Genomic DNA, 72,089 nt, shown 5'->3' with positions numbered 1-72,089 from the left:
TGTGCTAGCAGCTGGCTTCTGGTTTTATTGCTAATGTTGAATAAAAAATGTTGCCGTAATGGAACCCTTTTTGGTAAATGTAAGATCAAAGTGCCACAATGGAAAAGATCCGGGTTACCATGTGGTATCTGTCTAACAAAAGTGTTTGTTTTGATCAAAATATTTTAACACATTTTCAAACTAACTATCAGAAAATATTCATTTACTTACTTAAAATGATTAACCACCCTCTTGGGTGCCTGAACCTTTTCCTACTTAATTAATAGTCTGTCACGGTGGCCCGTGGAAAAACACAAAATTCAAGCAGAAATCCCAAACTGCTTACAAACTGGTAGAAAATTCAGCAAGTTCAAACGATTTTAATTGTGCATACACCTCCGGCTTTCATAAACATACATCAATTTGAAACAAAACAGGATATTATTGATTCCCAAGGCAAAAATAGCACCATTTTGTCAAAGTTGCTGATGTCATGTAATTAGGGAGTCTCTCTAAAATGATAATTTATCAAAAAGAAAGACCACCGTCTTTTCCAAACCCTAATGAACTGGTTTGTAGTGCCTAACAAGTGGGTGAATGTGAAAGTAAACAATGAGTGTACAAAACCCCCCAAAACTGCAAAGCACAAAGGTCCAAACAGCACATAAGCCACAATCTTATGATCGATAAACCTGCAACTAATACCATTTCTTTTAAAAAAAATTTCCTCTGGTCAATTTTGGGACCAGTGCCAAAACTGACAAGTGATACATGTCTGGTAAATATGTTTTATTCTGTTAAAGGGTGTAAGTCAAGAACAATGTGTCAAAAATCCTTGTTTCTTTTCAACAGGCCTTGAAGATGAAGGGTTTGAGATGCTCGAACAACTGGCTTATTTATACTTGGCAAATAACAAGGTGAGTCATACAGCGGGAGTTTAGATATTTCTCTCAGCTGTGTTCTGCTTGACTGACAGTGTCAGCTAACAGAGGGAGGTTGTATAGTTGCTGCTCATATAGTGTGTACAAGCTTATGCTTGTGATCTCTTCCAGTATGGCTGTGCCATCTGTTTGGAGCTAAAATGTTACTGACCTTTCAGTCACAGGGAACAAGAGAAAAAGGATGGATGGATTTATTTGTGCCCTCACAACATAGGATCCGAAAAGAATAGAGGATTTTTAAATTCTCGCTAATCTTTAAAGACACCGATGCTACTTTAATCCATAAATGAACATCTAATCTCAGCGATGCTTCTCTCATTTTTCAATTTCCTGTTATTGTGTACACTGTAGTGTTAGTTTTTAGCAGGGGATGACAAAAATGAGGAAAACATGGCTTTTATGACACACATATTTGGGATGACAGCATGCCTGTGTCAAAACAAATAAGTATTCAATAAGTCCTTGTATCAAAAAATAGAATTACTGAGCCTTACAGAACAACCCATAGGACCAAACACTATGCACATTAACATTTTCAGATATGCCATATCTCTATTTTTTAGAGATTTCCCGTTGCTGTAGTTGTCCCAATATATACTGTATGGATATAATTTTGCAGGGCTTGTCATTTCAAGTGCAACAGCTCCATAGAACAACATGACCGGGAAAGACGTTAAAAGCATAAAATAAATAGAAATGATCGTTTAATCTTCAAAGCATAGTAAAATATTTAGTGAGATCTGTGATCATTATCTTAAGTGTGTTTTCTTGTTAGCACACTAATAATTGTGTCATATTAATTTGGGGAAGCCCCTCCATGAATTGCCACCTTATCGTGGTCAGGGGTTTGTGTGTGTCTCACTGATTATATTATCAGAGGCCTTTGTCACTGGTAGGGTGGGTATATATATATGAGAGACATAATGTTTTGACCACTGACAGTATTTGGATCAGGCAGTGCTAGCAAGCTTTGTCAGTAAGGTGGATGTATAATCTATGGGTGCATTGCACAGAGATGGGTTGATAAATAATATTCAAATAAAATACAAGGATCATACTCACTAAAACTGGAGCACAATATTCTTGGGCTGATAGTACAAATAACTTCCCAGCAAACCATATCGCTTGATAATTTAATTAAAAATGCTCAACATCATATCCTGTCATGGTTTTTTGTGCTTGCAGCTCACCTTAGCACCAAAGGTCCTGCCCCCCTCTTTGGTCAGTGCTGATTTCGCTGCTAATCAGCTTACAAGGATCTTTCCATATACATTTGGTCATAAGCCAAAACTGAGGTAAGAGATGTGCATGTTTGTGTAAATTCACCCCAGATTCCTTTAGTTACTCAGTTAACACATGTCTCATGGTCGTGGTCCCCAGGTCTGTGTATCTCCATAACAACAAGCTGACTGATGCAGGTCTCCCTGAACATATGTTCAATGCTTCTGACAACCTGGAGATCCTAACCATGTCTAGCAACTTCTTGAGGGTTGTTCCCAAGAACCTGCCTCCGACTCTTTACCGTCTTCATCTGAAGGTTTAACATCGCATTATACTTGGACAGTAGTGGGTTTAAGATGTTTGTTTAATTCATAATTCATAAATGTACAGATGTAATCCTAAACTAAAGCTTTGTACATAAAAATGCAGAATTAAATTTGGCCTGTAGGTAGTCACCTTGGGCATCACTGCAACATTTCAAGTGCTTTACATATCTATGGTATGTGCACATACACTACTGGTCAAAAGTTTTAGTACACCCCAATTTTTTCAGTTATTTATTGCAGTTCAAGTTATTCAAGTCCAATTAATATCTTGAAATGGTACAAAGGTAAGTGGTGAAATGCCAGGGGTTATAAAAAAAGGTGAGGTTACCTAAAACGGAAAATTAATGTACATTTCAGAACTGTACAAAAAAGCCTTTTTAAGGGAACACAAAATGGGTTAACAATGTAAAGCTGTTCTGCAGCAACGGAGGTTGACCAAGCCTTGAAAACTGGTGCAAGTAATTCCTACAAATGTTCTAACTTTTCTTGATCACTTAGAACCCCAGTGTTGGAAAACACTGTGGTACCATACCCTTGTGAGCATCAGTTGAACAGTATTGTACTGCAGACAGTAGTGTGTGTGTTGCTACTAAAATGGTAATAAAAAAGGCAATTAACAATGGAAGACAGACGTGTAGGTCTTTCCTACAGAGAAATTGCAAAGAAAGTTAAGGTGTCAGTAAGTACAGTTTCCTTCACCATGAAAAGGCACTCAGAACCTGAGGCAAACTCTGACAGGAAGAGGTCTGGCAGACCCAGAGCCACACCTGAAGCAGACGTCAAGTTTCGGAGAGTTAACAGCTTGCGTGATAGGGGGCTCACTGTGCAACAGCTTCAAGCACAGCTTAATAGTGGTCATAGTAAGCAAGTCTCAGCTTCAGCTGTGAAGAGAAGACTTTGTGCTGTGAGTTTGACAGGACACGTTGCCGAAAGAAAGCCATTGCTAAGATCACAGAATAAGACAAAGAGACTTGCCTGGACCATGAAACGGCACCATTGGACTACTGAGGACTGGAAGACTTGTATAGAGTGTGAAGCTCCCCGACCCAAAATCTACCACTGCATTCTGCAGCGCCATGCAGTACCCACTGGTATGCGCCTAGTTGGTCAGGGGTTCATCCTGCAGCAAGATAATGACCCAAAACAAGTCCAAGCCATGCCTACCCTGAGGTAAAAAGAAGAAGATGGTAAGCTTGAAAATATGAAGTGGCCAGCACAATCTCTGGTATTAAACTCCATCGAGCTGGTCTGGCATGAACTGGACAGAAGTGTGAAAGCAAAGCAGTCTACAAGTGCCACACATTTATGGGAACGTTGGCAACAGATATGGGAAGAACTTTCTGAAGAATATTTGATTTCTGTTGTAGAAAGAAGGCCACGGGTGTGTTCAGCTGTTATATCTGCCAAAGGTGGCTACTTTGAAGGGTCAAAAGTTTAGAATACATTTTTCTCTATAAATTGATTGCATAAGTTTTTTTTAACTCCAATTTCTTATTTGTACTTTTCTTTCATTTCAGAGTGCAATGAGACATTAAACTGCGTCATTTCCAATAAAAAACTGGTAATTGGGGTGCTATAAAACTTTTGACAGGTAGTATATATATTCATGTGTATTTTTGTGTGTACCTGGCTACAGACATTTTTTCCCATGTTTCAACCAGCGACCCTTTAACTTGAAGTAGCAGGAGTCAAATTCAGGCAAAAAGAGCAGGAGGTGAGCAAAAATTGTGTTGCGCATGTCTGTTTTCAACAAACTGTTTTCCAGTTTACAATGTTGCCTATACTACATCCCACACAATGTCACAGTACAATTCTGTGTTGACCGTCCCAGGGAGAGGATATCATAGTGAAAAACTTAGTAAATGTCACAGAAAAACAAGCGCTCCTGGTGTGCCTCTTTTGAACTTTGACACTGGACGTTTTGATTAAGAACTTCTCCTTGGTCTCCAGCTTTCCATTCCAGACAATCCTTGACTATAAAATCAGGTCATTTTGAAAAAAGAACTTGATGTTTGCTCTCATCTTTAAGCAGATCCAGTCTCAGTACATCTGCAGTGCAGATAGACAGAACACTACTTTCAGAAAATTGCATAAAAAGCAACACTTGAAGTGGTGCAGGTAACCAAAAGGCTCTACCTATCAAGGGAGGTTGGTCAAATTTAACCCAGCTATGATTTCTTCTTTTTGTGGGTGCAGTTGCTGAACTTTGTGATTCCACCTTACATTAACAATGTTAATATTCTTTTGTTACAGAGAAACAAGCTGGAGAAAATCCCAGCAGGAGCTTTTGACAGCTTGCCCAATCTCAGAGAATTATATCTTCAGAACAACCTTCTCAGCAATGAGGGCATGGACAATGAGACTTTCAGGTGGACAAAAATCTTCACTCATGAAGTTTATCGATAAACAGATTTCAACATCTTGCCATTGCCAGCTGTGTAAATATCAAAACTATCCTTTCAAGGGCAAATTCTCTACAAAGACAACATCATATCCTTCCTTTTCTTTGCTTCTAGCCAACTCAGCAGCCTTGAGTGTTTGGATTTGTCAAATAACAACCTCAGCGTTGTCCCAAAGGGTCTCCCTCGCAGTCTTGTGCTGCTACACTTGGAGAAGAACGACATCCGCAGTATCCCTGGAGATGCTCTAACGTCAGCCCGAAATCTTGAATACCTGCTCCTCCACAATAACAAACTTCGTTCCCGTTCTATCCACCCAGCTGCCTTCCAGGTAAATATGGATGATATAAATGATCCAATTTAAATTGTAAGGACAAGTTGGAAGGAGTAATTTGTACAACAGCATGGCAATGAACATTATGCAACAGTGGATCACCCATTTGAAATCTTAAATTTGCTTTTCACTAGGGCTTGAAAAAGCTGCACACTCTTCACATGCACAACAATTTGCTGGAGCGTGTTCCCAGAGGCTTGCCTCGGCGAGCAAAGACCTTAATGCTGCTCCATAACTCTATTTCTGAAATTGGCCGCAACGACTTAACCTTGTTGTACACGCTGATAGAACTCAACCTCAGCTACAATAAGCTTACCAGCCCCAAGATGCAACGTGAGGCTTTTAGGAAGCTACGTCTGCTGGAAACCCTGGACCTGTCGGGGAACAGCCTTACCTCAATGCCCAGGGGCCTTCCTCGCAGTCTGCACGTGCTCGAAATCAAGAACAACCTGATCAACTCTATACCAGATGGTACGCTGACAAAGATGGAGAAGTTACGAAAGCTGATCCTGAGTGATAACCAGCTGAAACTGAACTCAGTCTACCAGGGAGCCTGGATGGAGCTCACTGCGCTCACAGTGAGTGGAAGTGACACAAGTGGGATAGTCACTGAAAAAAAAAAAGCTTGGCAATGATGTTTGTATACTGCATGAATCTGAATATTTAGGAACTTTATAAAGGTTTAGTACTAGGTTCCTCCCTGATCTTTCACTAAATGACAGTTTGGTATGGTGCAGAAAAGGGCAAACATAGAATTTTTTTATACCAAGCAAAGTGGCTATTGGTTGGACATTAGGGATTTAGATGTTATAAAATTAAAAGTCAAGACTGGTCATATTGTTTACGTTTACATTTACAGTAACATTATCAATGGGAACTTTCTATTTAAAACTTGATGTTGACAAAAATGGAAATATTTACTGGGATATAACCCCAGTCAAAAATCTAAGGAATTGCTGCAGCTGGCAAAAACCATTCAATGATCCTAAATAGATTGTTGTATAACAATTTTTCCATCACAATTTTTACAAGACAATATGCTTGCCATAGTCTTCGCCAAAATATAAGGCAGCACAATAACACTGCCAGCAATGGCAGAAACCTGCAATGCGAAATTTGAAAGTAATGATTCTGGGAATGACTCATTCATTCCAAGAATGATTCATTCCAGATAAGTAGGGCTAATGGTTTGATACAGACTAAATTTTCCAGGAGGTTTGTTATTAATTATGCATCTTTAATTTTTAGACGCTGGACCTGTCTGGTAACCTAATGACACACATCCCCGCTGACCTACCCGAGTCTCTGGAATACATTTACCTGCAAAACAACCGCATCTCCAGTATTCATGGTTCAGCTTTTGAAGGCACTCCCAACATCAAAGGCATCTTCCTCCGGTAAGGGACTCACAAGTAAAGTAAATATATTTAGTCTTTAGCTGTATATTTTCATGCCCTGATTTATTTATTTCTTTAACCCCAAATAGACAACTTTAAACCCTTTTACCCAATTTAGCCAGTAAATACTTTAAGATCAACATGAATAACAACAGCTTCTGTGGATAAACAATTTTCTTTATGGATTAAAATATGCATTTACTTCCAGCTGCTCAAACCTGTAAATTAGAGATCAAAAAATAATAAAAACTGAGTCATATTGATGTAATTAAACTTCAGCTCTAAACAATAAAAACTGAACAGAAGAAGCAGAAGCATCTAGAAGTACTAGATCTGCTTTATCCTCAGTTTTGCTAACAAGCCTCTTCCACACTCTTAAACCATTGAAATGGCCCCGTTACTGCTGATGTCACCTGTTCTCTGCACAGGGAACACCAGGATGAATTAAACTCTTAAACACTTGTTTGCAAAAGCTGTTTTATTGCATTACATGTTCAAGCATAGGCCTTCAAGCACAAATCTGTTTTCCAAATGCATTGATCTTCACTGGGGGTAGGATACTCGTGCAATAGAAGAACGACTTTAAAGTAGAAGATATTTAACCAGCTTAAAAAAAAACCGTTGTCTTACTACAAGCGACTCATAGATCTGCCACAGCTGCAGATGAACTTGCATGTCGGGAATATACTTTCTTCTCACATGTCCATCACTCTTACTCTCGTCTGAATTATTTCATCAAGTTCATTCTGCCACAAACTGGAGATTTAATTCATCATTACTTAAAGATGAAGATTTTATTAAATATTTTAAAAACGAGTGGGCTTCATATTTACACAATAATGGCCTGCCTGGAACATCAGCATCTGCTTTCTCGGAGTCAGGGATGAAAAGAGAAAACAAACGTATTCATGAATTAGAGAAAAACATTAAATCCTTAGAAGAAGCCTGTGTGTCCTCGCTGGAACAGGAAATGTTGAGCAAAATACGTAAAGCAAAACTAGAATTAAATCAAATTTGGATTTAAAAAAAAAAAAGAATATTTCTACTGCAAAGACTTCCACTGCAAAAATTTTAACAAGAAACAAAATATTCCCTGTATTTCCAGTGAAAGACTTAACTGGGAATACAGTTTATGATCCTGAAAGAATAAACAACACATTCAGGGACTTTAAAAAAAACTTTATATTCACCAGAGGTAAACCCATCGGAAGATGAAGTTGATCAGTTTCTTGATAACATAACCATTCCAAAATTATCAGCCAGTCAAGCCTGAAACCAGGCAAAGACACTGTATTTCCCATCAGTTTTCATCCAATATCCCTTTTTAATATTGACCTTAAAATAATCTACAAAGCCCTCTGAAAAAGATTAGAGAAGATAGCACCCCTCATAACACTTCCTGACCAAACTTGTTTAATAACAGGGAGGCATTCATTAATAAATACATGTAGCTTACTTAATTTAATAGACTGTTCTTGCAGTAAAAACAAACTACATAATTGTCTCTAGATACAGAAAAAGCATTTATAGAGTTAAATGGAACTTTTTATTTGCAACTTTGGTTTTCGAAACTGTTGGGTTCATCCAAACTCAAAGTATTTGTTTTCCTCTATTTAATACGCTTTTGAAGGTTTAGATTAATAATGATGCCGCGTCTCTTCCTCCATTCAGCAAACCGAACGAACAAAAGAGCACCAAATCCAGGCAGTAAACACTTTTATTATTTGTCATAAAAACAGAATGTTAACATGATTGGTTAAAAAGTTGGGGCAAGGCTGCGGTTTTAGACTTGGCTCTACATAGGACCAAGAGGAGGACTACATCTGCCTAACTTTCACAACTACTTCTTAGCCAACACGCTACAATACATCTCAAGATTGTTAAAACTTAGCCTCCAAATGAGCCGCGGCTAGACATAGAATAGGCACTATGTAATAATGTAGAGATTTCGGGCCTAATATTCATTAGCTCAAATGACTTGTATGCTTTAAAAGCATAAATATTAAGATTAAGCATTAATATAATATGAATATATATATTAATATATAATCTTAACCTATCTGGAACAACTCTGACATCTTACAAAAAAATTATATGCTAGACTTCAAAGATTGCAGGTAAAGGAATAGAGTTCTTGGAATATATATTTCAATGAATAAATTTAATTTCATTTGACATATTAGTATTACAATATGGGATTAACAAGAGTAGATTTTTAGACCAACAAATTATAGTCTATATTAATAAAGGAATTTTCGCCTAATTAAATCAATTACAATTCTTATCTAAAATATACAAAACACTGTTGAAAACAGATGAGTCATTATCGCTTCCTATTGTGAAATGTGAGGCGGATCTATCAGCCAGCTCTGACCACAACTTCTGGTATCAGACATGTTTAAAAACCTCTAAAATGATTAGAAACCCCAATCTACAATTAATAAAATACAAAATACTACATAGAGTGCACCATGGTCACACCGTCAAGGCAATACACCTGACAATTACATCAACACTCTTTGGTTCTGTCCACCAGTTCAGAGGTTTTGGTGCCAGATATGTGAAGACTTATCAAAGTGTATAAAATGTAACATTCCAGCCTCCCCTTTAGTTTGCTTTTTGGGCAGCCTAGATGATGTCACTATGGAGATGAACACAGTCCACATGGCTCTCGCCACCTTATGCATCACTAAGAAGACTGTCCTTATGAACTCGACAAATGAAAATAATCTTAGAGACCTTAAAACCAATATAGAGACCATTTGTCGGATCATATCAGTCTTGAGACAGCCTCTGCCGCTGCATCAGGCCAATCTCTCTGAGCTCCTTTGATTGGCTCCATCATCTAGTGGAAGTTGGGTTGGTGCGTGCATTGGGGCCTGTCCCTGGCCCAGGAGGATTCGGTGCATTGGTGGAACTGGAGGCCCCTTTAGCTGGCAGGGAGGTTTTTACCATGTTTTGCAGGTGCTCTATACTTTTGAGGAGATCACTCTGCAGGAGGGGGGATCTACCAGAGGTGGAGGATGGGCTCAACCTGGGTGTCTATTGTTTTATGTAGTCTGGGAGTTGACTGAATGTTGGGTTGGGGTTGGGTGTAGTCTTTCCTCTGCAGTGGGGTTGGGTGGGCCAGTGATTGGTGCTAGTTTCAGTCATTATGCAAATGTACTGTTTATAAGATTGGGGAAGCCACTTGGATGAGTGATGAAACATTTCTCCCACTGAAAACGTTACGTCCAGATGAACAGAATAAACTTTTGGAGATTTACTTACCTGGATGATTGAGCATGCATCAAGACCTGTGTATGACTGTTTGTCTATGTGTCAAGTCAGGTCTTAGACTCTCCCTCTCTCTTAGAACATGCCAGGCCTGGGGGACCAGGTGTGGGGCCTATTTCCCGACGCCACAATCCATGCCAGTGGCTGGTGCCCCCACCTGCCGCCATTGGTGGTCTTCGGTGTCCGGGGTTTGAATGTTTAGGTGTGTGCTGTTTTGCCGCCAGAGGCTCCCTGCCTCTGTCGGGCACCTGGCAGGTTCCTTTCTCTCTTCATCCCTCTTCTTCCCCTTTATTTTTCTCTCCTTCTCCTTCTGTTACATTTCTTTATTTTCTTTCTTTTTTTGTTTCTGTCCCCCAGTCTTGTCTGTTATGGTTGTAATAATCCAAAAAAAAAAAAAGTTCTAGTAAAATATGACGACCAGGTGGACCATTATAGTGAATATCGTAATGCTACACCTGTGAAAGTAAATTTGCTGGGCATTTTTTGGCCTTCAGACAACAATTCCGACGTTAAACTGCTGGACAGGACAAGAAAAAAAATCCTTTAATATGCACAGCCAACTTATAGTAAAAGACAAAACAAAACAGAACTATAAAAAAATAAAGAAAATGAAAACATGAAGAAAAACATGAAAAAATAAAATTACTAAACAGCAGCAGTGAGAAAACTGAACATCGTGTCAAACATTGTTTGTGCAAAAATTCCAGTCAGTTGAAAGTGTTAATCACATTCATCGTTATCTTAAATACTGCTGTGTCGACAGCACACTCACACAGCGTCTGATTGGTTTGGGGAATTGCAGGTTGCTTGCAGGTTAACGTGTCTGCACTTGTGTAGGATGTGGTTACAGATTGATCCAGTCGAGTGGCACTTCACTCTAACAGCCTACATACATCTGCCCATTTTCTAGGACAGAGGTGTCAAACTCTTTTTAGTTCATGTGCCACACGCAGCCCACTTTGACCTCAAGTCGGCTGAACCAGTAAAAATATTTTATAATAATGGAGATATAAAACATGGAGTAATTGATGACAGGCTGCAGTTTTTGGATTTTGCAGTGGTATGGATTAGACTTTCTGGCAGGTTTGACACTCCTGTCCTAGAAAATATTACCACAGACCGATGTTTCTTTACATGGCTGTCATTTGTCTTACTGTGCAACTTGTTTGCAACCTCCTGCTGCAAAGAGACAGGTTCTGCTGTCTGCCAAGCCTCTTTAACATCTTATCATCAAGAGCCAACATTTCTCAAGTTTTGATATATTATGAATCATTTACTGACTAATATTTCTATGCAGGCTAGAGAGGACAGCAGAGTATAATCATCTGTTTGCGCACATCTCAAATTTGTATGTCAATGAAAATAAAGATAACAATAGATAAAGTCCAAAAATGGAAACATTTGATAAGATTATGAGCTGTGCTTAACAGCTAAATGAAACTGAGTTCTTGGCAAGACAAAAAGTAGCTGTAACAATCCACAATACATGAAAAGCTTTGATCCTTGTGTGGCTACAACATGAATGTGATGTCTTTGTCTTGAGTTTTTTAAAATCCTCTTTGACCAAAACATTATCTGGGCTTTATTGAGCCATTTTGCAAAAAACAAACAAACAAAAAACCCCTAACCCAAAATGCAATATATCAACACTATTTTGCACTCATTTTTTTATGCACAGTAATTGTTTGTTTTTTTCCCCCCTGTTAAATAACCTTTCTAAAAAAATGTACACTGATCCTAGAACAAAAATATCTTCATCATCATTAAATCTTTTTCAGAAAAAATCTTATTAAGTTTGAAATAAAAGCCTGAATTATCAAGTGTCAAATTAATTACCAGCTGTTCTTTAGAGGAACATCATACAAAAGGTGTGTAGTGTGTACATCTGACACTGATTTCATACCAGATGTTCAGTTTCAGACGCAGCATTATTGTTCATAATTACTGCATAGGCAGTTTCCTAAAGAACATGCAAGGAAATTACAATAGATTGGATCACCTCATATACACCCCGTATAACATATTTTAATTTATTCTACTGTTTAAAGACAGTGCAGTCAAAACACCCTCCATATCTGGATCTGGTATTTCTGAATTTTCTCTGAAACTCTGAACTTTTATAGTTTCTTCAACATTAGTCATAAAAACATCAAATGAAAGGAAAGTGTTATTAGAGTCGCCAGCCTTAAAAATCAGCACTTAAAAGCTCCTGAGATTAGAGGCTACATTAATGCTTTACAGAGGTCATGCTACAGACACATCTCAACCAGAAATGAGCAGACTATGTGAAATCAGTTCTTCATGGTTGAGTCGCTGAAAAGACCAGAGGAAATCTGGACTTTTGATCTGAAGAGTCCAAATGTGAGATTTTTGGCTCCAGCTGCAGTGTGTTTATGAGACAGAGAGAACCGATAGTATCAACATGTGTTTGCAACACAAAGTATGAAGGCAGGAGCTTTGCTCATGACAATGACCACAACATCCTGCGGTGACACGGCGTCCCATCTGGTTTTTTAATGGAACAATGAGAAAAACAACACAGCAAGGCTCTGAGAGGGCTGTTTGACCAAGAGACAGAGCAATAAAACTGCGTCTGATCACAACCTAAAATCAATGATACGGTTGGACAGCAGAGTGAAAGAAGAGTAACAAAAAAGTGCTCAGCATATGTGCGAAAAGTGGGAATTTACTTTGAAGAATCTACAATTTAGAACACTCTTTTGCTTCCTGCATAGAAACAAAAGTCTTGTTCATAGCTTTCATTGTTTTATAATGTAAAACACAGGTACTTTCAGCTGCTCCCCTAATCACAAGGGGAAAAAATAGTTTAAAAAAAACAAACTTTCACAGGTTTTTTTTTTTGGTCGATATCTAAATTTTGATCCAACACTTTAAAGCTAATTTGCATTGTTAGATTTTTCCCTTTTCATCATTTTAAAAAATATGTATTCTAACTGAATAGGTTTTACTTCACAAAAATAAACCATTTTCAGAAACAATGTTGTTCTCTAGTCTGTTACTAATCAGTAAAATTTGCTATGTGTTGAAAATTCTGACTCAGTTTCATTTTGCAGAGTACTGCAGCGGGGTATCTAATCTCCCCATCTCCGCTAACTTGTGTGCATTCAGCAAATTTTTCCTCTTTGGTTTATTCCACAGAGTGCAGGCTAATACCCATGAGCCCTGCAGCTGAAACAGCGGTCAGTCAAGAAGAAAGAGATTCCCGACATGCTCTTTCATGGCTTTTGTTCGATTTCATTTCAAATATAACCTCAAGCTGGCTGCTTTACAGCCAGTGTTTACAAGTCCTAAACCCTTCCAGGCTCATCGTGTTTTTAGTGTCAGCTGCTGGCACATTTGACTTTTTTGTCTCTTTAAAAGAATTTTTTTTTTATTTCCACCCAAATCCCTTTGCAGCTGGGAGTCTTTTGCGCGAGTCGATTTAAAGCTGCTGGAATGCTTGTGTCTGTTGTTGAAGTGGAAGGGCGACCTTTGTGTATATTTATTAGTGAATTAACTTTTAAACTTTATGAACAACATATGCAAATATTTTCAGTGATCAATGCAATAAATTCCATATGCATTAGACATGGTTTTAGATAAAAGTCAGTGGACACCTGTGAGCTTGACGGTGTTAAAATAAGAGAATGGGTAGCATACAGTCTTCTGCTCAATGCTCAGCTGTACAGATTTTTATAGATGTGACTGTTGATCATTGTTTTGTTTTTTTTGCTTTGAGCCTTTAAAATTTGTAATTAAAAGACTACTTCAATTAACTATCTGATTTTGTTTTTGTTCTTCTTGTTTTTTTAATTTAAGGTTTAACCCCCTGTCTGTGGACGCCGTAGATGAGAGTTCCTTCAAATACCTGTCCAACTTGCAGGTGCTGGACACCGGTGCAGGAAACCCTGACCTCCCCATTCAAAAAGAGGAGATCGAAGAGGAGCAAGACTAGACCTGGGTTGATCGGACTATAATTGGACTGCATTGCATCAAAGACAGAAAGAGTTTTTAAATGGGGAATGTACCTGTGAATATTATTTCCCAGGTTCATTTTTGTATCGTGGCAGCGTCACATATTTCTGGTGCAGGAAACCGGATGGGGTTACTGATGTTTCCATTTTTTTTGGGCTGGTTATTAATGCATATCTTTATATCTGACCTTTAATTATTTTTGTCTTTGATCATTTTATTGTTTCTGTGCATTACCCTCAAAGATTTATTGGCAAAATCTAATGTGAACCTTCCCATGTAAATGTTTCTGAATCGATACAAAGAATGTAAGCAGAGTGAAAAATTCTGCTCCCACTGTGTGTGTCTTTCTCTGCTTTCTCAGCCTCTTTTCCTTCAAAGTCGCCTGCCTTGGCTCATTGCATTAAAAAAAGAGTGATTTTACTTACAATACTGTGAAAACATTTGAAACAAAAGTGCCAATATAAGTATACGATTTCCAATGAAACCAACAAAGCCACAGAAACTGTTGAATCAAACCTGGCTAAATATTCTCAAAAAAGGCTGCAATTTAATGTCATTATTCTGAACGTAGAGCTTAGTTTTTACATAAGTAATTGAAGTTTTAGGAATAACACAGAAGATCTAAAACATTTAAAAAATCTCAAGCGTTTATTTTTAAAATGGTAGAGAAAGCATGAATAGCAACAAAAGTAACAATGGGAAAGCTTTAAAGCTGCATTTCATCACCATAATATCAAATATATTTATTCATCAGCGTTTGAGTCGTTCACTGGATTTGCATTCTGTAATTGCTTCCTTTTGTTTCTGTCAGAGTTTACCGATCTGGGAGAGAACACAAAAGCCCCCTGTGGAGTTTTCTGGTAAACAATCAAAAGTTTACATTCCATTTTACAACCGAAAATGTGTTGAATGTGTTGCATTTTATTTTGCTTCCTCATAAAACATTTGCAAAATCAGTTTTCTGCAAGAAAGCTTCCTCCTCTGAATCATCTGGACATGATATAGCCACCTGTTAGAAACTCCAAAGTGAACCACTAAATGTTAATGGACAAGAGGCTTACAGGAAACGCTACGTCAGAATTACTTAATAGGAAAAAACACTAACACTCTATGGACTTCTGGTTTCATAGCAGGGACTTGTGAGATAATCTTGAATGAATAATCACTATCAGTCCCTTTACAGCAATATGCTATAAAGGGACTGATAGTGTTTTATATTTCAGTCATGACCACTACAGTTAAAGAAGATGCCATTTCCATCTGCGGTAATTTATAAGAAGCAGCTTAGCCCTGGCACATAATTCAAAAGCCTTCAGTGACATCCAGTGTTGGTCAAGTTACTTGAAAAAAGTAATCAGTAACTAATTACTGATTACTTCCCCAAAAAAGTAATCCTGTTATTTTACTGATTACTTATTTTCAAAAGTAATTAATTACTTAGTTACTTAGTTACTTTTTAAAAACACGATTTACAACCTGAATAGGTGATAAAGCGATAGATCTTCAGCCCAATTCTACTTTTTCTGCATAATCCATCATACAAAATGTAATCAAATGGAAAAGTCTTTTTTTTTACTTGTTTTATTAGTTTTAAGCTTTTAACTTTATGCATCAAGTAAAAATTAAATTATATGCAACATTCTCTGACTTGAAAAAATTTATTTAACATTTAAACCTATTTTCTGCACATTCCAGCACATGAAATAAAATATTTTTTGTGTTTACACTCAGTCTTTCAAATAGATGCAAGTAAAACACAGCAGAAAATAAATAAAATCAAAGACTAGCGGTCCTTTTGCTCTATTTTCACCTGTATAGCAGGAGTGGCGTAGGCGGAGGTGTGCTCTGGTGCAGGTGTGCCGCGGTCAGTTGAAGAATCCGCGAGTTTCTCTGTGAATTTCCCATTAGGTCGTTGCGCACTCGGAGCTTGTTTGGGGGGGGGTTCGGTGTAAAAAGAAGTTTTCTTCCCACGCACGATGGACGCTAATGTTTTTGTCACTTTTTATGGAATCAAACTCAAAGTAAGGTCAGTACTTCCACGCTTTAAACGCTGCACGCTCATACTCTCTCCCACAATCGATATGTGATCCATTGTTGATCTGCACACAGCTGTTGTCACTAACGACGCACTCGCTTACGTCACTGTCGTGAGACATTCTTGCAAAAAAATCACGGTTTTAGTAACGCAGTAACGCAGCGTTCCTACGGGAAAGTAACGGCAATCTAATTACCGTTTTTGCAATAGTAATCCCTTACTTCACTCGTTACTTGAAAAAAGTAATCAGATTACAGTAACGCGTTACTGCCCATCTCTGGTGACATCGATCATACACAACTTGAAAAGAGTAGGTGGAGTGGACGAGGGTTGCAAAGCAACTTGCAGATGTGCAGAACTGTAGGCAGGCTTAAAAAATGGGAGATTCTTATTATTGTTGTTATTGTTATTATTAGTCCAAAAACACCAGACATAAATCTTTACTGTTTTTTATGATTTAATTATACTCTGGTTTTTCTAGTGTATCTTTTAGAAATGGGCTGCTAAAAAGGAGGTGAAAGACAGAAGTTCTGTCAGAGTCCAATAAGTCCTTAAAAGACAAATACAGTCCTTAAAAGACAAATTAGTACCCATTAGCAATGACTCTACTAGTAGACTAGTAAGTCTTTCCTGTAAGAAAAAAAAAAGACATAAAACTGATATTTTATCTGCAAAAAATATTTTATTGTTTTACGTGTTAAGGTTTATTCACTCCTTCATATTAAGGACTATCTTAAGAGCGTCCTTTAGATGAATTACAGCCAAATTTTAGTATAATGTCAGAAACATAAAGTGAACAGGAGACTGGTAATTGATTCTGTCCACTCAGAACATATTTGCTGCCATCAATTATCAATATACGTCACTTGTAAATAGACATCTTACCTTCATGCTGTTTAACAAAAAATAAGTTAACTAAAATCATAACGAGTGGTAAGATAAGATCAGATAAGATCAGATAAGATAAGATACTTTTATTAGTCCCACAAGTGGGAAATTTCAGATCAAATAATTTAAGATAAAAATTATAACGATTTTTTCTGCTATTACTAAACAGTTTGGATAAATCGTAATGTTTTACCAGCGAGTTGGTTTAATAATAGCAATAATCTTGAAAAGCAGTGATTTACCTGCAGTGAAGGTAAATATACATATTATTTTCCACTATGATTAATAACATTTGCTTGCGAATGAAATATTTAAATTCTATCAACAAAACCGGAGCTTCAACCAGTGCTGATTTTACCGACCCTTTAGTTCATTCATGTTTTCTAACAGGATACATATTTCAGCATAAAATCTCACTTTATTGATATGAATGCAATATTGTCATACATAGACAGTCAAAAACACAAGAATAAATTATTTGAAAAGGCTGAAATCTGTTCGCTGTTTCTGCAGCTTCTCCCACACATGGCTGTGTCACTTCTCTGTGTGGAGCTATAGCAGATCTGTTCAGTATTATAAAAATAGGCAGGACACTAGCCAGAGAAAAACACACCTCAGTCTGTATGCTCTGAATTCTCTGGTATTTACTGTGTAAAGAGCTGAGAAAAATTATTAATGGAATGACAAAACAGATGAAAACATATTATTTGGAAGAGTACATTTCTGCCTTTATATGACAAAATTGAAATGTACAGTAAGAAAATGTTCTTAATAATTATAATTTTGGATCATGATGGAAATTCTCTTTCTGGAGCAGCAAAACTGCAATGGTAATTTATAAATAGCATGTGCTCTATGCTTTTTCTGCAAATGTGCATTAAATCTAGATTCTTTCCAATAGCCTGCAGGTGGCCATGCCTCTGAGTTGCTGAAAGAAGTATGACTGTATAGACATTGATTTATGACCCAAGTAAAAACATTCCAAATGAATGCAAGTATTCTTCATTTTAAATTTGCGTTCCCATATAGAGTAAAATGGGCGTTAGGTTGTGTTAGGTTTGAGATACCCTTTGAGTGAGTCTGTCAAATCTTCAGTTATATCACCATTTCAAGCAGTACCAAGCAGTCCACAAAGCAATTGGTAAAATCATGGTGCCTGTGTCAAGTATTACGCATGCACATATGTGATATGTTTGCTGACAAAGCCAGTGGAAAGAAACTATAGTTCACAATTTTCCAGCAGTGTCAATGTAAGACGATATTTCAATAAATAAAAAAAAAGAAAAAGGAGATGGTGCTGTTCTAAGAGGTTTATGAAAGTAGCTTATTATTAACTAGAATAAAATGACATGAACAAGAAATAGTAAGACTTTGGTCTTAAACAGTCGGTCAGGGTGTTTGTTACTAGCTAGTTGCAACTTAGACTGTCTTTGCAGTTGTTATATAGATATTTTAGTGAAGGAAAATGGCGTGAATATCCAGGCCCGTGCAACATATTACGATCTTAATTTCCATTCAAAGATGTCTCTGACTGATTTCTTTCACTTATTCAAGTTTCATCTCCCTGTGGTGAATTAGCAAGTGTTTGCTCCCTACTGGCTGTCACCCAGTAACAGGCAGTAACCTCCAGTAGTCGAGGAATAGACAGCTGTGGTGGTGGGGTGTGTCACTAACCAGCAGTGTTGGGGAGTAACGGAATACATGTACCGCCGTTACGTATTTAAAATACAAAATATGAGTAACTGTATTCCGTTACAGTTACCATTTAAAAAGGTGGTATTTAGAATACAGTTACTTTGTTGAAATAAATGGATTACACTGCGGTACTTTCCTGTTTCATATTGTCACGGGTTGTTTGGGTTTGTTTGACAGCTATGTTCTGTTGTTCCAGGCGGCAGCGCTCTCGCTCTCTGCGACTGTGTGCCTCCTGGGTGAGAGAGAGCCCGACATGAACCCGCCGTATTAGTCAGAGGTCCCTTTACTACAGTCGGAGTCGCGGACCTTCGGTAATAGTAATAAATCACACAGCAATAGTACATTCACGTAGTTGTAAAAAGCATGATAATATATTAAGTAATCCAAAGTATTCAGAATACGTTACTGTCATTAAGTAACGTAACGGAATACGTTACAGAATACATTTTGGGGCATGTATTCTGTAATCTGTAGTGGAATACATTTTAAAAGTAACCTTCCCAACACTGCTAACCAGTGTGAGTGATACACTTATATAGGTCCCTTTACAACAAAAACATTTTTTTTACATGTGTGTTATAGTCGGATTAATTTAATTGTAGCATAAGTTACCCAAATCTGACTATTGAACTCCTTTAAATAGCTCAACTTTTAGATGCGTTCCCAGATGGGACAAGGCATGTAGTTTTCCATTCCCTTCTTCTACTGGAGTTGGGATTGGGTGAAATAATTTAGGTTGGATATTGACAGGAGGAAGCTCCCCCAGTGCTTTATTGGCTCACTACATAAATGAGAAAAAAATAACCAACTAACACAGCAGAAATGGAAGAGCTGGTTAGTAACTTAATGTTTTATTGAAATGTGCCAATTTCTGTTTGATATCAAGTCAACTGACAAACATTTAATTAAATTACTAGTGGATGTTTTCAGGCTGCTTAATTAAATCAAATGATCCTGAGGCTGTTCAAACACATAAAACAGTTCTAATCTCTGTTTTAAACACATATCAAAGTTATAACATCACTACAGGGGTGGGTACAAATTGAGTTCACTCAACTTCCTCTTGTCCCATGATAACCATCAGCCTAGCACCACCAGCTTTGTTAAGGCAAACTTAAAAAATGTGTGCATTTCACTTTGCCTCCTGATCATTTAGCTCCAAGCAGACATCCTGTCTCATCTTTTATAATGCAAACAGCTGGCTGCTTGCAGTACAGCAGTACAAAAAAATACATTGTCAAAAAACAAAACAAAAACAAACAGTCATAAAAAATGTATATATCAAATAAAAATTATTGAATCAATGCAAGTAATAGCAGGTACAGGACCAAGGACGAATTTTATAATAGAAATCTTATCATTGTCCTTGTGTTGCCATAAATTCCAGTGTAAATGCGCTATTGTGGAGTCTTTTGCAACTGCTTTGCTTTAAAAGGTTTTTGTGGAGCTAGATGAGCTCATCTGTATTGTCCTTCTGCCTGCACGGGTGTCCTTTGCTGCTGCGCTCCTTTCAGCATAACTTACAGAGAACCATTCAAACTGCAAGAGGAGGCTATACATTGGTCTCAAGGCCATTCATATCTATAGTGCAGTGTTCTTTGCTCTTCTTCAGATGTCTCGGAGGAATTGGAGGTTTCTTCCTGTCGGAAAGCGGCCGAACGCCCTCCTCCAGTTGTATGAGTTGAGCCACTTCAGGAGGGATGAACTGGTGTTTGACCCCTAAAGGAGGGGGTCGGCAGTTGCCATTGTTGTTGTGGCAGTTCATCACAGGTGGGGTGCTCATTGCTGTTTTGGTCTCACAGATCAAAGGTACCTGTAGATTGGATAATATATGGGACTACTTGAAAAAATCTGGAGTGCTCAGAAGGTTCTCTTTGTTAAGGAAACCAAAGGTTGAAAAGGAAAAATGATCCAAGGCTATTGAAGTGCCACTTCTTGTGGTTGTAATACATTTTTAATACATTTCTTAGTTAGTGTATTGTCTGTCTTGTCTTAATGTTGGTTTATAATGGAGCACTGTAACAAAAAATAATTTCCCCCAGGGATCAATAAAGTATTCTGATTCTGATTTTATTTTTAACAAATACATTTTTCCAATGGCAAAAATAAATAATGAAATTATTAGATTATTTTTTTTCCCATTATTTAAATGTTCATCAATTGTGTGCAATTTTTTTTTTTAGCTCAGTCTCCAAAATCGTTGTATGTTGTGTAAAACGTGCACAAAAGATTTGGAAGCCATTTAAACCCCAATTACCTTCAATAGAAGTATTTTGAATTATTGTATCAATTTTCTAAACCACTTGTCAAACTCAGGGTGACTGAAGCTGTGATAGGATGAGAGGCAGGGCGCGTCCTGCACAGAGCATCAGTCAGTCAACTAACATCAACAACAACTAACAAATCAGATTTCATTATTAGTCACTGCCGTTTTATACTGTTCAATTACAACCCCAATGAAAAAAATAAAAATGTTGAGGCACACAACGATGTGTGCTGCTGGTAAAGTTTCTGGGCTGCCTTTCCTCATAACAGCCACCCCTCAAGATTCTCTCCATATAAAGCAATGCAATATCAGGGACTCTAACATCCAGTCCTTTTACTGAATTCCACATGCTTTCAAGCCTTTGAAAGGCATGGAGTGTCTGGACGGGAGGATATATTGCTCTAAGACCTTTACATACCTTTCAGCATTGATGGTGCCTTTCCAGATGCTTTCACATCTGGAAAGGCACCATCAGAATCGGCTATTCTGATCATGTTCACATGCGCCTTCATCTTTGCATGATACAGCTTTAACCTACATTTGTGAATGGCATGTTGAATTGTGTTTAGAGAGTTATTTCTGGAAGTGTTCCTAAGCCTATGCAGTATTAATCATGTCTGTTTTTAATGAAGTGCTGCCCCAGGTCCTGAAAATCATAGTCATCCACTACTCATTTTCAGACCTGTCCCCAGATTCTGAATATTCTGACTTTGAATATTAGATTTTTTTTATGTGCCGCAGATGATGAGATATTCTCACATTTCTACATGCATTATTTTGCAGATTAGGGAGCCTCTGCCCTTCTTTACTTCTGAGAAACTCTCTAAGATTCTCTCTTTATACCCAATGGCACTGATCAGTTGCCAGTTAACCCAATTAGATGCAAAATGTTCCTCCAGCTGTTTCTTTTTAGTGCTGCTCACTTTTCTCAGCTTAAAGGTTTATGGGAATCTTGTGAATCATTTCATTCTGTCTTATTTGCATTTTATACACCATGTCAACTTTTTGGAACTGGGGTTGTAATTGCTGTCTAAAGGATTGCAAATGATTTGATGAAAGTAGGGAGGGGCTAAACCTAAAATTATAGTAAATACACACTTAAATCTTCAGTTTCTTCTAAATGTCTACTACTTAGCCAAATCTCTAAAAATGCGTGAAACAGAACTAATAACGTTTTCAGCCCCAAGAAGCAAACTATGGGCTCAATCACCCCAATTACCCAAGTCCTTTGAAACATATTGTCTTTAAAACTCACCCCATCTCCCTCTTTCATGAAGTCTTTTCTGCAGATGTGTGCCATGATGCCTGTGGCCAAAGCATCCCCCATTACATTGACCATGGTGCGAAATCTGTCTCTGTAAAAGAAGAAGACATTTAAGACATTTTTTATTTGGACCGATAGAAATCGAGTCAGTAGAGCTGTTGTCGGTTTGGATCTTTAATACATTTTAGAAGTGATATGCAACTTACAATGCCCAGTCTACTGCAATGATGAGAGTGATGTCGTCAGTTGGCAGACCAACAGATGTTAGCACTATCACCATGGTGACCAGTCCAGCTTGTGGTATTCCTGCTGCACCTATGCTGGCTGCAGTAGCAGTGATGCTGTTGGAGAGATGGGAGGTGAAGTCAATTAAAGTAAAAAAGCTGATGACAAATATAAAGTGGACGACTTCTTCTGCTGAAACAGTACACGTGTGACAGAAAATATGGCAAAGCAGAACAGCTCTACTTTAAAAACTGCTTCTTTGTCCAAATAAACCCCTAAAGTGACAAAGAATGCTTTCAATTTGCATTTATGCCAACCAGACTCCCTGAGTAACCCAGAGGGTTAGTGTTAGAGAAGAGGAAGCTAGACAAAGGGTGAGACGGAGTCAGATCATCCACTGTGGAGACCCCTGAAGGGAGCAGCTGAAAGAAGATGTTTCTGTGACAGAGGTATTGGTCCATGACATCAACTGTTGTGGAATTTTAACTTCAAATATAGTCCTGATATTCTCACATACTTTTACTGATTGTTTTTCCCCCCATATGTGGTGGTTCTAATTCATTTTTCCATCTATTTTTGTTCATCAGGATTTGTTGTGTTTAGTTCATTTTTGTGCTGAATGCAAATACTTTAAAGTAAATTAAAGACTCTTCTTGCCTAATTTGTTTTGTGGATTATATCTCAAGGTGAGCCTGGCCCCAAAAGTACACAATAATGTTAATAATGTCTCTAAGGCAACTGTCTAATTGAGAAGCCTCTTATCTGGTGTAAAATGTTGGCACATCGGATATCTGGTGCAGCTCCAGAGTTTGACGAAGAGATGATCCCACAACTCACTACACCACAGTCTGGGGTGAAATGATGAAATGGGAGTTAGGATCAGAAACTCAACCATGATATCACGGGAATATACTGTTTATTGAGGCCACGTGGCTCTTCAGTGAGATAAGCTGTCATGTTTATACTACATCTATAAAAGCGTACTCTGGCTAATGACAGCCTTCCTTTGTCCTCCACTTGTCAATTTTTCTAATTTTATGGAAAAACTGGTTCTCATGCAGAGATTTACAAAGTTTTCAGTTTTCACATGTTAGTTCCTTCTACAACAGATCTGAGCAGAGGAGGCAATGAGACAACACAAGGAGCGAGGAGTCAAGGAAACAGGCATTTGGAGCCTCATTTTAAAGCAATGAAAACCAATTAAACATGATGTATTATACACCTGCGTCATAAATAATTTTATTATAGCCCATATATAGGTGTACACAGGGGTAACAGTGCCCATGGCATTTTTTTTTTCTTTACAGCCACTTTTAATTATTTTCACAACATTACACAATGTGAAAGAGTTGAAGGTAAAGACACTTCAGCAAAAGATACATCTGTGCATCCTTGGTTATAGTTCCTACAGAAGCCTCTTTTCTCCTCTGTCCTCCGTACGTTTTAGAAGTGTAGAAATTAGAGGAATGAGAGAAGCTCAAAGATTCCTTAAACAGGAAGAATGCATCTGCAGGGCCAGCCTCTTACACTAATACTGAATTTGAGAAAAGTTCTACTTTTCTTTGCTTTTTCTAAAGAATCTCAGAAAGACAGTATCCTCCATTAGCATTTTGTCAACCAGACCATGGGAGCCTGTAGTTCTCTGTAGTACTTGTTTCTTATCACCAGCAGAGTCCACAGGGAAATGAGACACTTGACTGAGAAAATGTATTAGAGTGTTGGTTTACTTCATCTCATTTATTATTTCAAGGAATGCCAGCAAGCCATTTATTTGTTATTTTTTATTTATTTCCGTCTGTTATAAGCCCTTGTTTGTTTTCTGTGATTTATTTTTCCACATCTGTCTTCCAGCAAGCTCCTCTGCATGTTCAGCACCAGTAGATGTTGTTTCCCACACAGAAATAGTGTTTATAAGTAGTGGTTAAAGGGAAAATTATTTTATCTACTTCTTCTTTTTTTGTTTTAATCTTGAAGGCATCAGTATGCATCAATAGATTTGTTGGTAGAAGTCTACATTTCCCTTATAAAGCTCCAAAACCAACTATCCAACAGCAACGTCCACTGTGAGCATCAAACAGATGCCGTCTGCAATTTTACACATAGTAGTCTGATATGATAGACAATTAAAACTACATGTGTGGCTACTGAGCTTAGTTTTTAGCCCATAGTTTGATGTAGTTGATGAATTACGCTGGAACAATCTATTTAAAAAGTCCCTTCAGAAGTTGCAGCCTCTCACTTCGGGGAAGCCTGAGGTCTGGCTGTCATTCACACCAGCAGGCACAATAATACATTCATCAGCGTATTCTTTCTCGAGCTTGAGTCTCTGTGATGATCAGCATGATGAGCCATTCTTTTACGTGCATCCATTGCTGTGCTTGAGCAGCTCTCTGCTGCAACAGTGAATCACTGGGATGGGCTTTCAAACATTTTTTCAGCTTCAACACAAAAACATAAAGCAGCATTATAAACAGATTTCAGCTACTGACAACTGTCTAAAATTGAAACTCTTCAACTTGAATTTTATTTTGTGAAAGGAAAATAAGTCCCTGAGAGACAAATCTGATGAATAGGGTGTTGTGGTGATGAGCATTGTGTTGATGTGGCAAAAAAACCCACTCCTGCATCTTCAGTGTGTTGTGTGCAGGTACACGATTTTACGTATCACAGTTCAGGTGGTTTGTAGCGAATGTTTTTCCTCAGAAAACGCAGGATGGTACACTAAATCTCCTCACCACCTCCTGAACAAATTCGTGGTGCACTGCAAGATAAATACCTTCTGTTTTGGACACTGCAAGCCCTTCAATTGAAACCTGCTGTTCGGTCATTAAGCCTGACACCGAGGTCTAACCACCAGAGATGATCCTTGACATGAAAGGTGGTTAAGTTTGACACAGAAGGTGATGCTTGCTCTGAGTTAGTGCAGCCTTCTGATCAGAACAGGACTTCCAGCGTGATTAATGTAAAGCGTATGAATGACTAAAAATATTCAATGATACTTACATGGCTTTGTCAAAATAAATAAAGTAAAATAAAATTACATTTAAAAAAGGTTTACTGACCTGATGGTGATGATCTGACCGAAGTCCAGCTCATAATTATTAACTTGTGCAATGAATATTGCTGCAACAGCCTCATAGAGAGCGGTGCCGTCCATATTGATGGTTGCACCCACGGGTAGCACGAAACGGATGATGCGACGGTCAATGTGGTTGTTCTCTAAGAGGCACTTGAAGGTTATAGGCAAAGTGGCTGAGCTGAGGAAAACGAAGAAAAAGACAGAGAGGACAGCTAATAAAAAAAATAAATATGAAGCCTCCTAATTTCTCTCAGGTATGCATGCAAACAAACACAATCTGTTCATTCATGCTGACTAAGAATAATAATGCTTTGCATGCGAGCATGCAGCAGATGCTTTTTACTAATCTGAGTCTAGCAAACACATGCATGCGTGATGAAGCCACTCTGAGCCCAAAGACCTCAGAAGAACTCCGTCTTTGTCAGTCTGCGTATGCAACAAGGAATGATTTGTTTAAAACTGAATAGAAAATAGAATAGAAAACATTAATAGACCATAGCAGTGCTTTTGGAGAGGTTTAACCAGTTTATGTCAAATCACATATTGTTGAGGTGCATTTTCTAAAGTATACTGTTGTGTTTTTCACTTTAGAGCTTCCCTACCTACAACTTGTTTTCATTCGTTTACACACGAGATACAAATGAAGGCAGTCACAGATCTACCACAGCAAACACTATGTCTGCCAAATACATGCAAAAACACTGACATGGTCATCTAAATTAAAACTAAAGCCTGTTTTTGTTATAGAATATGATCTGTCAGCATGCACACATGATACACAAGCATCAGTGGAGCCTGTTTAAAGACACGTGGAATGCTCTTTTACTTTCCCCTCTCTTCCCACACACCAGATGTTTTCTGATCAGCCAACAGCCCTTTGAGATTTTTCACAGTAAAGGTTCCAGTAAAAAGGAAGAAAAGAATAAGTGTTGTTAAGACTCGGGGATGTTTTATTTTGACTCACATATGAGATGATAAAATGAGTTACTGATGTTTTCCTTTTGTAACGCATTCATTCTCTCTATAATAAGTTTCTTTACCTGGAGGAGGTTGCCAGTGCAATGAGCAGGGCTTGCAGGATTCCCCGTATGTAAACAATGGGACTCTTTTTGGTGATGAAGAAGTACATAGCAGGCAGGATAAACAAGCCGTGCAGCACCAAACCAAACACCACAGTGATGGCATAGAAACCGAGCTTCTTCCCCATGGCTGAGGGATCACTCATTTCCAGGATCTTTCCAGCCACCAGGAAAACAATACCAAATGGAAAATACCTGAGGAGATGAAGACAATCAAGTGTCAAAATGACAGTTATAAGTCTTAGATTTTATGAGATGGTGGGAGAAAAGAAGCCATACACAGAGTTTTACACTAAGAAACACCAATGTCCTTTTAAAAAAAATAATTAGATTAGGGGCATGTGAACATATGCGTGCAGTCTGTCCAACCATCAGTCAGCTGAATGACAACCAGACAAGAAATCTAGACAAGAAGGAGCTAGTTAGTTTTAGCAATTGAGCTTTAAAAGTAAGAGTGACAGGATTGTCTAAGACTAAATCCTTTATTTTTTCTTTCTCTGAAAAAACTATTAAATTACAATATACCTGCATACACATAACATAATATACTAGGATAAATGACCAGATTATAATGGTGGAATTAATCCTACTTAATGTGTAGATATTAGATTGACACATTTTTAATATTTATTAATGTGCACATACAGTCCCGATCAAAAGTATAAGACCACTTGAAAAATGGCAAAAAATTATATTTTGCATGGTTGGATCTTAACAAGGTTCCAAATATAGCATAGAGCTTTAACATGCAACAAGAAGGAATGGGAGTGAGACAAAACATTTTTTGAGTATTCAATTCATTGAAAAGAATGCTTAAACTGAAACAGTTTAACAGCTGTTTAACAGCTGATCAAAAGTTTAGTACCACATGCCTTTACAAGCCCAAATCTGTGCAAAAATTTGGATTCATTGTCATTTTCTGTCAGGTAGTCACACTGTCATGACATTCTGATGTTGAACTAACAGAGTTGAACATAAGCAGAGTTTCTCACACACAGACAGTCATTTCGAATTTTTTAAATGATTCTGGAAGACCCGCCAAAATTTATCCAGCACTGAGCCGGAGGATCCAATTGGCTGTCCATCAAGACACTGGATGATCCTTGACCCAAATTAAGGCCATTATTGGTTCTGACTGCAGCCCCATAGCCATCAGAGGGCATCTGAGACTGAAGGGCTTTAAAAACGGCTTTAAATGCTTCGTCTCCTTGAATGCCACAGAACTGACCGTTTGGATTTTGCAAGAGAGCTCCAATCATGGGACATTGAAAGGTGGAAGAAAGTTTTATTCTCTGATGAGAAAAAAATGTAACCTTAATGGTTCTGATGGTTTCCAACGTTACTTGCATGACAAGCAGATCCCACCTGAGATGTTTTCTACGTGCGAGTTTTTTCATTGAAATTATGTTATTTTCACTCTAGTTCTGTTGTTTTCATTCAAATTTGGTTGATTTCTTTCAACTTCTGGTGTTTTCATCAAATTACTACGGAGCCCCCCAGGGGAATGGGAGAAAAAAAAATTGGGAGGAAAAAAAAAAAATTAGGGAGGAAAAAAAAAATAAGACGGACTTTTGCGAGATCTCGCAAAAGTATTGCGAGCTCGCAAAAGTATTGCGAGATCTCGCAAAAGTATTGCGAGTTTGCAATAAGTATTGCGAGGCGCAACAATATTTGCGAGATTGCAAAACCCAAATGGCGGCAGCTACTTTAGTTGTAGATAATTACTCTTTCTGGGTCACAAAATACACTTTTAAGATATTTTTGAGGGTGAATGTTATTTTGTAAACGTTCAGATACCTGTTGGGTTTACAAATACGACATATTTGCAAAAGAGCTCCGACGTTTTTGGAGATCTGACCCCACTAGTCGAAGTACGGGGGTCGAGACCTACTAACGCCGGGAGGAACACCGTTTCCCGGCACATCGTGCTCGATCTCCGGTCGGACTTCGACTTGTGCGGCACATGCTCGAATAGCTAACGGGAAGTCGAGACCTACTACAGCCGGGAGGAACACCGCTTTCCCGGCACATCGTGCCTCGACCTCCCGGTCGGCTTCGAGCTGGCGGCCTCCGAAGAATGCGGCTACGCAAACTTTTGCGAGATCTCGCAATACTTTTGCGAGATCTCGCAATACTTATTGCGAGATCTCGCAATACTTTTGCGAGCGCTCGCAATACTTTTGCGAGCGCTCGCAATACTTTTGCGAGCGCTCGCAATACTTTTGCGAGATCTCGCAAAAGTCCGTCTTAATTTTTTTTTTCCTCCCTAATTTTTTTTTTTTTCCTCCCTAATTTTTTTTTCTCCCATGTCCCCTGGGGGGCTCCGTAAAATTCCATTCTCTTCATTCTAATCCTGTTTTTTTCATTCAAATGTTGTTGTTTCAATTCTAGTTCAGTTCTTTTCATTCTAATTCTGTTGTTTTCATTCAAATTTCTGTTTTCATTCAAATTCCGTTCTTGTTATTCTAATTCTGTTGTTTTCGTTCAAAAGCCATTGTTTTCCTTCTAATCCAGTTCTTTTCATTCAAATTCCGTTCTTGTCATTCTAATTCTGTTAATTTAGTTCAAAATCCGTTGTTGTCATTCTAATTCTTTTCTTTTCATTCTAATTCCGTTGTTTTCATCCTAAAACTTTTCTTTTCATTCAAACTCAGTTCTTTTCATTCAAATTCTTCATTCTAATCCCCGTGTTTTCATTCAAATTCTATCCTTGTCATTCTAATTCTGTTGTTTTTGTTCAAAATCAGTTCTTTTCATTCTAGTCCAGTTCTTTTCATTCAAATGTTGTTGTTTTCATTCAAATTTTGTTGTTTTCTTTCAAATTCCAGTGCTTTCATTCAACTTCCGTTCTTGTTATTCTAATTCTGCTGTTCTCATTGAAATTCTGTTCTCTTCATTCTAAACCAGTTTTTTCATTCAAATTTTGTTGTTTTCATTCTGATTCAGTTCTTTTCATTCTAATTCCATTGTTTTCATTCTAATTCTGTTGTTTTCATTCTAATTATGTTATTTTCACTCTAGTTTTGCTGTTTTCATTCAAATTTTGTTGATTTCTTTCAACTTTGGGTGTTTTCATTGAAATTCTGTTTTTGTCATTCTAATTCTGTTATTTTCATTCAAATTCCATTCTCTTCATTCTAATCCTGTTTTTTCATTCAAATTTTGTTGTTTCCATTCTAGTTCAGTTCTTTTTATTCAAATTCTGTTGTTTTCATTCTAATTCTGTTGTTTTCATTCTAATTCTGTTGTTTTCATTCTAATTCCGTTGTTCTCATTCTATTCCAGTTCTTTTCATTCAAATGTTGTTGTTTTCTTTCAAATTCCGGTGTTTTCATTCAAATTCTGTTCTTGTCATTCTAATTCTGTTGTTTTCGTTCAAAAGCCATTGTTTTCCTTCTAATCCAGTTCTTTTCATTCAAATTCCGTTCTTGTCATTCTAATTCTGTTTTTCCCATTCAAATTTTGTTAATTTCATTCTAATTCAGTTCTTTTCATTCAAATTCCATTCTTGTCATTCTAATTCTGTTAATTTAGTTCAAAATCCGTTGTTGTCATTCTAATTCTGTTGTTTGATCAACAATAACGGTGGAACTACTCGTTACTGAGTTCATGTTTGGAACTTTGATATCTTTTTTTTTTGGTTTGTTTTGTTTTGTTTTGTTTTTTTTGGGGGGGGGGGATCCTAAACTTTTGATCAGCTGTAAATCAGCCTGTTTCAACTTAAGTGTTGTTTTCAATAAATTGCATGCTCAAAAAATGTTTTGTCACACTCCCATTTCTTCTGCTTGCACGTTAAAGCTCTAACCATGCAAAATGTGATTTTTTTGCCATTTTTTCAAGTGGTCTTAAACTTTTGATCGGAACTGTATAAGATGCTGTGGCTCTATAAACACTTTCTAATCACAGAATAAGATCCTCCAAACAATAACATCCTGACTATAAGGCAGTTCAGGTTCGTCACAATTCTTTTTAATAGAACAGTTTCTCTGAAAATGATTTACTTGGATATTCCTTTGTAATTAGGTAATAATAATTTGCTATTTGCACTCAGACTCATTCTCACTTTGAATCATCCAATAAAGAAAGTGAAAGAAAGGTTAACCATGTCTCAACCTGATTCTGATGATAATACGTAGAGTTCTTGTCTAAATGGCTGATGCTGGTTATGTTTCTTAGAAAATTCTTTCATTCATAGCTTTTTCAAGTAGAAAAAATAATACTTTACAATTACCATATAACAATGGCGACAATCCTAAGGACAGCTTCATTCAGGCTCTGGCAGAAGTTTACCAAGGCACTGCCATTTGGCCCCATCCTTCCTAACATAATACCTGTGAAAACAAAGAAAAACCTCTGAAACAATGATGGATAAAATCATTTAAATTTCTTTATTTCAGGCAAGATGTATTCAAGAAATGTCAGATAAGAACAATGCATTTTTTTTACCCATGGTGGCTGAAAAAATAACAATTCCAAGGACGTTCATTCCATCACTTGTTCCTTCTCGTGTCCGTATGAGAACATCAGGGGGCGGAGTCAGGTCAAGAGCAAAGTTCTGGATGTCGGTTCCGTTGTCATCCTGAATACCGTAGACGAGTGCCCGCCGTGTGGTGGACTCTGACTGGGCCTGACGCACTGTCGGTCTGGGCTTCATTATGTAATCGCTGCTTGTTCGATACTGTTGCCAAGGAACAGAAAGAGTTGTTCTTATAAAAGAAGTCCTACAAAATGTAAACCTTTGTATCTGAAACTGCAGTTTGTGTCATCAGAGGTCATACCTGCTGAAATGTGGCCTGGACCAGATTTGCTGGAAACATGTTGCTGCAAGGCAAGCGCATACATTTAATGAATCGTTCTAAAAGGTTGAACACAATGCCAGCTAATAAAAAATTGAGCTGACCAATGCAGTGCATACATACAGACACCAAACTCAGTAGACCTCCTGTGACCTTATTTTGGAAATATCTGCATAAAGGAACTCTCTTCTATATTAATCCATTCCTCTTTTCTTATGGAGTCAGATACTGAGAAGATGTTTTAGGGTGATTTAGTCCTTGATTCCAAGGACAAAATTATCATCATTTTGAAACTGTGCAATAATGAAGGCCAGATGCCTGTAATGGAGAAAATAAAACCATGAAATTTTTCCAAGATAGGGAGTCTCAGGAGACATAATTATTTCATCCGTCCATTTTCTGCTGATTATCCCTCTCACCAATGACCTCTTCCTTACAAGAAGGTGCAAAGGCTTTCCCAAACAAGTCAAGAGAACTGTTCTCTCCAACGTGTCCAGAGTTTGCCCCATGGATTTTTCCCAGGAGGACATATCCAAAACACTTCGCCTCCATCTCCAGGTCAACAAGCCATCGTCAAAAGCAGCTCAGTCAACTCTTTTTGATGTGGAGGACCTGTTGTGAAGGGAAACCCCAAACACTCTTTGGAAGAAACCCATTTCTGCTGATTGTATCTGTGATCTTATTTATTTGTGCTCTACCAGATTGAATGATAAATCATCAGCTTCACTTTCACACTCAGGGCTCTTTTCTTTTTGAAAAATCAGCTCAGCATCTTTGTCATTGCAGACTACCCTACCCACACTTGTGAACAAGACCCTGAGATGATTGAGCGCCATCACTTGGGGCAGTATTTCATCCCCAGAGTTGGCACCCCAAACGAGAACCATAGCCTCAGACTTGATTAATTGGTTTATTGTCATTCCCGCTGCTTCACGTTCTGCTGCAAAGTGAATACTGGAGGTCACCACTAAAAAAAGCAAATAGAACCACATCATCTGTTAGAACCTGCGACAACCGAATTGACACCCTCTACCCCTTGGCTGAGCTTAGAGCCAAGGTCTCACTGTAGCTGTACAAGGACAGCACAGCCCACAATAATGTACCCCTGAAGCACCCTCTGAAGGACACCCTGAGGGAATCCCACACTTCATCAAATATAGAGCGGATATACAGGGTGGGCCATTTATATGGATACACCATAATAAAATGGGAATGGTTGGTGATATTAAAGTCCTGTTTGTGGCACATTAGTATATGTGAGGAGGCAAACTCCTCAAGATGGGTGGTGACCATTGTGGCCATTTAGAAGTCGGCCATCTTGGATACAACTTTAGTTTTTTTAATAGGAAGAGGGCCATGTGACACATCAAACTTATTGGTAATGTCACAAGAAAAACAATGGTGGGCTTGGTTTCAATGTAACTTTATTCTTTCATGAGTTATTTACAAGTTTCTCTTTGTTCACAGCCATTGACATGTCGAAGAGGTTAACACGTTAGGAGCAGGTCGAAATTGTGTTGATATCTGTGAACGCAGTAACCGGGTCATTGCAGCAGATTTCAATGCAAGACACCCTACAAGACCACCCATCTCCCATGCTACAGTTAGCAAACTGCTTGCTAAGTTTCGTGAAACTGGTTCAGTGTTGGATTTGCCAAAATGTGGACGCAAGAAAACTGTCACTAATGAAGAAACATCAGTGGCTGTCCTAGCTTCATTCAGCAAGAGCCCACAGCGTAGCACTCGCCGCATGTCACTGGAGAGTGGCATTAGTCGAACATCCCTTCGGCGGATATTAGCTACTCACAAATGGCACCCTTACAAACTCCAGCTACTGCAGCATCTCAACGAGGATGACCCAGATCGGCACACAGAATTTGCAGAATGGGCAAAACAAAAATTGGAACAGGACCCTCAGTTCACGCAGAAGATTTTGTTCAGTGATGAGGCAAACTTTTATGTGAATGGTGAAGTTAACAAACAAAACCACCGCTATTGGTCTGACACTAACCCACATTGGATGGATCCCTCCAAGACTGTTGGAACAACAAAAGTGATGGTTTGGTGTGGTATATGGGGTACAACGATAGTGGGTCCATTCTTCATCAATGGAAACCTCAAGGCCACTGGATATTTGAAATTGCTACATGATGATGTGTTTCCCTCTTTATGCACTGAAGCTGGCACGTTCCCTGAGTTTTTCCAGCAAGATGGTGCACCACCACATTATGGGTGCCAGGTCCGAGCATTCCTAGATGAACAGTTTCCTGGAAAGTGGATTGGTCGTCGTGGGCCAGTTGAATGGCCCCCAAGGTCTCCCGATCTGACCCCCTTAGACTTTTATCTTTGGGGTCATCTGAAGGCAATTGTCTATGGTGTGAAGATACGAGATGTGCAGCACCTGAAACTACGGATACTGGATGCCTGTGCTGGCATTTCTCCTGCGGTGTTGCTATCAGTGTGTGAAGAGTGGGAGAAGAGGGTTGCATTGACAATCCAACACAATGGGCAGCACATTGAACACATTTTATAAGTGGTCAGAAACTTGTAAATAACTCATGAAAGAATAAAGTTACGTTGAAACCAAGCACACCATTGTTTTTCTTGTGACATTACCAATAAGTTTGATGTGTCACATGGCCCTCTTCCTATTGAAAAAACAAAAGTTGTATCCAAGATGGCCGACTTCTAAATGGCCACCATGGTCACCACCCATCTTGAGGAGTTTGCCCCCTCACATATACTAATGTGCCACAAACAGGACTTTAATATCACCAACCATTCCCATTTTATTACGGTGTATCCATATAAATGGCCCACCCTGTAGATATTGTTCTGTACCAAAACAAAAAAACACATCGTGCATGTGTTATTCACAAACATAACTATTCACAAACTAAAAAGAAAACTTACAAAATCGGCTTCAAAACTTTTTAAAAAGAAAATTAAGGAATCGCATGTTCTCTTGTTAAAAGGTTCACACAAAGCGATACTGCAGTATATTATTGTAGTTTGTCAACCTACACGTATGTTTAATATAGAGAAATTCATACTCATACTCTGTTTAGTCAAACCCGGCAGTGTTTCATGTTCAGACAAAATGTTTCCATTTGAAGCTTTGGCAATAGTGAGATCTTTTCGTCACTCCCCACTTGTTTTCAAAACATGAATAATTTTGAATGAACTGCAAGGTTGTTTTTAGGCCAACAGATGAGTAAAAAAAAAAAACATCATACAAAACAAAAACAAAAATAAAACAAAGAAGAGCAAAACAGGAAAGGCAAATCTACAACTTTCATTATTATTACTGAGCCACTCCTCTGTCTCCTTTCTACACATGCAGTGGGCTCGGTTTCCTTGGCAAGTGAAAAACCCAAGTTCTCTCAACTAAAGATTATCACTTTATTAAACTATGTACTAACAAGCATTTTTTCTAAAACATTTACATTCCTATTTTTGAAATCAATATTAGATTAACAAATTGAACTTGGGTTTTTACGCTGGAACACAGTGTGCTTAATAAAAACAAGAATATCATATTATGACTTCAGGGTAAAAAAAAACCCTTGGCTGTTGTCTGATACAAAGCAGTGATATTTATGCTCTCATCTAAACAAACTAAATTGAATTGTTTGCCTGCGGTTGGTGAAGTTGTGCAATTCAGAAGTTGGAAGCACCGACTTGGAAAGCTTGAACTCACATCATTTTCACAGTTGTTTAGAGTAATAATCCTGTTTCATTTTCATCAGTTTTTTTTAAACCTTGACCAAAACCTCACCTTAACCTTTTCCAATTGCCTTTGGTTGCTCAAGCTAAACTTTCTTCTCATGCAAGCATGGGGTTGGCTTTCCAAAAAGTAACTTGAAAAACAATGCTTTTGCCAGACAGACACCACGCTTAATGTTCAGGTCTGATCAGGTCTGATAATAATAATAATAATCCCAAAAAACATCACTTTACCTCAGCCCTTACTTAGAATTTTAATTACTTGCACATTTGACAAAATGAAATTGCATTTGAATTACTGATACACTATGAATAGCGCAGGCTTCGCTTTAAAATCAAGGGGAGAGTTTAAATTTCAAAAGAAGGCTGCTAATGTTAGAAACCTCAAACGAGATGCACTCCAATGGTCTGCCATGTATTTTCTAGAAATTCAGAATAGGACATAATGATACACTCAAAAAAAAATGAAATTGAGTGGTTGTTACATCTACAGGAGTCTAACTTTAATTTGAACAAAATAATTTCATGTTTCTATGGTAAATGTAATTAATTCATGCAGGATCTGCATAAAATTCAGTGACTTTATTTATTCTTGTTGAGATGACATGACAATCTAGGAAGAGTAGGTATTCGCCTTGACTCGTGAAAATTCACAAGGTCATATGAGATTTCAAACCACTGGTTATAAGAGGCTGAAAAGCATACACACACCTGTCAAGGACAAAAAAATAAAGAAAATTCTGTATCAAGCCTTGTAATCATAGCTTTCCTACTTTTCTTTTAGTGCTGATTGACAGCTTGGTGGGGTGATGGTTACACTGAAAAAAAGGGATTGGCCAGCTCTTAGATTTACGTAAGCATCTTGCGTGTATTTAACACAAATGCCTCATGCTTTAAAGTATAGTGTAGAAACTACATGATATGCATTAAATTCTTCATATCATGTTCAAGTGAAGTAAGTCAATAATATAGCAATGTTAAATCCCGTGACACTGCACGGGTTTCAGACTCGCGCTCTTTAGATCGTGGTTTCAGGAAGGCATCCATCTCAGTCAAGTCGAGCAGCCACCTCTACTTTTTTTGGTATACCAAAAAAAGTAAATTGGGTGGTTGTTACATTAAAAAAGTCTAACTTGTAATTTGAACACAATAATTTCATGTTTCTATGAACGTAATTAAATCATGAAGGATCTGTACGAAATTCAACAACTTAATTTGTTCTTGTTGAGATGACATGATACAATCTAGTAAGAGTGGTTAGTTGCTGAACTCATGAAATTCACAAGATCGCACAAGATTTCAAACTGCAGGAAAATCACTGGAGTTATAAGAGGCAGACAACTACACACACACCACGTGCATGCTATTGCTATTTATTGTGGATTAACCTGTCAAGGACAAAAACAAAAAAAGTCTGCATCAAATACAGGAAATCATAGCTTTCCTGTATTTCCTAGATTGTTGGCATGGTGGTTAGTGTTGTTGCTTCACAGTAAGAAGGTCCTGGGTTCAAATCCACGTTCTGACTAGTTTGCAGTGGTTTCTCTCTGGGTATTCTGGTTTCCCCCCACAGTTAAAAATCATGCATAGCACTGTTTCTGTGTGTTTGTGTGTTCTCCCCGTGCTTGCGTGGGTTCTCTCTGTGTCATGGTCCGTGAGAACAGTATCCGGGGAGTGTTTGGGTGACCATGCCCTCGGGTCAGGCACCGGCATTGCACCTGTATTCTATCCCAGGCAATTGCAGGAGGACTATTTCACCCAGCACGGACAGCTCCTCCATGCCAGTCTGTTAGTCACTCTTGGTGGTAACTTGGCTCTCCTAAGCTCTGAGTTTATTCAAGTATTCTTTGACCCGTGTTAATATTACACACTTGTGCCCCGGTCGCCATCCGGCAGTTGAAGACATTCGCTGCCTGTCGTCCTGCCTGTTCTGTGTGCGAGAGAACTCTCGCTCCTAGAATTTTTCCCACGGACACCCTCCCCCAACTCTGATTCTTCCCACGGTCTCAATCACAGCTTCCCAGGGCATTTCAGTTCCCGATTTCCTCGGCTTGAGTTATATTCTTGTTTCCTTGGTGGTTCCTGATCGTTTATGTTAAAGAAATAAATCTATACATAGTTCCCGCGAATTTCGTATTCGGCCCCATCTTTGCATGTGAACCTTAGTTCTTGACACTCTGGGTACTCTGGTTTACTCCAACAGTCCAAAGACAGGTAGTTAGTGGGGTCAGATTAATTGGTGATTTTAAATTACAGATAAGTGTGAATGTGAGTGCAAATGGTTGATTGTCTCTCTGTGTTAGCCCTGGGATAGACTTGGCGACTTGTCCAGGGTGTACCCTGCCTTTTGCCCTATAACATCTGGGATAGCCTCCAGCCCCCCCACGAACCTAATAAAGATAAGAGGATGGATGGAGTGACAACTGTAAAAGTTTTTATAAATTCATTATATTTTTAGTTATCCAAACTCTAGACTTTGTTGAACACTCCAAAAAATGATCTTAAAATAATCACGGGAAGGATTCTCACATTAATAAATGGCTTTCTGTCAGCATTAAGTATTTTTGTGGGACTAACGTAATTTGCATGGGTTGGATCAACTTAAATAAATTATGTTGGATTCAACTACAGTAAATAATTTGATTCATCATTAATGTCAAAGAAGCTTGCAAAGAAAAGCATCTGGACTTCTTTAAGTTGCTTGAAGACGTTTCACCTCTCATCCGAGAAGCTTCTTCAGTTCTAAGGTCAAATGGTGGAGAGTCCCAGATTTAAACCTAGTGGGAGTTTCCCCCCACAGAGGGACAAAAGGACCCCTGATGATCCTCTAATCGCCTGAGCCAAGGTGTGAAACTGGGTGTGGGTCCCAATCAGCCAGAGTTTCGGGTGAGTTCATTGTGAAACCTGGCCCCACCTTATCATGCGAATTCCTGAGGTCAGATGGCCCAGGATGTGAGTGGGCGTTAAGGCGTCTGGGAAGGGAACTCAAAACTGGATTATAGATGGCAGACGAGTTGGTGTCGTAAACCACCGCCTCTGTTCAAAGATGGTCGCTCACAGTGGACATAGATGGCTTCTTTCACTCCTCTTTCAAACCATCTGTCCTCTCTGTCCAAAATGTGAACATTGACATCCTCGAAAGAGTGACCTTTGTCCTTAAGATGCAGGTGGACTGCTGAGTCTTGTCCTGTCAGGACACTTACACTTACGCCTGTAGTGATGAAGTGCTTTGAGAGACTGGTCTGTCAGCACATCAGGGCCGGTCTGCCTCCCACTCTGGACCCCCACCAATTTGCCTACAGGACAAATCGTTCCACCGAGGACGCTATCACCATAGCGCTCCACACTGCGCTGAGTCACCTGGAGCACCGAGGAAGCTATGTGAGAATGCTCTTTCTGGACTTCAGCTCAGCATTCAATCATATCATCCCGGAGATCCTGGTCCAGAAACTGTCTCACCTGGGACTCTCCACCCCCATCTGCCTCTGGATCAAGGACTTCCTGACAAATAGACCACAGTCTGTCAGACTCGGCCCCCACCGGTCCAGCACCATCACACTCAGCACCGGGTCTCCACAAGGATGTGTTTTGAGTCCCCTCCTGTTTACGCTCTACACATCCGACTGCTCCCCTACCCATCTCTCAAACACCATCATAAAGTTCGCGGATGACACCACAGTGGTTGGACTCATCTCAAGGGGGGATGAGTCGGACTACAGAGATGAGGTCAACAGACTGACTGAGTGGTGTTCAGTTAACAACCTCCAACTGAACACCACGAAAACTAAAGAACTTATCTTGGACTTCAGGAAGGGCAGAGCAGACCCGGCCCCACTTTACATTCACGGGAGCTGTGTGGAGAGGGTACACTCCATGAGGTTTCTGGGCGTGCAGATCTCTGATGACCTCTCCTGGACTGCAAATACTACGGCGGTGGTTAAAAAGGCCCAGCAGCGTCTCCACTTTCTGAGAGTGCTCAGGAGGAACAACCTGGAGGAGAGGCTGCTGGTGACATTTTACAGAGCCACCATAGAGAGCATCCTAACGTACGGCATAACAACATGGTATGCAGGGTGCTCAGCTGCAGACAGGAAAGAACTGCAGAGGGTCATCAACACAGCCCAGAAGATCACTGACTCCTCTCTGCCCAGCCTGGAGGTCACTGCAAACTCTCGGTACCTCAGCAGAGCTGGCAATATCATCAAGGACCACTCTCACCCCAGCAACCAACTGTTTGAACTATTACCGTCAGGCCGACGGTACAGGTCACATAAAACCAGGACAAACAAATGCAGAGATAGCTCCTTTCCCAGAGCTATCACCGTAGTAAATAAGCACAAAAACAATTGAACCTATTCCATACCGTCACTGTCATTATATTATGCTGCTATCTTGTATATATTGTACATACTATTGTTTGAGTACTTACGATTGTTTTTTTTTGTTTGTACTTTTTATATTTTACATTTATATTTATTATTGAAACTTGCACCAAGGGAGTGGCACTCCAATTTCGTTGTACTCTGTACAATGACAATAAAGGCTATTCTATTCTATTCTATTCTAAATGTAATGTTGGATTGGTTAGACTACGTACATGTGAGTTTTGTTTTGTCAAAAATGTCAAAATAACATGGCAATATGGACATTTTTTTCTATTATTATCTGTCTGTTTAATTCTATTAATTTTACTGGCTGCAGACAACTTGACATAAAGGAAATATCTAGAATAAAACAGAATACGATACAGTATTTTTAATGTCTAAAATAGATTTCAATATAGTTTACACAAAAGCACTAAGGACTATAGTATTGTATTTGAATGTCAAACTGTGGAACTGCAGACTTCAACTCCAAAAACTCAAACACATGCCACACTTCCATTAGTTAGTTTCTACTGACAGAGTTTTTAAGGTCACTGCTCTGATTACTGGCTTCAGACTCACCACCCAAATAAACAGCCTGAAATCAGATGCTTGGATTAGAAAACCAAACAGATACAGAGACGCGCCAGGTGACAGTTAATAGTCCTGTTTACAGATACTGCTTATGAGAAACTGAGTACCATCTTCTATTAAAGAAGATTAAATGGTTTTTAGTCAACAATGAAGTCATCCCAGAATACGGGAACTGAATAGTTTAAGACAACCAATATGTTTAATCCTCTCTCGGGATTTGTTACAAATCCGAACAGCCAGAAAAACTAGGGTGCGGTCAGGATTGTGTCTGCTCTGCAAACACACCATCACCTACTTACCCTTAGTTTAGGGTCACTTTAAAAGCTGCAAGTTTTGAAAGAAAAGCACATTTCCTATTTCTTTATTTATGATGTAAAAAAATGACAAGTAAAATAAATACTTTGTGATTCTTAATGGATTATCTATGTAGGTGTACAGAGCCCCATTTTCAGCAGCCACCGTTCCCCGGCACATTATGTTACCTAATGCAAGTTTATCATGTTAAAAGGTGATCTCGGTAAAAGCCATTTCCCAATTATGTTATAAAATCTGTTCTGATGATTAAAGAAGCAATTTCGCTAGCTGAGAGGAGCATTAACCGACCCATTGTGGGTTAAATTATTAGCTCAAAGTAATCGCCAAGAAATAACGTACTTTTGAAACTTGTCATGCTATTTTATTAAAAAAAAAAATCTATATACCTGTTTTCAGGGTGTGTGTCATCATGTCAAAACACTGCTGTCGAGACAGACGGTGAAGTTTGAACTACAGCAATCGAACTTTTGATTATTTTGGCAGGTGTTTACATGTTTGTGAGAAAGATTCAAAGAAAAGACCTGGAGTACCTATCCTCCACTATCTTGCCAGTATTTTTGAGTCTGGTATCCATGCTAAAAGTTGAGATTTCTCTGCCTGTGTTGACTCAGTTTGACTCTTTGTTTACATGAATGAAGTGAAGACCACAGAACAAACCTCATTCTTAAATCACTGGTTAAACTGAACAGAAATTCACTAGCTGGGCCAACGTCACCGTTTTAGTAGGTAAAGGTGAATGCTTGGACATGAACTGAGCTGCGGCCATCTGCCAGGCCTGGAAGGGGACTGACGACGGCTCCCAGGCCTGGCAGATCCCCATGTACTGAATAGGAGTGAAGAAGTTAAAGAATTGAGAACAAGGAGGGAGGGTGGGACACGTAAACGAGAATGAACAGCTTGCAGAACTGGGGGAACCTATATACAGATGACATCCATAATGAGCGTGTTTGGTGGCCTTGTCCTGCTCCTGAAATTCCAATATATAATCTCCAATCCATGAGATAGCCAACGCACCTTTGTTGGCCATCTCACACAGCACACGCTAAATTCAGCGCGTGTAGCAGTATGTGCTTTGTTTCTACTGCCATCAAATGAGTCAAAGTCGCATTTGTGTTTAATTCATGGCCTGGAGATAATTCTTCAGAAAACTTAGACAAATGTTCTAATCTCACCGGATCAGGTCCAGGAGTGCATCTGCAGAACTCATGATGGGTTTGCTGCTGTCCTCAGAGTCCTCTTTTTGGGCTGCACCTCCTGGGTGGATGATGGAGACCATGATGATCCCCACGATCACAGCCACAAAGGTGGTCCACAGGTAATACGATACTGTGATCAGACCGAGGCGACTGGAACATTTTGCATCGAGAGCTGCCAGTCCCGACATCAAACTGAAAGAAAAAACAAGAAGTTTGGACTGAATGCATTTTAACTTTTCCACCTCTGAGTTACCTGGATTTGTATATTCGTTTCTAACACTGATTAAATATTCCACCAATCAAAATTGTAATGGTATGCAACATAACTTGCTCTTTCTTGCCACAAATAGTATATGTACATAGAACAAAAATGTTCTGTGAGGGTCCTGGATGATCGATGGTTCATTCATGGGTTTGAATTCACCATCTGGCCGTGACTTTCTGTGTGGAGTTAGCATGTCTGTGTGGGTTCTCTCCAGGTACTCTCCAGCTTCCTAACACAGCCCAGTCATTCAGTTGGTGGGGTCGCGTTAATTGGGGATTCTAATTTGCCCATAGATGTGACTGTGAGTGTGAATGTGGTCTGTGTCACTGTTTTAGCCCTTTGACAGACAGGGTGTGCCCTGCCCCTATGGTAGCTGGGTTCCATTCCCCCTGTGACCCTGAATTGGATAAGTGCAAGAAATTGGATGGATGGACCGATTGGTAAATTCAAAATAATACTCTGGTGTGGCATAGAGGTTATCAGATTGTGGCGCTGCTCAGGTGTTACTGAAGCCCAGGTTGCTTTGATTGCAACATTCAGTTTGTCTGTACTTTGTTGGGTTGGGTATTTTTTTATTATCTTCTTGGCAATAAACCACAGCTTGGCCAATCAAGCACAGCAATAACATCATCAGTAAAGAATTTGGTAGTAGTTTTGGTGCTGTGGACAGGTCCTAAGTCCTGTGGAAAAGAAAATCAGCTGCTCCATAAATCTTCTCAGCAAATGGAAGCACAAAGTGCTCGAAAGTCTTCTTTTAAATATCTGAATTCATTTTGGACTTAATAAAATATAACTTTTCATGACAATCCTCTCAAGGCTGCAGTTATCCCTGTTGCTTGTGCACCTTTTCCTACCACACTTTTCTCTCCCACTAAGCTTTCTATTAATATACTTTCATATTGCATGCTGTGAACAGACAGACTTTTCAGATATTTCCTTCTGAACTAGGAGTACACAAGGTATTTATATTCCGAATATGAATTTATTCAAACTCCAAAGTTTTAGCAGCAGCACAAATTTTGTGTTTCATAAATGTTACCATTTTAGTTTTTAATTTATATTATTTTGTTACGTTTCTAAGAGTGAATAACAATAAAAAGCACTTCAGAAGTTTGAAAGCTATTATTGGTAAATACATAAAAATTAAGCTTTGGCAGTGGTGCCACTGGTAGTATTAAAAAAAATTCTAATATTTTTCTGTGACATTTTTTCCACGTTACATGTGAGTACATTTTGATCTAGTAACAACACGCAACACAAAAAAAAGTATTTGGACAGCAAAGAGCAAAGGACACATAGGAGAAGAGCATCAGGTGGTTGGATGGCTAGTTAAAACACTGGACTCAAATGCAGGAAGCTGTGGTTTGTTTCCCAGTTTCATTTCCCCTTAAAACAACGACGGAAGCTCCAAAAGCTACTGAATAGGACGGTGATCATTTAGACATATCCTACATACTGAATGTTCAAAGTAAATTCCTCAAAGTAAAAATGTTAGTTTCATCTGTGAAAGCAAACAAAAGAGAAATGCAATGAGACAAATCATTAAAGAACCATCATCAAAACCAAAGATTAAACTACATACAAATTCTCAAAACAAGATTAATGAAGAAACGTTTTGTATTTCTCAGTAAATGAGAAAATAAATGGATGCTTTTAAAATGTATTTTTTCCATGCAAAATCTTATTCAGTGAGCTAGTTTTATGTTGAATAATAAACAGCATTTCCTTACATGGGATGTTTGTTAGTAATTTTACTGGTATATAAACAGATTCATGAGCAAAACTCCAATAGAGATAAGTTTAGATAAGATGGAGCAGATGAAACAAACTGTAAAGATGTGCAGGCAGCACACTGACATTTTAAAAAAGGAGAATTTTTATGGACATGAGTCTAAAGAGGGCTTTTCTGTGGAGAGAAACAACGTTTTCACTCTCAGTGGATAAAATAATGTACTTTTTTTTCCAAAACCACAGGCTTATCTCTGTGTTATGATAGTAAGATGGGCCCACTTCCAACACATAATTTTTCAACATGAAGGTTACTGGTGTGAAAGAGTGTGCTTTAACCCAAACCACAATGACTTTCTAAACCGACCAGACAGCTTTTAGCGTCCACATTCAAAAAGTGACAAGCTGGTGAAAACAAATCTAAAAAGGACATGACAAAAAAAGCAGTGAGATTTATAAACCTGTGCTACTACCACCCCTCCAGACTTCTGACCTTGATCTTTGGTTTATATTTTAATAGTGACTAATATTACGGAGCTAAGATAAAGAGAAGCAATAAGCAGGCACTGTGTGAAAACACATTGTGAGAGCTTTGGTGTTTATCCGGTCGTTAAGTGATGACGTGACGAATCCTACTTCCGGGCCTAAAGTAGTCTGCGTTTAATATGGCTTTTGTGTTGTTAACATGTTTAATGTTTTGTATTTTCTTCTATTTAATCTCAAAAAGCTCCTAAAACAGTCAGTGATCACTGTTGACCTCCCTCAGCTTTTATTACCGCTAATCATTTATTTATTTAATCCTTTTACAGCATCCTGCCATGTGATTACATTTGTTCCTGACCACCGAGAACACTCACGTTAACTTTTATCGAGTGGAAAAAAAGTTAGCTTGTTTATATTATGCTAACATAGCTGTGTCGCTAGCGGTCACGTAGCACATCATTATATACCAGCTAGCCAAATTTCAGTAACCCTACAAACGTCACTGCTGTTTAGTTTCCTGTCTTCATTTATGTTGGAAGTGATAACAGAGCTGTACGTGTTAATTTGTTTCCAAAACCCTGCAGCCAGGACATGCTATATTGTATTTAGATAGAAGCTAGCGAGCTAACTTCCTGCTAATTTCTAGCTCCGTTAAATGTCATAAATTCTGTTTTCATGGATGCCTGGATGGTAAACTCAATTGTTACACCTGGTAGAGCAGAACGCTGATCATTTTATTAAAGATGAAAGACTTTAGACAGTTTTTCAACTCTCAGTAATGCCATAGTGATCGTTTGATATATGGACCTGCAGCGGAGTTTAGGCCCAGACACGACTAAGGAGATTTAACGACCGGATACTCGATGAGCTAACAAAGAAACAGAGATGAACTGTTCAATCGATGGATCAAGCGCAAATGGAGCTAGGAATCAAAGGCAAACAATACTGTCAGTTTATTGTACTTGCAGTACAGGTAAGCAGCTGATCACATTATTTTTCTATTTTTTCTATTCACATGGACTTAAAATTAAGTACATATATCATTTTATTTTTATTTTATTTTAGATTCACATATTTTGTCAAACTTGATTCCAATGTCAATTATCCCAAACCAGCAGAATGTAAATGTATGTATGTCTTAATAACCGACTGAATACATTACTGGAAACTTTAGATATGCTAAGTTAAGTAGTGATTTGGGTCATTGTGTTAGAGCTGTACTGACGTGCAGGTACCTGGACACGACGAGTGGGAGAATCAGCATCTTCAGCATCCTCATTAGTAGCTCACCAGGAAACTGAAAGTACTTCACCTCCTGTCAGGGTAAGAGAAGAGAAATAATGGTCACGGGTAATTTTAGGAAGTCTATCACACAGATTTTTGAAAAGGACCTTATGTTACTTAAAAAGAAATAATGAACAGGAGCAGGGCATGACAGTGACACATAATGAATTACCTTTTGAAGAGTTTAGATGTCTGTTATAAAAAAAAAATTCAGTTTCATGGACAGAAATGAGACTCTGGACTATTTTCCTATTTTTCTTCTTTGCTAATAAATGGGTACATGTTTAATCTGCATTGTAAACACCTTCATCTCACCCTATCTCTTGCACTCTGTCACACCAACTCTCTGAATGTCATCCTTCACTATCTGTAAAGCTCGTCTGTGGCGTTGCTCTTTTACTGCTGCCTGGCAGCTCCATCTTCAGCCTTCTTCCTCTGCGTGTTCTCCAAACTGTCCTAGCCTTGTGTCTCCCACGTTGTCTCCAAGCACCTCAGCCTCAGCACTCCCCCCTTATGTTCTCCTTTCTAATCCTGTCCCTCCTGGTCACTCCCAGCATTCTTAACATCCACCATCATACAGGAAGAAAATGCACATCCAGCACAAGCCATTATAAAAAATGTGATGCTGAATTACACTTAAATATTGTAGATTTCCTAGTACAGAAAATCTTTTGATTCATCACTGTCCTTCCCACACCTCTGCCAGGTTGAGAAACAAAATATCACAAGACTTGCAGAAATAGAAAACAACATTTTTTTGTCCTTATGCTAAGTTTAACAAGCAAAATGGTATTTGAAATTTTGATTTTCACAACAGTAACAATGTGTGGAATTTGAGAAAAAGAGATCATTTCATCTAAAGGATAGATGTAACACCCTTAGATGAGGGCTGGTTGCAGCAGAATAACGGTGGCTCACAGTATCACGTAGCAACCTGTATTTAAAAGTGGTTTGTTTCTGTAAAATTGTAGCAATACATACTAAGTAACAAAACAGTATGTGCCTCAGAGCCCAAGCTTGGGCATCATTTAGAAACTCAAATCTCAAAAGATGGGAAACAAATCCAGCACTCACGGATCAAATGTTCTATTTTTGAATCCTCTCAAGGAGCAGGTGTATGCTGGTTGAAATTCACTCTACTTGGTGAAGCACGCTGACAATAAACACAAAGAATGAGAGAAAGAACATGGGAGCTTGTATGATGGAAGGATGGAGGTGAATTGGTGAAAGAGAAGCTGGAGAAAGTGTTAAGAGCCACCACATCATCTACAAGCTTATGTCAGTATAGAGAAAAGGGTTCTTCAGGTATTGTCTTTAGGTTCAGTAATTGGCTAAAAGAGGAGAGTGGCAGTTGTAACTGAAAACCAAGATTTGAATATGTGAATATTTTCTCCCTTCTTTAGACTTTAACCCAGGTTTAGCAGCAGACCATATGAAGTCGACAGGTGGTCACTTGGCTCAAGTCATGCTATGCACAATTATAACCATACATGCACAGTACACCCATAAAATAATGTAGCCATAATTTTAAACAGTCTAAAAATACCTGTCTTAGATTGCAGAGGCAACCCATATGGAAAAGATATATATAAATCTTATAAAGTTTGTATCTGTCTTGTGTGAAACTTGTATGAAAAGCATACAAGCGTGAAAACAGATATAAGATCCCTTGAAAAATTATATAATGAAACTTGTATGTTTTGGATACTTACTAAAACAATATATGAAAGTAATGAGAAAGTGGCCACTTTGATGAGTAAATCATGTAAGCCTTATATGATTTACTCATCAAAGTGGCCACTTTCATGAGTAGTCACATATAAGTTTTTACTATTTCTTTTCCATATGGGAAAGCAGGAAACAAAAAGGAGAAACATTTTTTCTGAAAGTGGATCAATGAACTCACCAGCTAATTGTGAACACAGAATCTCCTCAGCACATTTCTACTTGTTTCGCAGTTTTTCAGTACCTCCATGCTTTAAAAGTAGTTGCACAAACTGACGACTGAGGTAGTTTTGGTTTCAAAGAGACATTAGAAGCAGTCTGACTGTTATTGGCCTATCCACTCTGTCTTCTTCTTTTACCAGGACTGCTACAAAAGCACTAAAGTGTTAACCGAAAAACTTGCACAGCTATGACTTTTTACTAATATGGCTATTTAAGGTTTTCATTAACAAACTATATGAATTAATGCAACTTTTATTATTAATAGAATTCAGCTAAGGGGGCACAGATACTTTACTGGGTGGGCCTAACAACAACACTAATCATAACCTAATCATATTAAAGTATCCATAAAGAAATTCTGTACATTAATATTAACAGCTGTAGCAGAAAGCTAGCTCTCTTATTCATAAAACTGGCTCTGTGCCACAACTAGGCAAACTATAACCCTGGTAGCTCTGATGCTAGCGTTTAAAACCCAGCTAGCTGGAGCTACCATCACTGACATATCAAACATTTTGGACATTTACTGCAGTGCTGCTTCTTTTTGTTTCAATTCAATGGGCTACATACTGAACTTTAGAATTAGAAACAAAGTATCAATCCTTATTGAAAATCGCTAACAATTTCTCCGTCATTGAGGAGGGAGTGCCACACAGTTAGTCATTTCTTTTTAATTCAGATTCATTCCTGACTGAATAAGTGGAAAAAAAATTAACAGGGTGAATTAACAAATTGTTTAAAGTGTTTAAAAAGCAAAAAGAAAGGCAATTGTTTTGCCAAGACCGATTGACTTTGATGTTGACTTTAGCCTTGAGATGAAATTATGTCCCTGGCTGTCACAAAAGCTGTGATTTTGTAATTCCAGTTGGAACAAGGTAGGTGATGAGTATTTTATCAAGGTTGTAAATCCCACAAAGCCTCAGATCTTCTATTGCTTTCATTTGTATATGCAGATTTCCCCGCCTAACTGGCAGTTTATTATAACATATTGGAACAACTGTAAGTTCATGACCTGCGATAAATTGAAAGCCTGTCGTGGGAGTACCAGGCTATCAATTTATCGCATGGATGGAAAATGTGATGTTAAAGTGGTCCAGAAAAAGAAAAATCTCACTGTTACCTTTCACTGGTGTTGCATTTCTTTGATGTTTACATGAGAAGTTGTTAAGCATTAAACAGAGATTTGTTAAATCAGATGGAAAAAAACAGCTGCAGCAGAGCGGGTTTACACATATGGACAGTGTATTAACATGGATGACATACCAGCTTTTGACCTACAACAGCTTACATTTCTCTGCTTTTCACTGCATGTGTTCAGATTTCATTTTATTCAGAAATTACCCCAGTTGGTCAATAGAAAACGGTCAATAGAAAACATGTAGTCGCTTTCTTCTTTGACCTTTGTTGTCCTCTATTTTTTGAATTTGGATTTCCTTGTTGATTGTAGCCTCCCTTGTGTTTCTCCATGTTCAGTCATGTATTAGTTTTGCTTCTGTGTTTTGTTGCTTCCAGATTTATTTTGTAAGTCTTCTGTCTCTTGTGCTTTCCCTTTATTTTCACTTAAGCAGGCCTTTCATTTCAGCTCTGTATTGTTGCCCCATGTCTCAACTCTACCAAATTTACTTTCTGCATGTTCTCTAGATGAATACAGGACTACCTATATAAATTTAGCTTGGTTTTTGGTGTTTTTTTGTGTTTTTTAAACCTGTACTGTAATGGACCCATCACAGGAGATTTCTCTGACATGTTTCTTAATGATTACAATGAATGCACTTATAAAAACAATACACTGGAAAGCAATAAGATCATGTTTGTTTTGTATTTTTATAAGATTTAATATCATTCATTCATTCAATTCAGAAAATGCCCAACTCATCATAGTGCTGCACAGTGATGGCAACAAGAAAGATCAAAAGAAACATTTAACCTATTATTAAACTTAATTGGCTCAAAATGTAAAAGAACCCACCCACCACTTCAATCACACCCTGGATCTTGTTCTGACATGTGACATAGGAACTGAACATTTATGCAGTGTTCCCTGAAAACCCTCTTTTGTCTGATTACTTCTTAATAACACTTAAATTTACAATAATGGATTACTCAATAGTGGGTAATACATTTCATTACTGTAGACGTCTTTCTGTAAGTGCAGTAATTACATTTCAGCATATTTTTCCTCCACTTATTGTGTCAACACAGTGCAGAGCTGCTACTCCCACAGAGGTCGATTATCTTGTTAATGGTGTCACATCGACATTGTGCATGACTCTGGATACTGTGGCGCTTCTGAAAAAGAAAGCCTCAAATCACAAGTACTTGACTTCCTGGAAAGAGTAGTTTTAAACTTAAGTGTCTAATCAAAGACACTTATATTTCAAAAAAAGCATTTTTAAAAAAAAAAAAATCTTTCACAAATCACAAAATCAACACCTACTGTATGATGTGGTGAAAGTGGAGTTCAACTGACTATTACTCAGTTTTATGGAAAGAAATCCCTTCTGATTGACTTTAAGAAACTCCCAAAGCAACATCACTGGTGTGTAAAGTAGACCTTGTTGTTCATTCCTCTCACAGACTCTATTACTCAATAGAGACTGGCGTAGGTGGAAGGAATATTTCAACAGGAAAAGAGGTGAGAGTCATGGCTAAGCACAGAGAGGTAAATCTAATATGCAAGTTTTGGGGAGTTTGTCGGCAGATCCTGTGGGGTTTTGTGTGTTTGTGAGTCCACCAGGCTTAACACTGGCCTCTGTCCAATGCAACAGCAGACAGCTGTTCTCTATCAGCTGTGCTGTTTCCATCCCATGCAGCCAGAGCGCATATCTCCAAAATGAAACTGGCAGTGGATCAGTTGCTTGACAAAGCTTCTTTCCTCCCAAGTGGTCTCTACGGGCGCAGTGCAGTTTCAAAGCCCTGAACCAGGATCATGCAATTTAAAATATAATTACACTTCATGCACCAGAATATAAAGATCAATTGAATATGTGCTACACAAGACCTTACATAAAAGTATTTTTTTTTTTATGTTTTCTTTATTCTCTTCTCATCCCATCATAAATAGAGGGTGGTTTTATCTTGTGTTAAATTAATTGGTTAATGCCCTTTATTAATAATGAGGGTGTTATAACGTTTTCACATACTAAAAACGAGATGAACAAGGTGTATCGTTTATTTATTTTAATGTTAAACATGTGATTGAGGCTTCAATTTTGAAGTTAGAAAATACAAATGGTAATTGAAAAAAGTGAGTCCTTAGAGGTGCTGTGCTGGATTCAGAACCACCGGATGTATTATTAGAGCATGAGCACCACAGAGTTTACTGTGTATAATCTGGATTTCTTTTGGCTTTTAAGCTCTGTCTGTTAGATTGTCAATACTTCCACCTTTGTTTTGTTCACCCAGTGTTTCCTCTGTGTATAATAATCCTCTTTTCCCTTTGTCAAAGCTTCTGTTATGTTCCTGTGAAGTCTTATGTTGCTTGCTCCTGTTTCTAAAAATAATAATTTGATATAATAGAAAAATAATAATAATATAATATAAAAATATGTTTATTCTAAATAATAAATAATAATTCATGAATTCAAATAAATATCAATTTTTAATTACATGACACCTAATCACATATGAACATGAATTAAAGGCCCTTTAAGTTTATGTAAGTCCATCCATCTATCCAAATGACAACCGCCAGGTCAGTTAAATGTGAATGGTATATTGTAGCCATTAAACAAATAATTAAGTTCAGGTACAAATAGAGGGGTTGGCTTAGAAAAAGTGCATAAAACTCAATTTGTGGGTGTGACAATAGCTGACAAAATTTGCTGGAAATGTCACATGTGAAAAATCTGTTACTGTTCTCTACCTTATTTAGACTACTGTGTGGAGATGGGCTTATTTTTATTGCATTTGTATTTATTTGTTCAAAATCGACTTGTCTGTCTGTCCATCCATTCATTATCTTCCACTTATCTGAAATCGTGTGTGCAGGACCTTGTGGAGCTCCTTTTGTGAGAGAGACTGTTGACGTGGACAAACAATCTCTGTAATCAATAAATTACGTAAACCAGCCAAACATGATTTCCTCAATCAGCAATGCTTTTCAGTGTGGTGATTACACATTTTTATTACAGGCACAATATCTGTAATCACAGCGTAGACAATTTTCTTCCCTGCAAAACTTCAGTTTACTATTTTACTTTTATCTTTTTTTGTTTTTACATTTTTTTGTATAGCTTTAGTCTTTTAATTCATTCTCACTACTCTCAGCCTAACATTCAGCCACATATTTTCTTTAGGAGTTGGTAGAGACCAGAAACAGTTAAACAATAATTTGTTTCTTTCAATGTGTAAAAATGCAGCTCTTTGTTTACGAGGTATCCATATAAAATGAAAGGTTGCAAGCGTTCAGTTGTGAAGACTCCTTGCCAATAGCAATCATGGTCTTTTGTGTTGATTGTTGGATGTTATACATTTAGTCACTCACAAAAAAATCTAGAAGAGCTGTGGCGGTGCACATTTTCACAGATAGGCTGAAAACAGGGCAGTGACCCCAAGCAAACAGATGTGGTGGCTTTAAAAACAGTCGGTGTCCTGAGCTAATCCCACTAGAAATTGGTGGGATGATACAAGGAGAGCATTTTACAGGAATTATTTATACAGGGAGGCAAATTGACAGGAATACACAGGTTCCAGTACAGCGCTGCAGTGATCTGAGCCCCTAGATCCCCTGGCAATATGATTGTGTTTGTGAGTTAGCCTTGGTCCAGACTTATCACCACCTAATTCCCTAATCATGATCAGACCCAAAGATACAAAGTTATTTATATTAAAAGCATTCAAAAAGCAACACAACTTGATATCTAACCAACCAAATTAAACACACACCATATTAATGTCTCATTTGAGTAAAACAGCACTTCTTTAGTAATTTGGGGAACAGGGGTACAAGTCGAATTCAAAAATATAACTTAGATCAAGCGCCTCTTTGCAAACATTATTAGATAAGAGTTTGAGTAGAGAATAATAATTCTGAGAGTCAGTCTTAATGATCTATAAATACCATTAGCCAGATTGAAATTCATCATAGTTGTTCGTTAAAGGAACTAATTTGTTTCATTTAAAAAATATTTGGAGGAATAAAGGTCTGAAAATATTTTAAACTATCCAAAATACAACTAGTAAAAAGAGAAATGAATGGCGCTGGCATGGAAGTGTAATATTGTTTTCCAGGGTTAGCAGAGGGAGTTCACTGAGGGGGGTTATTGCTGAAAGAGGACAGGAGTCAAGCTATCTGAGTCTAGTGTGGAAGTGCAGCTGAATCCCATATCACAGCATTTATGAATTTATAAAGATAAATATCAATATGTTGTTCACTTTGTTTTTGTTGTTGTTCTTCACTTTATCGCTGCTTTTAGCATCTGAGGTATGTCGCAAAATCCACACTGCTGTGCTGTCTGAGTCATCCATCGTGCTGTGTCCCAACCTCTAAATGCAACTTCAATATGCTATTCATACTATTCACTGGTCATAGACTCTCCTGCTGCTGATTTGCAACTGTGGGCTTGCTCTTTATTGTTTTGATCTTGATATGGTGTCATTGCTTATCATTTTGTTAAACCAACCTAGTCATTTTCAGTAAAGTATCTTACCGCATTGATTGCACACAAAAATGTGGTCCCTGCACTTTTTGGATGAGATTAAACAGTTTCTGTTTGGTGTGTGGAACTGAGGAGAGAAGTGCTACACAGTGGGGTGTTTCTTTAAAGAGGCTTTAAAAATACCTTAAGATGAGCACTGAAAAAATCTGATTTCTTAAACATTCCATCTCTCTTTGTACTTCATGTTAACCTTCCCTCTGCAACACTTTGGATCAGCTGGAGGTTTTTTAAAGAACTAAAGGGACATTCTTATAATAAAATTTTAAATTAGTCCAACTTTGAGGCAATAATTATATGGACTACGAACGTGTCATAAATAAAAAGATGAGTAACAAAAAGAAAAAAACAAACAAACAGAAGAAAACCGTTACCATAAGAAAGTCACTGTGATGTCACCTTTAGAATGGAAAACTCAATGATTTATTCTTTACTTCTATATGTTTTCATAGGTAAACTGGGAGTTCATACAGTACATGCAGACAGTGTGTAGCAATTGATTAGCAGTAGTTAACTATATATATTTAATTCCCTTATTTGAGTTGTATGAAGCAGCATTAGCTTCTAGCTGGCAGACCAACTGCTGTGGAAAGTTGCTGACGTCACTCTATGTGACACAAATTGCTGCAGTTTTATTGACTTCAAGGACCAAAAAGGAAAAATCTTCCTTTTTCTTTTTTTGTTTCTGACATTCCTGCATTGTGAGTTATGTTCAGTAAACAGTCTGGCTGCAGAAGTCCATTCATCCATTTTCAAATGCTCATCTGGATGTAGATCGCACAGGCAGTGGTCTTAGCCAAAACCTCCCTCTCCATGCTTACCTCTTCCAGCACTTCTGAGGACAGACTGAGGGATTCCCAAACCAGTGGAGAGATGCAATTTCTCCAGCATCCTGTGTCTGAGCCTAGCCTCAACTAAGAGGCGTCCAGGAGGCACGCTCATCAGATGCCTGAATTAACTCCACTGGCTCTCTTCGATCAGAAGCAATGGCCCCACTCTAAGCCCTCCTGAATAACCAAGTTCCTGACCCCATAATGCTTTGTACGCTTCTTGTATCTGCGATTTTATTCTTTTGGTCTCTACCCACAACTCATACCAACAGTTTTTCATTAAAAAAACAAAACAAAACAATAAAAATAAAACTGTAACTCTGAGAGAGGATGCACCTAACACCCAAGACACTGAGCAGAGAGCAAAACTAGAGAATTGTTTTTGGAAAGACACATTTTCATAAATAATTCAAGCTTCCTTGAAATATTAATGAAGGTCAAGGATTTTCCATTCAGAATAACTGTATTGTTACTAAACACAATTGCATTGTTAGTTTAATTTTCACCTTGTAAGGCTGTGTGTGTAACCGTGTGTGTGTCTGTGTTTGTGCACGATCATGGCAAAATGTCCGTTATATGAGTTTTTTCTCATATTTTGTCACAAAACATAAAAGGTGTTGACATGAATAAAGGTTTTTGCAGAGGTGTGTTCGGTGACCCATTGATATGTAATAATGTCATAGTTACTGCAGTTTTTTTTTTCTTTTACTTCAAATCGAACTTTTTTTTCTTTTTAAATTTTGGTTTAGCAACAAAATTGGCAGTTGCTTGCTTGATTGATTCTTGTAAATGTTGTTCCAGTCTTATTTATACTTTCAGGCTGTGCAAAGTTAGTCTCTTATTATTTTAAAAGCAAAAACTGTCTAAGTTGTCACAAAAAAGAAAATGCTGCAAAGGTGTGGTGAACAAGAGGCGTCCAGCATGCTAAGAAGCTAAAAATGCCAGTACACTATCCATCAACTTATGAAAGTCATGTTTTGCACAGAGTTGATGAATGTAGGGATGGTGTCAGGGGGGAGGTGTACAGGCAGTGGACTGAGGGTCTGCAGGGCGAAGTGGATGCATTATGATAGCTAAAGCGCTTTTCTGTTAAGCAGAGAGAGCTTAGTTTGCTGTGTAAGAGCAGGATTAGCACTTGCATACGACCAGCAGAGAAGGTCTGTTGCAGCTCTGCTCATCTTGCACTCAGGCATTAAGGGTCAATGTGCGTATGCCTGCATGTGTGTGTGCGTGTGCAGTGAACTGGGCAGTACAATTTGACAAGGTTCACCAAACAAGTGTGACACAATGAAGCATTAGAGTACAATAAACAGCATCACTGAGAAAAGTTGGTTATAGTTATATATACCAAACATGTTGTTTATGTTTTGTAATACAGCTATGTTGCATATATATATATATATATATAAAAAAAAACACCCAGCACGCCCCTGCGGGCGGTTTATCCTTCAAGCTCGGGTCCTCTACCAGAGGCCTGGGAGCTTGAGGGTCCTGCGCAGTATCTTAGCTGTTCCCAGGACTGCGCTCTTCTGGACAGAGATCTCCGATGTTATTCCCGGGATTTGCTGGAGCCACTCGCCTAGCTTGGGAGTTACCGCACCTAGTGCTCCGATTACCACGGGGACCACCGTTACCTTCACCCTCCACATCCTCTCGAGCTCTTCTCTGAGCCCTTGGTATTTCTCCAGCTTCTCGTGTTCCTTCTTCCTGATATTGCTGTCATTCGGAACCGCTACATCGATCACTACGGCCGTCTTCTTCTGTTTGTCTACCACCACTATGTCCGGTTGGTTAGCCACCACCATTTTGTCCGTCTGTATCTGGAAGTCCCACAGGATCTTAGCTCGGTCATTCTCCACCACCCTTGGGGGCATCTCCCATTTTGACCTCGGGACTTCCAGGTTATACTCGGCACAGATGTTCCTGTACACTATGCCGGCCACTTGGTTTGGCGTTCCATGTATGCCTTGCCTGCTAGCATCTTGCACCCTGCTGTTATGTGCTGGATTGTCTCTGGGGCATCTTTACACAGCCTGCACCTGGGGTCTTGCCTGGTGTGATAGACCCCAGCCTCTATGGATCTTGTACTCAGAGCTTGTTCTTGTGCTGCCATGATTAGTGCCTCTGTGCTGTCTTTCAGTCCAGCTTTGTCCAGCCACTGGTAGGATTTCTGGATATCAGCCACCTCCTCTATCTGCCGGTGGTACATACCGTGCAGGGCCTGTCCTTCCATGATGGTTCCTCGTCTCCCTCCTCTTTCTTGGGTTTCTGCTGCCTGAGGTATTCACTGAGCACTCGGTCAGTTGGGGCCATCTTCCCAATGTATTCTTGGATGTTCGTTGTCTCATCCTGGACTGTGGTGCTGACACTCACCAGTCCCCGGCCCCCTTCCTTCCGCTTAGCGTACAGCCTCAGGGTGCTGGACTTGGGGTGAAACCCTCCATGCATGGTAAGGAGCTTTCTTGTCTTTATGTCAGTGGCTTCTATCTCCTCCTTTGGCCAGCCTATTACCCCAGCAGGGTACCTGATCACGGGCAGGGCGTACGTGTTGATGGCCCGGATCTTGTTCTTACCATTCAGCTGACTCCTCAGGACTTGCCTGACCCTCTGCAGGTACTTGGTGGTTGCAGCCTTTCTAGCGGCCTCTTCATGGTTCCCATTTGCCTGCGGGATCCCCAGGTACTTGTAACTGTCCTCTATGTCTGCAATGTTGCCTTCTGGTAGTTCAATCCCCTCAGTTCTGACTACCTTCCCTCTCTTTGTTACCATCCGACTACACTTCTCCAGTCCGAACGACATTCCAATGTCATTGCTGTATAGCCTGGTAGTGTGGATCAGTGAATCGATGTCTCGTTCACTCTTGGCATACAGCTTGATGTCATCCATGTACAGGAGGTGGCTGACAACTGCTCCGTTCCGTAGTCGGTATCCGTAGCCAGTCTTGTTAATGATCTCACTGAGGGGGTTCAGGCCTATGCAGAACAGCAGTGGGGACAGAGCATCTCCTTGGTAGATCCCGCACTTGATGGTGACTTGTGCTATGGGCTTGGAGTTGGCCTCTAGTGTTGTACGCCACATCCCCATTGAGTTCCTGATGAAGGCTCTTAGGGTCCCATTGATCTTGTACAATTCTAGGCATTCCAGTATCCAGCTGTGGGGCATTGAGTCATAGGCCTTCTTGTAATCAATCCAGGCAGTGCACAGGTTGGTCAGTCTGGTCTTGCAGTCTCGGCTGACTGTTCTGTCTACCAGTAGCTGGTGTTTTGCCCTCTGGTATTCTTGCCAATTCCTTTCTGTGTCCCACTCATGTATTGACCCATGTGCCTGTTCATCTTAGCCGATATGATGCCTGACAGGAGCTTCCATGTAGTACTGAGGCAGGTTATTGGTCGGTAGTTGGAGGGGACCGGTCCCTTCTTGGGGTCCTTGGGGATCAGGACCGTCCGACCTTCGGTTAGCCATTCCGGGTGTCTCTCGTTAACTAGCACTGGTTCATTTGTGCTGCCAGACGCTCGTGGAGTGCAGTCAGCTTCTTTAGCCAGTAGGCGTGAACCATGTCGGGCCCTGGTGCTGTCCAACTCTTCATACTCCTTTCTTATATCTGCCTACTATATAATATATATATATATATATTATATATATATCTATATACTATATATATATATATATGCGGATTGGAAAAGTTACTTTACAAAATGTGAGCTGTGAGTTTGAAAGCTGTAGGTGCTGGAAGCTTCAAAAAGAGGCATTATTGGTGGGATAACTGAAAATATAGGTTCCAGCACTTGTAAAGCTTTCTGCCAAAGAAATGATATTATTTCCACAGCTTATGTCATCATGTCAGACCTGCTGAACATTATTTCTTATTTAATAGAACTGTTATCTCTGGCGCCAAAGGACATCTTATGTCATGGTGCTTGTACCATAATGGACTCCTTGTATTTCTAATACCTCAGTTTCCCTTCAGTGCTTCCATGTCTGCTTTCCTGCTTGTTTTTCCTTCAGTTTTTCCCCAGTTTTATTTCAAAAATTCAAAAATCAGCAGTTTCACCTGCTCCTATTAGTTCTGCTCTTTGTTTAGTCCTGTTTCTCTCTCATTCTGTCTGTTTGTCTTATTTACACTTCACTCTTCCTTTTGTTTACCCTCACCCTCTGGACCAGCACTTTCAGTTGCAAAGTGATTGCACAGGTTGCCTAGTGGGAGGCGACTTGAAGGCTTGCAAATAGTTACAATTTATAATTTAATTTGTTGCACTTGCAGAAAGATAACCAACATATTGCAACCAATCAGAATTAGTCTTTCCTACAGAACACAATGTGATGTTCTTTATTGTGAGGGTTTTTTTTATCCGTATGTAGAGGGTAACAGATTTGCAGTAGACTTGCAACAGATTTATCACACTTAATCAGACAAAGGAGTGCATGTAATTGCCTGCCTAACTCCATTCAAACACAAATAGACAGCAGGCTGACTCTGTCTAATTGCCACTTTATCACAAGTTACAAAGTTACTTTGAAGATGGCATGTGACCGTGACCAGTCTCAGACTTGGCTACCATCTTTGAAGCAACCAAATGAGTGACAGCAAGATCATAACTACACTGGTCATACTTTTTATTTGCTAAATATTCTTCTTCTGTTTGGATTAAGGTCACTTTGAAATACACATACCACACTGGCTGCAACCAGATTCATTGAACAAAATGGCAATACCTTGACACCTTGAGATGTGAAAATGCCTTTTGCCTTGCAGCACCACAGCTGCAGTTTGATTCCAGCTAGTGACTTGTGCTGCCATTCCTTCAAATTTCTATTCTGCCTCTTTGCTGTTTATGAAGCAAAGAGGAAAGACAAAAGTGCAAAAAACCCAGAGAAACGCAAACCCGAATCTGACTTTGTGGTCTTTACTAATTCATTCTCACATCAAATATGCAGAAATAGTTTTCCTCTTTCAGTATGAAACAGGGGTTTTCTCTAATGTTGTCTTTCCTCTGCAATATAAAAGGCTTTGAGGCAGCTGTTTTTATAACATGCTATAGAAATAAAACTGAGCTGAATTAATTTGAAAAGTATGGAAAACAGACTATTCGAGTTTAGCTGCTTCACCTTGGGGCTTTCAGTCACTCTGAAAAAAAAGTGTAGGTCTAATCAGTGCTTCAGTCAAAAATATACACTTTGTTAGGTACACCTCTTCAAAAGCTCATTAATGCAAATATTTAATCAGCCAATCAGATCACGGTGACTCAGGCATGGCCAAGATGACCTGATGAACTTCAGACAAAGCATTAGAGCATAAGATAATTTAAGTGACTTAGAATACGGCTGTTACTGGCAGACGGCCTAGTCTCAGTATTTTTGAGAAGTTTGAGTAGTTTTGATGTGCACTGAATGGTGTATGAATGAAGTCTGAATGACAAAGTCTATCTATCTATGCATCTGCAGCAGCTGAAGACCACACCAGGTGTCAGACAAGAACAGGAAACTGAGACCACAATTCACACAGGCTCAACAAAATTTTGTAGTAGGAAGTTAGAGAAAATGTCACCTGGTTTAATGATTCTCATTTTCTGCAGCAACGTTTGGATTGTAAGATTGTCACACTTTGGCATAAACAACACGATAGCCTCAATCCAACCTGCCTCGTATCAGTGGTTCAGGCTGGTTATGATGTAATGTTGTGTGTTTATTGGCACATTTTGGGCCCTTTAGTACAAATAGTGCACTGAGCCTTGTTGCTGACCATGTCCAGCCCTTTCTGACCACAGCTGCTTTCAGCAGAATAATGAACCATATCACAAATCTCCAGTCACCTCAAACTGGAATCTTGAACATGACTGCACTGTATTCAAATGGCCTCTGCAGTCACCAGAGCATCTTTGGAATGTGGTGAAACAAGGGATTCACATCATGGCTTTGATATACAATCTGCAGCAACTCTGCTTTCATGTCAATATGGATCAAAATCTCTGAGAAATATTTCCAGTGTGTGTGTCACTGTGGCAAAATATTTTCCCGATGACAATCACCAGCTCCACCAGGTATTTGTGCATCTGTCTCATCACAGAAATAATCTTGAGTTATTTTTACATTCTTTGTCAGTCTAACTGTGAAATTTGCAACTAATGGGCTGCTTCTACAGACTTCCATTATACTGTAATCTAGTCACCCACCCAATACCCAGTCCTACACTTGTACTTCATATATTCCTGTGCTAAAAAATGTTAGGATTTCTCTTCTCTTCAGATTTTAATTCCTTTGAATATTATCTTTGTTTTTGTTTTTTCTTCTTTTTTCATTTTTCTGCTGCACAGTCCAATCCCCCTGCTCCCCGAAACAAGCTAAGTCTTATCTCACATACACACAGACAAACACGAAAACACACTTAAAAAGATTAGCTGTACTTCCTGTTTATGCCCTGAACCCCCAAACACAGAGAGGATCTGTGTTTGGGGGTTCAGAGCAGAAACAGATAATCTGCCTTGAAACATAAATGTCTTCTGTGTAGGTTGCGATGAGCCCCACTGACAGGCACTTTTATTTGATGTACAATTAGAGAAAGCATTTATTTGATTGGATTGTAATCCCCTATTGTGAGAGTAAAGGAGCCACGAGCTATTTTTAGGTCTATTTGAGAATTTGACAGAGCTTTAGACAGAAGGCTGATGGGAAAGAAAAAGGCTGCATTTTGTTTACGGATCCCATTAAAGCTGCTTGTTGACTGAAGCAACTTTACTGTAAATGAATACTTAGGTTTCCTGTACATGCTTTAATAAATTAATGACAACAAACATGAATACACACACACACGAACACAAATACTTCCTCTGCACGAGGGATATAATAAACATAGCAACTAAGTTATTGTTTTCTCTTTTGGTTTAAATTCTCTTATATAGTAACAGCACAGCATCACCAGAAAAACAACTGTAAAGGGGTTCAAATGGCCAGTGTTTATGTAGTATGTGGTGTTATTTAGAAATTTAGAGTAAGCGAGAGACACTGTATTGCCTTTGCCAAGTATTTGCTTGTCTGCCTTCACATGCATATGAACTTGAGTGACATCACATTCTTAATCCATGGGGTTTAATATGATGTCAGCTCACCCTTTGCAGCTATAACAGCTTCAACTCTTCTGGGAAAGGATTTCCACCAAGTTTAGGAGCGCGTTGAAATTTTTGTCCATTTTTCCAGAATGACATTTGTGAGGTCAGACACCGATGTTGGATAATCATCCATGTCTTTATGGACATTATTTTGTGCACTGGTGTGCAGTCATGTTGGAACAGGAAGGGTCCATCCTCAAACTGGTCCCACAAAGTTGGGAGCATGAAATTGCCAAAAATGTCTTGTTATGCTGAAGCATTAAGAGTTTCTTTTACTGGAACTAAGGTGACTGAGGGCAGCTCGTGAAAAACAAGCCAATGCTGTAATGCCTCCACCATCAAACTTTAGACTTGGCACAATGCAGTCAGACTAATACCATTCTCCTGGCAACTGCCAAATCCAGACTAATCCAATGGATTGCCAGACAGAAAAGTGTGATTCGTCATTTCAGAGAGCACATCTCTGAGAGCGCACCACTGCAACTGACATTTGGTTTAGATGCAACTGCTCGGCCCACTCCATGAAGCTCTCTGCGCACTCTTCTCGAGCTGATCGGAAGGTCACGTGAAGTTTGAAGGTCGCCCTGTGATTTTACGTGGCCTGCCACTTCTTGGCTGAGTTGCGATCGCTCCCAATCGCTTCAACACTAACAGATGACTATAGAATAGTCAGCAGTCTGTCTGTAGTGAGCACAAGTTGCACAAGTAGCATCCTATCAGAGTACCGTGCTGGAATGCACTAAGCTCCTGAGAGCAAAGATGAATATTAATATAACCAGGTTAAATTTTGATATGGCTTTAAGCTATACATCATACATATGTATGGTACTTTGAGTAGCAGGTGGATGCTGACACAGGAGACTGCAGGCCAATCACTTTCTGTCTGCTATGCTTTACCTCAGGCGATATGAGCCACTGAACTAAATCTCTCGACCTTGTTCATTTTGGAGTGCTTTGGAGCCTTGAAAGGAGTAAAATATCTGACAAAATAATATAATCTGCTGTGCAGTTACAGTGGGGCAAAAAAGTATTTAGTCAGCCACCGATTGTGCAAGTTCCCCCACTTAAAATGATGACAGAGGTCAGTAATTTGCACCAGAGGTACACTTCAACTGTGAGAGACAGAATGTGAAAAAAAAAATCCATGAATTCACATGGTAGGATTTGTAAAGAATTTATTCGTAAATCAGGGTGGAAAATAAGTATTTGGTCACCTCAAACAAGGAAAATCTCTGGCTCTCACAGACCTGTAACGTCTTCTGTAAGAAGCTTTTCTGTCCCCCACTCGTTACCTGTATGAATGGCACCTGTTTGAACTCATCATCTGTATAAAAGACACCTGTCCACAGCCTCAAACAGTCAGACTCCAAACTCCGCCATGGCCAAGACCAAAGAGCTTTCGAAGGACACCAGGAAAAGTATTGTAGACCTGCACCAGACTGGGAAGAGTGAATCTACAATAGGCAAGCAGCTTGGTGTGAAAAAATCAACTGTGGGAGCAATCATCAGAAAATGGAAGACATACAAGACCACTGATAATCTCCCTCGATCTGGGGCTCCACGCAAGATCTCATCCCGTGGGGTCAAAATGATCATGAGAACGGTGAGCAAAGATCCCAGAACCACACGGGGGGACCTGGTGAATGACCTGCAGAGAGCTGGGACCAAAGTAACAAAGGTCACCATCAGTAACACACTACAACGGCAGGGAATCAAATCCCGCAGTGCCAGACGTGTTCCGCTGCTGAAGCCAGTGCATGTCCAGGCCCGTCTGAAGTTTGCCAGAGAGCACATGGATGATACAGCAGAGGATTGGGAGAATGTCATGTGGTCAGATGAAACCAAAGTAGAACTTTTTGGTATAAACTCAACTCGTCGTGTTTGGAGGAAGAAGAATACTGAGTTGCATCCCAAGAACACCATACCTACTGTGAAGCATGGGGGTGGAAACATCATGCTATGGGGCTGTTTTTCTGCCAAGGGGACAGGACGACTGATCCGTGTTAAGGACAGAATGAATGGGGCCATGTATCGTGAGATTTTGAGCCAAAACCTCCTTCCATCAGTGAGAACTTTGAAGATGAAACGAGGCTGGGTCTTCCAACATGACAATGATCCAAAACACACCGCCCGGGCAACAAAGGAGTGGCTCCGTAAGAAGCATTTGAAAGTCCTGGAGTGGCCTAGCCAGTCTCCAGACCTCAACCCCATAGAAAATCTGTGGCGGGAGTTGAAAGTCCGTGTTGCTCGGCGACAGCCCCAAAACATCACTGCTCTCGAGAAGATCTGCATGGAGGAATGGGCCAAAATACCAGCTACTGTGTGTGCAAACCTGGTAAAGACCTATAGTAAACGTTTGACCTCTGTTATTGCCAACAAAGGTTATGTTACAAAGTATTGAGTTGTATTTTTGTTATTGACCAAATACTTATTTTCCACCCTGATTTACGAATAAATTCTTTACAAATCCTACCATGTGGATTCATGGATTTTTTTTTCACATTCTGTCTCTCACAGTTGAAGTGTACCTCTGGTGCAAATTACTGACCTCTGTCATCATTTTAGGTGGGGGAACTTGCACAATCGGTGGCTGACTAAATACTTTTTTGCCCCACTGTAACTGTGCCAACAGACCAGGAGGGCTGCACTTCAGTTAGTGAATTTCTGGTATTTTATTTGTAGGCATCTAGCTGGCCCTATGTTATGAGTTAGCTTCTGCTACCTAATATTTGGACTGCAGCTTCCTATCCATTTATGGCAACTTGTTAAATGTTAAATTCAGAGGGCTCATATTTGCTTTTGGGAGTCACTGGCAATCAGCAAATTTTAATGCACACGACTATGGTTTGATATATGAACAACTAAACAGCTTTTGCTTACTATACTTATTCATTTTATTATAGTGGCAGCTAAAAGTTTCCCCTTCAGTAGAAGTGATGCAGAGCTAAGTGCATCGTTTTGTGTTTTGCGTTTTGTGTGTCTCTCCTCTCTGAGTCAGCTGCAGTACAGGGTAGAAATCAAAAGATGATATTCACGTGTAAGGCGTATATAGCTGGATGAAGCTAGAACTGATAGTTCACAGGACAAATCTGAGGGGCAATGAGTGAGTAAAAAACAAGGTTCTGTAACACAAATTAAAGCTGCACCCACACTGGAAGCAATTCTCAGTAATAATATTCTCAGATACCAGAAACTGAATGATGTTCGGCGATTGAACCTGGTACAGGTTAAATAACGGCTGCCATCCAAGATAAACATTTCTCGACTTTCAGGTGAGACCTTGAAATGACTACCAATAACATCACCATGTACCAGTGACTGACATGTATGCTGAATATAGAATAGACAATTGCCTACTAATTAGGTAACTTTCAGCTTCAAAGCAGTGTGCAAGGAATGGATCACTTCCAGTGTAGATGCAGCTTCTGGGCCCCCCCCCCCCCCCACACACACACACACACACACTCCAGAGACATGAATGCATTCCCAAGGCGTTTCCACCCAAATTTATCAATCACTGCTCAGTAGAGTTCAATTTTTATTCATTCATCCAAAAGATTTCAACACTAATGGTCTAAATCTCAAAGTACTGCTTAGGAAGGTAGCTAGATGAGTACACAGTGCTTTTCTTTCTTGTTTTTATTCAGTTTCATGCATGTTTTTACCTTTAATTTATGGTGGAAAAAAACTACTTTAGTCACTCGTGTTGTATGAATGAGCAGTTCTTAGGAAAGCTAAGACCCACAACTTGCACAGCCACTTTGAACAGGAACAATCACACATCCATTTGGTGAGTGCATTCTTCTTGCTGTGCTCTTTTCAAAAAGGAATTTTATTGCTCCTGCATGTGTTTAGGAGACATCTCTACCCAAAACAGTTACACTCTATCCAGACAGAAGCAAATGTAAAATCAGTGCAAAGACACATTAAAGCAGGAGTACCATCAAGAGTGTGCTAATATAACTTTTCACTCATTTAGCAGAAAAACAAACGCATCATTTCTTTTGAAAATTTTACAATAACACTTTTGCTGAAGCCTCTGACTGATTTGCTTTCACAATGTTTTTCCAGCTCTTCCCCAATAAACCTAGGAATTTAAATATGGAGACTGCTGGTCTTTCCATCCAGTGTTTCAGGTTATTATCTCGCTATACACTAAACTCCTGGCTAGCCAGTCTTACTCGCTTTGTTATTGCCTGTTTCCTCACCATTCTAGCAATACACACAACTACTTCCTGCAATGCATTATAATCCTCATTATTGCAGAGAGTGTAGTAAAATTTTATCAAATACAAGCAGAGGGTTTTTCATTCGCCTGTGGGAATTATTGCAATCGCTTTCAAATTGTTATTATTTGATATTGTTATGAATGCAGTAGGTTTCCTGGAAATAAGGTCTGTTTTCTGAAAATTCAGACGATTTTTAGTTTTTGATGACAGCCTTTATTAAACAGTACAAGAGTAAGCACTTTATCACTTAGCCAATATGCAGTTTAGGGTTAAAGGGTGAACTTCAATAAAACTGGGAAAATATTGGTATGAATAATAATGCTTTACATGGCTAATATAAGCATCATTTTCTCAATTTGATGAAAACAGCAACCTTATGTCTTTGTACTGAGTATACATACAGGATTCTCTCTGCATGACGTCACACTGGGTCAAGGGGAGGAGACACACTGACCTGCTCCGTGAGACGCCGTGTCCTCAGGAAGAAACCCAAAAGACATCCAATGACCACAGCCATCACTGACATGATGAGGAGCCCGTTCTGCTTGCAAACATTCTTCACCCTCACCCACACTGCATCCAAAGCCATGGCCATTGTGAGTCACCTGTCGTCTGTCCTCTCAGCAATCCATAAATATGGCCCAACCAAAGCTTTAAAATCCAGGTGTAAGAATGAAGGAAAAATATAAAATGAATGAAGAAAAACTATGCAAAATATCCACTCCTCTGCGACGTTTTAAAGCACCTTTGGGCTCAGCATTCCTCTTGTCTTTACGCTGCAGCAATCTGCACTAAGCTAAGAGGATCCTCTCACTTTCCAGGCATGTCCTCCCATCCTGCCCCACCCATCAGCATTCCTGTGTGGGCTGACCCACTGTGAGTGGGTGGGAACAGCTGGCAACCATGTCACAGGGGGTTAAAGATTCCCAATCCTGTTATAGTGCAACTGTATTAAATAGGTCTGAAGCTGGATTAAAAGTCCATGAACAATTTGACAAAGGCTAGCAGAGTAACCTTACGGACCCTCTGAGAAAACAGGGGGATATGTCTCACACACAGTGGTCATAGAACTGCTTTTTGAAAACTTTATGTTGGATAAATCAGCAAAGCAGAATTCATGATGATACTGGGGTTCGCAACCCACTATCACCAAGAACAATGCTCATACAGGATTTCGGACAATTTACTTCCAAACCTTGTCACCATTTTACTATACCCAAATAAGATCTTCCTCAACCTTAAACAAATTCAATGAAGATGTTTTAATTAACAATTTTCACTATTTGGGCATTTGTGCCATTTGTATCAGTAAATGAACTACACTAATCTCTCATATCATCTAACAATGTTATTTCAGTTCCCTGAGGTTTGTGGGCATCCATTTATATACCACTCTCTTAAGGTCTTAAGCATCTCAGTCAGGTTTAGGTCTGGACGTCTGACTGCTCCATTGGAACATCTTGATTCTTCAGTCATTCTGTTCTGCTGTGCTTTGGATTATTGTCCTGTTTCATGACCCAGCTTTGGCCTAGTTTTAGCAGACCGACAGATGGCCTCATATTCGACTCTAGAATACTTTTGCAAACAGTGGAGTTTATGGTTCAACTCAGCGACTGCCCAAATCATCTGCTCTCCAACACCCTACTTGGCAGCTGGTAGGACATATGGTAAATGGACTGATTCTTATATAGCGCTTTTCTACTCTCCTGGAGTACTCAAAGTGCTCTATACAACATGCCTCATTCACCCATTCGTACAAGCCCTTCTATACACAAGTGCAAACTAACCTGCATTCACACTCCAACGAACGCATGGGAGGGCAATTTTGGTTAGTATCTTGCCCAAGGATACTTGACATGCAGACTGTGGAAGCCAAGGATCGAACCACCGACCTTGCGATCAGTAGCTGATCTGCTCTACCACCTCAGCCACAGCCACCCAATCTCATCTGTCCTGATGTCTTCTGGTTTCTTCAGATACAGCTTTGCCACTCTTAGCCATGCTGCCACGTTCTTTTTTTAGAGAGAATAGGCTTTCTCCTGGCAACCTTTCCAAACATACCACATCATACGTATTCAGTTTCCTCTTAACTGTATGTTACTTCTAAGATGCTAAATGAGGCCTGTAGAGTTGAGACATATCTGTCTTGAATTTTTTCCACTTATTAATAATCATTCTCACTGGAGAATCGTGGACTAAATTGTTTGGAAATGATCTTATAGGCCTTCACAGACTGATGGGCTGCAGCACTTGCTTCTTAAAATCACTACTGATCTCTTTTCTCCTTGGCATTGTTTTAACGCACAGCTGAATGCTGGAGCTCAGGAAATTGCCAAAACATCTGCTTTTATAGAGGTTTCACACTTTAGATGCCGATGAGCATTTAATCAAGTGCATTTGATTATCAGCTCTTGTCGCTAGTTACTTAATTCCTGAGAGCAGAAGGGGTGTAATTAGTTTTTCACGCACTGCTTTTAGCTTAGTTTTTGTTAAATAAATAATTATATCATGTGATAAGTCATGCTTTGTAGCTTATCTGAGGTTATATTTACCTCATTTTATTTTTTTTTCTTGTCCTGATAAGTAAAACCTTAAGCTCTAAAGAGGGTATACTTAATTTGTTTTTCTACCATTGCTTGTGTTTGACATATTATATATTATATATGTGTTTGGATATTTAAGAAAATAAAAAGACATTTCTTCATTACCTGCCTGTTGGAAGGAAACAAGAAGTAAAGAAAAGATGCAAGCAAGTGTAGAAATTGAAGAGAGATGTTAACATAGACAAAGCGTGCACATTAAAGAAGGTGTTGTACCAAGAAGAGATACCTAAAGCAAGGCAGGCGATCACAGTGGAGTGAAACACACAAGGACAGGAAGTGAAGACTTTACCAAAACCAAGAGAGGTGAGTGAGTCAAAACAAAAGTAAAAGGAAAGCAAAAAGGAAATGAAACAAAGAAGAAGATGACCTTGGGAGCAGGATCAGGTGTGATAGTCTAATCCTCAGGATAACAGCTGCGATTTGCTACTTAACCTTCTCTTAGAAAAAATTACTTTGACATGATTAAGAACAAAGAGAAACTATTTTGTTTAAAATCCACATCTCATTCTTTCATATATAATAAATTCTGAATATATACTATAAACCCCTCATTAAATTACAATTCAAGTGAAATTAATTTCTAACCTCTTTTTTATCTCTTGAGCCATGCCAGGCAACTTCTGGTGAAGCACAGAATGAATTTTGAGAAACAGTTAAATGAGGCATATAATTCAAGTTCATACAGAGGTCATGTTCAGCTATTATCTCCTCAAGTTTTCCGACTTGGCTGTCATCTTCACTCTTCTCATGCAAGTACATGGAGCACTTCTATCCTATTTTAAAATCGGGGTATATTTTTGATTATTTCTATTTAATACAACCCTGTGAAGGGATAACTTGATTGAAAAAGTCACACTATTGTGACTTTGGCCCTGTCTGCTTTCACTGAAGGTGATAATCTGAAGAGCTGCTTATTGTGTTGTTGGTTTGCTTCTCTGGTCATCATTCAAATTCAAAATTCAATGAGAAAAACAAGTGACTAGGATGACTATAGAACTGGTGAATAGGTCTAGCAGGCAGACGAACCAAGGGCAGTTTATGTAACTGTGTCCGTGCTTTGCAGATGAAGTACTTCATGGTATAGTATATCTGTCATTTAAATAGGTCTGTCATATTTTTACGTAAACCTGGAAATAATCAGAAAGTTTAGATTCATAAACAAAAGAAGGAGAAATATTTCTGATTCTCTGCTGCATTTCTAGGCCATCAATAAGCAGATGTGTGACACTGGTCATGTCTCAGTCAATTTTACTAACAGCTGCATTTCCACGAGTTATACATTTCCTCTGAAGCAGCATTGAGATGATAATCAGGTGGATTTAAACGACTCATCAGAGGCTTGCTGGGGGAAATCAATCTGCAGCTTAGCTCACCTGTGGCTTGTTAAAAAATAAAAAGTTTTACTGCCGAATGTTGGTTTGAATGACACTTTGAATGAACATTTTCTCTCATTGGTTATGTGACTTACTTTGTCAGCTCATATTAAAAAGGTGGCACACAAAGGATGGCGCTCACCTAGATCTAGCACTTGCACAAAGGTCTGTTCAATGCACCATGATTTCATGCCGCAAAAAAGGAGAAATAGTTTTGCTATGCTCTGTTGGAACTGAATGCATTCGTGTTGCAAATACAACCTCATTTACAAGCACATTAGAGATTTAGTACCACCGCTACAGTGGGAAAAAGAACTGAAGTGTTTTTGTTTTTCTAAGTACAGGGTAGCAGAGGCTACACTGAAGGTTTCCAAGGTGGCAGATTAAAAACACACAATGTGGAACTGTTGTACCATAAAAAGGCCAAGTACAGTTTGCTGAAGGTAAAAGAGCTTGTTAGCCAGTTCTGCTCTGAGAGCACGAAGGTCAAGAAATATATAAAGGTCTTTGATGTTTTGCATATTCACAACTATATGCATGTGTTTCTTCTGTATTTAAGTGTGTTTTAAGGTTATGGGGAATAAAAGTAACCTTGACAGGTGTTTATCAGATGCCTCTTGCTCTGGCTTTTCAAGTTGAAATTGGCTGAAGGATCTCCAGTCTCTTTACATCACACAGAGCCATGAGAAAAAACTGTTGGAAACAAAGCATTAAGAGCACCCTCAAACCTGTTGTTGTTGTTGTTGTTATTATTATTATTTTACTTACTTTACTTCACATTTAAAATCCTGCCATGTTTGATGTATAAAATCACCACTGTAACTGTATGTATAGAAATAGAAATTATAGAAATTAATAAAAAAAATCAAGCTCCTTTGACTACGATGACCTGGATGACTGAGAACCTTCACAGACATAATAAAAAAAATATTCTCTCTTTCTTTAATAGCAATGAAGGTATAGCATATACAGCCAAGGCACTAATTAGTTTCAAGAAACAAGTTGGAAACTATGAATGCTTCGTATCAGCCACAATTAACGATCTGAGTTTTAAGTGACAGGAAGAGATCATTAAAGATTGGTAGTGACACACCTGACAGCGGGAAGTCCTTCCTGTCAGCGTTAAAGCTGACAGACTTGAGAGAACTAGAATAAAATTCAATTAATAAAGCGTCTTTTCAGATTCCAGAAATGTTTTGATGCACTGATGATGACAGAATGAGTCGTTTGTCTCATTTTTAATTATTGTAAGTGTGATTCCACAGTTTGGGATAAACATCTTTGCTTAGGCTGCTGCCCCCGCGACCCGGCCCCGGACAAAGCGGATGAAGATGGATGGATGGATGGGATAAACATCAGATTTGTCTTATTTGGTCTTTGTCTGAATAAACATAAACTGTTAACATGCCTGAATTGTGTATTTTATTTTTGTATACAATTTCAAAATTTACAACATTGTTTTGTCATATGCTTTTTTGTCAAACATGTCGTCATATGGAGCTGCACCACCATGCTGCTATTTACATATAGATCTAGATATATATAGATCTGGCTCTAAATAAATAGGTATAAAAATATATATTTTCTGTTTGTCTATCACATACTCAAGAAGCTATTTATAAATAACTTTGGGTATGTAGTCGACTTCAGTTAATCCATCGATGTATGTGAGTGATGTGGGTCAAACACCAGTTGCATAAAATTACTAGTCAGGAAGCATAATTCAGTGGGAAATGAAATGGGATTTATGCATTTATACAACATTATGGTGACAGGTTAATTGCTATTGACTTCTGTCCCATAATTTGGGATGACTCATTTCCGAGCATCCTGTTTGTGTTTTCATTTTATTCTACAGAACAAAGCGCATTCAAAGAGGCCATGGATAATGAGCTTTGGGGCTTAAGCTTATTTTTTGATATTTTGGACTTTACCCTACAAAGGTATGGTACCACTAAAGTGATGTTACTCTGTATTGTGGAGGTTTAACGGAGCTGGGTAGCCACATGCACAATTCTTCCATATTAAATTTTTGCCAAGCTTTTCTTAAAATATAAAGCTGTATTCAACTATTTCTATAATCAAAAACTGCAGTTCACATTCTGTAGTCTGCTCAGGCTGAATCAAACAAAATTGTACCAGATTCCAGACAGAGCGGAAACTTCTTTTGTTCTCAAAGAATATTCTGTAATTTCAATTATGTGATAAAATGATGTTTTATCTCAGAGGACTGCAGCTTACAAAAGACCCTGTAAAGGTAGGAATCTTAGCCAATAATGAACGTTGTATGGAAAAGATATGGGACTGGTCACATTTGTCACATTTGGCAAGTATCCCATTTCCATTACCTGTGGGTGCTATATGCCTGCCCAATACACCTGACCTTTAACACAGAGTTGGGATTAAGGAATATGACAAAAATCACTCAGGAATAATAACTCATTCCATGTAGTTTACTGTATGTGCAGAGATTAAGTGTTTTGGCCACTGGTTAGTTAATTATTTTGTCACTTGGGAGGGAAACTGGCAACAGCTAATCCACTGGGTGTCTGGTTCAGAAGTGCAAGTGATTAATTTGAAAATAATTTGTTTCCTGTTCGAACAACAAAGCACTTTTAGAGATAGAAGGTGGTTGACTAAGGTGTATTGTGACAGTTTGTCAGTAAGGTTAAATGTTAAAAGTGTTCTGGTGACCAGTAAAGAACATTTTTACTGTTAACTGGTGTTGATCCAGAAAGCTGCAGCTGTGTGAAATAGCAGTCTTGTTACTTGAAAGTAACGAAGAGCAGTAAGTCTTATTTTTTATTGGTTTTGGTGACACACCCATCGGTTTCTAGTAAGAGGAGAACTCTGATAACTTTGTGATAATAAAAGCTCAAATTTAAACACATAAGAAGGCAGCCATGAACAGTGATAGATGATGCATACAATGTACAAGCACAACACACTGTAAAATGTGCTGTGTATTTTACAGTTTTGTACTGTTCTTCTAGAATATCATTAAATTTACATAAATAGACTGATTTTACATTTCAAATGTAAATTAACATAAAATCACTGTAAATGTAATAAAACATAATTTTCTTGTTTTTTAAATGCATCTGTCTGTACATATGCATATTTAGATTGTTAAAATACTTTCACAAATGTATCATAATTTCACAAATATTTGTCCGTTATTTGAAAGATTGAACTGTTAAATTCAAATGTAATGCTA

General features: G+C 38.8%; 2 protein-coding genes across 2 annotated transcripts in view; one reads left to right on the top strand and one right to left on the bottom strand.

The window, feature by feature from the left end:
• Positions 1-15,186, top strand: part of podn (podocan) — a 24,500-nt gene extending 9,314 nt beyond the window's left edge. Inside the window, exons 4-11 of the mRNA XM_042215869.1 lie at positions 832-896; positions 2,106-2,215; positions 2,301-2,457; positions 4,721-4,836; positions 4,984-5,197; positions 5,335-5,778; positions 6,449-6,597; positions 13,693-15,186. Of these exons, the coding sequence (XP_042071803.1) occupies positions 832-896; positions 2,106-2,215; positions 2,301-2,457; positions 4,721-4,836; positions 4,984-5,197; positions 5,335-5,778; positions 6,449-6,597; positions 13,693-13,828 (1,391 nt within the window). The 3' untranslated portion in view covers positions 13,829-15,186. The remainder of the gene's footprint in view (positions 1-831; positions 897-2,105; positions 2,216-2,300; positions 2,458-4,720; positions 4,837-4,983; positions 5,198-5,334; positions 5,779-6,448; positions 6,598-13,692) is intronic.
• A 3,735-nt stretch (positions 15,187-18,921) lies between these two features.
• Positions 18,922-65,694, bottom strand: slc1a7b (solute carrier family 1 member 7b). Its single transcript, XM_005919853.3, has 11 exons — positions 65,351-65,694; positions 45,082-45,161; positions 41,347-41,562; positions 31,158-31,200; positions 30,826-31,057; positions 30,611-30,710; positions 26,341-26,574; positions 25,284-25,478; positions 22,203-22,337; positions 21,988-22,087; positions 18,922-20,279 (listed from the first exon to the last, which is right to left on the bottom strand). The coding sequence occupies exons 1-11, from the start codon at positions 65,489-65,491 to the stop codon at positions 20,019-20,021; spliced, it is 1,737 nt and encodes a 578-aa protein (XP_005919915.1). The 5' UTR covers positions 65,492-65,694; the 3' UTR covers positions 18,922-20,018.
• Between the last annotated feature and the right edge of the window lie 6,395 nt (positions 65,695-72,089).

Source organism: Haplochromis burtoni, unplaced genomic scaffold (assembly GCF_018398535.1).
Source record: "Haplochromis burtoni strain Fernald_Lab_line unplaced genomic scaffold, NCSU_Asbu1 Contig_13, whole genome shotgun sequence".
NCBI lineage: Eukaryota > Metazoa > Chordata > Actinopteri > Cichliformes > Cichlidae > Haplochromis > Haplochromis burtoni.
The sequence above is the reverse complement of the archived record's forward strand: the minus strand, read 5'-3'. Positions and strand labels throughout refer to the sequence as shown.

What these genes read in the sequence shown, in the direction of transcription:
- slc1a7b (XM_005919853.3), bottom strand. Translation starts at nt 65,491, where the DNA reads ATGGCCATGGCTTTGGATGCAGTGTGGGTGAGGGTGAAGAATGTTTGC. An exon ending in GCACTCCTGGACCTGATCCG is followed by an intron (nt 31,201 to 41,346) that starts GTGAGATTAGAA and finishes CTTGCCTTGCAG; the next exon opens with CAACATGTTTCCAGCAAATC. An exon ending in ATTGTCGCCATTGTTATATG is followed by an intron (nt 26,575 to 30,610) that starts GTAATTGTAAAG and finishes TCATCTCCTCAG; the next exon opens with GTATTTTCCATTTGGTATTG.